Source organism: Mytilus edulis, chromosome 4 (assembly GCF_963676685.1).
Source record: "Mytilus edulis chromosome 4, xbMytEdul2.2, whole genome shotgun sequence".
Lineage (NCBI taxonomy): Eukaryota > Metazoa > Mollusca > Bivalvia > Mytilida > Mytilidae > Mytilus > Mytilus edulis.
Window position 1 is genome coordinate 81,806,973 of NC_092347.1, and position 72,089 is coordinate 81,879,061.

Here is a 72,089-nt window from a genome sequence, read left to right on the forward strand (position 1 = left end):
TTTTAGAGATATAGCGATAACAAGAAAGAGGACACGGGGAGATAACTCCTATAGGAATAAGTGTTCGGTCGCACAGGGTTAGTTTTGAAACCCCCATTACTGTACAACATCATTGGCCAAAAAATACATTCGATATGTTTTCAGACAAAAAAGCATCTCAGACGGCAGAAGAAAAAAAAAGAAAAAAAAATAATCAGAAGAAGAAGAAACACAAAAGGTCTTTCCGTTTCGTGGAAAGACCTAATAAATATAGTTTATTATTACCAATCATGGAACAAATAATATATACAACATCATGATTTTTGATAGGCCGCAGATAAAAATGTTTTGCAGACAAACAAACCGATAGCCAATGATTGGGACCCTATGATAACATCAGTGAAACATATCCTTCCTAAGTGCAAATATTAATTGGAAGGAGAACCCTTTCTGTTTACATAAACCTCTGCAAAAAACAAGTCACTCCGATTGATATTTATTTGCAAAAACCATGAATTACTCTTTTCTTCTGTAAACAGAAGTGAGGGGATTCCTCTCGACGGTAAAAGTGATTCCTAGAAATAATTTTATATCCTCTAACATATATCCAATATGCCAGAGGGGACAGTTATAAGTCTGTTTATTGTCTCCCAAAATTGATTAGAGTCCTTACACAGTAGATTTTTAGTGCTGGTAGCTCAGACTGTTAAATGAATGTATCGTAAGAATTTTGAAGTCGTCATAAATGAATCTGAATGCTCTATCTTGTTTTTTTTCTATTTCCTTTAGTTTAAACATATTTTATTGTTCAAAATGACAAAAGGATCAGACACAAGTTTTACAACTTAGTAACGTCTTCTCCAAAACAAATACAAAATATACACATTAATTAATGAACACATCAAATATTTCATACTAACAAATAATTTAAGAATAAAGACATGAAAACAAAAGGAAACTTTTTGAAGCGAATCAATGGATTTTAATCGAGTGCATCCTTTTACAGTATAAATACGACACAAACACACCGAATAGTTAGTGGAATTACCTATGCGCAATTTTTGTTCTTGTGGACATAACTTAAATAAGTGTGTGTGTTTTTCTCATAATAAAGCGTGGGATCTTAATATATTATCCAAGTTTTCGAAAAGGATGTCAGCTGCACACTGTTAAGTATAGATTTGAAACTTATTCTTATATTCTTTCGTTAAAATCCATTGAATCGTTATTGATAACAAAACTTAACAGTAAATATTCATCAAGATCATTCGATTATTGTCATTACATGTATATAGAAATATCTTTAATTTCATGTGTTTTAAGCAGAATTAAGGTTGTCAATGCAGAGAAAAACGTTTGGTATTTTTCATATACCTTTGAACAGATAAACAAATAATATCATTTTCTTCAGTACGTAAAGCACCATCGCCAAATAATAATAAATCGATAGTAATATTTACATTAAAAGACATTAATTTCGTTAAACATCAGATTTCTCTGAGCTGAAAAATTAATACAATATAATAGATAGTGTTCAACATTTTCATTAATAAAACCACATGAACAATTTGCATTTTGTATCAAATTTGCTTTGAACAAGTCAGCACTGCTACATCTGTTACGCAGCCTTGTGTGTAAAACAGAATTCAAACGATCTCCTAAAGAACCAAATCTCGGAGATTTATTATTTCTATAGTATAGTTTGTGCAAGGTTAATTTAAAAAAGGAAAATGTAGGAATATGTCTTATACTTAAGTCTAAAGAGTTCCACAGTGCAATAGATGACGGAAAATAAGACTGTTGATAAGCTGATAAACGATTTACGGGAATAGTAATATTTTGACTGTTACGCAAATTATAATTACAAATATCTGATACAAAATCCGGAACCAAATCGTGTAAATAATCTGGCGCTTGGTTATTTATAATCTTATAAAACATAGATAATTTTTTAACCTCCCGTCTGACGCTTAATTTTTCCCATCCCGTCTCTAAATAGATACTGTTCCGGCTAGCGTAACTTGTTAATCCCGTAACTATTCGAGCAGCCTCGATTTGGATATTTTCCAATCGATCAGAATTTGTTTGTCCACAGTTATCCCATACATGACGAATACTCCAAAATTGGCCGAATAAAAGTCGTATAAATTTTTTCCAAATATTACCTCTTAAGTCTAAATTTTAGTTTTCGTAAAACATTAAGCTGCTTGGAAGTTTTTTCTATCAGCTTATCAACATGCTTACCCCATTTACAATCACTACTAAATATGACACCAAGATGTTTATGCGTATGAACTGGCTCTAATGTAGTGCCATCAAAATCAAAAGAAAAATTACTTTGTATCGTTTTCATACTGAATATCATAATATGTTTTATTTGGGTTAAACTTCACTAGCCATCTGTTTGACCACACATTTAAATAAACAAGATCTGTGCTGATTAAATTTTTTAAAATGGATTCATTAGGAGCAGTATGACCTATTGAAGTGTCATCTGCAAAAAGCCTCCCAAATCCAGAAAAACCATCGGCTATATCATTAATATATATCAAAAACAATAACGGTCCTAATACCCTGAGGCACACCGGCGTTTAATTTTCCAAATTTTGAAAGTGAATCTTTTAAGACAACTTTCTGAGATCGGCTACATAAGTAGCTTTTTAACCAACACAGCAAGTCTCCTTTTATACCATATTTTTCAAGTTTGTATAGTAAAGCCTTAATCCAAACCGTATCAAAAGCTTTACTTATATCAGCAAATGTAATGCTAGTAACTAGCTTATCATTTAGCGCCAATAAAATTTTGTTGTAAAGTTCAATTAATTGGTGCGTAGTGGAATATCCTGGAATAAATCCAGATTGATACTTATACAACAGTTTATTTTCATGTAAATGGTTAAAAATATTTTTGCAAACAATTTTTTCTAATAATTTACTCACACATGACAATAAGGAGACAGGCCTGTAGTTAGAAGGTATTGATTTGTCACCACTTTTGAATAATGGAATAACATATGCAATTTTCCATTGATCGGGAAATACTCTCTCATGAAGTGATTTATTAAAAAGTAAACATAATGGTTTTGAAATTTCATTTCTAACAGCAAGTAACATTCTGTTGCTAACAATATCTGGTCCTACCGCTTTATTTGGATCAAGCGTGGAAATAATATCAAGTACATCTTGTTCACTAACAATTATCTGCGAAAGAAAATCATGACAGCGATCATCAAATTCTGGTAAATCTTTATTAGCATCATCTATATTAGAAATAGAACAAAAATATTTATTTAAAATCTCAGACTTTTCTGTTCCTTCATACGCAAGGTTAAAGTTATGATCCGGGTCTCTTAGCGGAGGAATATCATGAGTTGGTCTGTCGCTTTTAATTAGCATATTGATGGTCTTCCAATACTGTTTACAGTTTGCAACTTTAAGTTCATCCAAATTCTCGTTTATAGTCGGGTAAAAATGCTTTTTAGCTTGCTTTTTTAAATTATTAACTTTATTCCTTTGTTGCTTAGAATGAAATTCAAAACTGTAGCTGTGGCCATTGATTGACACATCAAAATCATCCATTGACTGGGACAATTTACGTGAACGTTTGTCTGTAACGACCACTGTTCACGATGTACCTACGATAGACATTTAAACTGTGGGGTCACCAAAGGTTTCTTAACGCCTTTAATTATAAAATAATTCGAAAAATTAATCAGGAATAACCTTTGTGTTTTGATTTATATAATTGATTTAAATCAAAATATCGTGTTATTTCTGATTAGTTTTTCGGATTTCTTTATTTAGGTGTTGAGAACCTTTGGTGACCCCATAGTTTAAGTGTCTTTAAAAAGTACATAGTGAGCATTGGTCGTTACATACAAACGTTCACCTAAATTGTCCCAGTCAATGGATGATTTTAATGTGTCAATCAATGGCCACAGCTACACTGTTTTGAATTTCATTCTATATTTATGTTCAGCAGATGTACTATGTGAACGCATAAAAAAATTTCGAAATCTGTCCCGTTTTCTCGTTTCCCGTCTCAAATTTGTATCAAACCAAACTTTATCATCACATCTTATAGTTACGTCCCTTGTAGGGATACACGCAGATGCTATATTAATAAAAGTGTTAGTGAAATTCGTAGCAGCAACATGAACATCACTTGCATCAGAAATCAAATTTTCCCAATTAGTATTAAGTACTTTTTGTTTCATCAAGTCATAATCCCCTCTTTTATAATCCCATATAGATCTAATATATGTTCGACTTTTACTAAAACCACAATCAATTGTGACATATGTTCCATCATGGTCACTTATACCTCTATCAATAGGTATTGTGTCTTTATCTAAAACTGGTATAGAGTCTGTAACTAAAATAGGGTCAAGTAGTAACGAGCTACTTGTTCGTGTGTCAAAGTGCGTGGCTTTGTCAATTATGTTAATCAGGCCATTAATAAAAATAATATCTCTAATATTTGAAGGTAGATCAGACATAAAATTTTTATTCAGATCACCTAAGCAAATTATACAATTATTTTCATCAAGGGCGTTTTTCAACATTTGATCAAAGTATTGCCAGAAATAAACTGTAGATTGCCTTTCCGACCTATTTCCTTTGTGGTTTGTTCACTGCAGATGTGCCATGTACGAGGACAATTGCCAATGTTTGACAAGACAAATTAGCGGTATACTTTAAGGGTTTCGGATGAGATGAGGGCCGATTCATTTTAGTACGAATAGTTGTCGTGCAGCTTTTCAACAGATGTTTGAGATGTGAGTGTTGAACCCCGGTTTAAAGTTTATTGTTGTATAAAGAAGTTTTACCTCTTTGCCACATTTCATGTTGAATCCATATAGATTGAAGACCATATTTTGAGTGTATGTTCTTTTCCTATGGGCATTTCCTGGCATGTTTCTTGGTTTGCCTACATTTTGATGAAGACGAACCATGATATGAGGGAGTTACTATCTTCCTCTAAGGGTTTAATTACTGATTCCAAAGTAGTGCCTGATTTACAAAGGGTTTTATCATCAGCATAGTTAAATAATCAAAGTGTTTATATTTAAAATAAAGATGTAATTATAAATACATTAAATATTTCAGGACATGGAAAACATCCCTGAGGAACACCTTAATAGATATCTTGCATTTTACTGATACTGTAACCCGAGGGTATCACCAGCCCCGTAGTAATAACTTCGGTGTTGCTATGAGTAACAATCATATGTTCATTTTTATGAATTTACTGTTTGTAAAAGTATGAATTATACTAAGGGTTTTCTTATCCCAGGCATAGATTACCAAAACCGTATTTGGAATAATTTTTTGGAATTTTGATCCTCACTGCACTAAAATTTTATACGTGCTTGGCTTTCTAATTTTTTTATCTGAGCGTAACTCGCTGATGAGTCTTATGTAGTCGAAACGAAGTTCTGCGTATCAAATTATAAGGTACTTTTGAAAACAAAGAACACACTGTTATTCTTGTTGTAAGATAACTATTTTGCAATTCAAGAGCAGATGGAATACAGCCATATTTTCCCAATTTACAAAGTGGTAGATCATGTGGATGACAGCCAGAGGCTTAACTGAGATCCATCGATATTTATTCTTATCCAGTGCCTGTTTCAATCTTCCAACATTTCAAGTAATGTTGACTGATATTTATCATGTAAGTGGTTAACCCGAATATACCGAATATTTCGGCTTTCAAACTTTTGTATCTTGGCGTCACTAGTAAGTCTTGTGTAGACAAAATGCACTTTTGGCGTCTTAAATTTTTTTTTAAACTTGTTGCCTTTTGTTAGCTATTATTTGTGTGTTTATTTGTCAGTTGTGTTCTCTTATTTATTTATATTGTAGTCCTGTAATGTTGTGTTGTCATTTTAATGTTATATTTCACATGGCCATAAATGAGGGAGGTTTGGCATGCCACAAAACCAGGTTCAACCCACCATTTTTTCCTTTAAAAATGTCCTGTACCAAGTCAGGAATATGGCCATTGTTATATTATAATAGTTCGTTTTTGTGTGTGTTACATTTTAACGTTGTGTTTCCGTTGTGTCGTTTGTTTACTATAAGACGTGTCACGGTACTTATCTATCCCAAATTCATGTATTTGGTTTTGATGTTATATTTGTTATTCTCATAGGATTTTGTCTAATGCTTAGTCCGTTTCTGTGTGTGTGTGTGTGTGTGTGTTACAATTTAATGTTGTGTCGTTGTTCTCTTATATTTAATGCGTTTCCCTCAGTTTTAATTTGTTACCCCGATTTTGTTTTTTGTCCATGGATTTATGAGTTTTGAACAGCGGTATACTACTGTTGCTTTTATTTATATACCAATCGTTTCCTTTATTTATATACCAATCGTTTTCAGCTGCTCTTCGATTGCAACATTACTCCGGAGTTGGAGCGTCGATATGCGTATACCTGTTTCTGCATAATTCTTCGTGTTTTAATCTCCCTTAGTTACGCTTTGAGATATCATCTGAATATCTCAGGCAGGCATGTATCTTTATTTCTTTCCAGCAAGGTTATTCGAGAATTCTTCATCCGCAAGTTTTTATGCTCTTTTACAGCCCGAAGAGCAAAGTGTAAACCAATAAGAGACTGTGTCTACTAGCCTTGCTGGAATACTGTCGCCTACAATCCATCTTTGCCACAAAAGTTCTTTCTTTTTCAACTAAAATAGTTTTTTGCTTTTTTCTTGTGAATCCCTAATCCACCAGAGGCCCTCTGTTTTATAGTGTAATCAAAGGTAATTTTAAGTTGTATAAAAACATCGTAATTCAGGAATTAGTTACATTTCCCTTTTTTCTTGTGAATCCCTAATCCTGCAGAGGCCCTCTGTTTCATAGTGTAATCCAAGGTGATATTAACTTGTAAAAAAACCCATCGTCACTCAGTATCATTTTCCTTGTTGTTCTAAATGAATTTATAAGTTAATTAAAATTTCATACAATGTCTGACCCGGATAATCTTCACAATTTTCCCTCATCACTTCGAATATAAATCTGGATAATGAGTAACAAAGTTCATCTTTTGTCATTTCTTCAAGATCAACTGGATGCAACTAATGTTTTGGTCTTGTTTCGGAATTTCGTTGCTTTCCAACAGTCACTTTCTAAAATAATCTATAGCCCTTTCTTTGTATTTTAAGCGGTTCCAGAAATAGATTTGTCATCATTTTATTACTATACAAGAATTTTTTATTTATTGCAAAGAATTAAAGTGCATACCACTACTGTAAATTTACGATCATAGAGTCACCTTTTCTCATCGCTGAAGCAAAATAAGTGATTTCGGTAATTCTATATTTGTTTTCTTTGTAATCTGAACGAAATTTTATCTCAGAAGGAAAGTTTAATATATTTCTAAGCAATTGATTGATTAATTAATACATCTTAAAAACTTAATATTAGCGAAATATTGGCCACTGAACGTTTTATCAAACAACAGTCAACCTTCTATTTAACATGATCAAGAACAAAATCTAATTGCTTGATTTTGATAATGGGTTGCAGTCTCGTTAACGAATTTTTAATATCTATCAAATAATCTGCCAAACTTGTTTGATATGACACTTAATACGAACCATGCGAACGAGTGTGCAGTGTTTTCAAACTCCGTTTTGCAGATAGAAAATCTTTATTGATAAAGTACTTGAAATGAGATAATTAGTAAACGGCATTGGATATTGAATAATATAAATATTTCGACAATACGTTAATAAGAAAAACAAATGTGTTCATATTTTGGTTTGATTTTTTGTTTGTTGCCTAAATGATTTGTTATAATATATATTGAACAGGAAATAAGGTTTACAGTAATAAAAAAAGATTTTTTTTATATAAGTAACTGTATAGACACAACTTTAAAAGTTGTCATCTGTTTTATGTTGGTTAAGGATGGATATTATTAGAATGAGTTTTTTTTAAACTAGATTTTTTTTTACATTTACAGTGTACCATATATACAATTTAAAAAAAGAAAGAAAATCATGGTGAATTGATTACTATGGTACAGACACACAATTACTATAAGTACTAAGAAAAAGAACGCGCTTTTATTGATTTTTTCTTATCTCAAATTAGTAGAGAGGATTTTGAAATGGAGTACAAACGCTCACCTTACTGTTATATCAAGATGGTCCTAACCCTAACTAAGAGAATATTGACCACATAGTCGGTGTTAATCAACAAAATGCATATTAATTTTATATCATCCCTTCCATTGTTATACTTTTTTTATATTTGAGGAAACATTTATGTTTACCTTTTAACAGCAATTCTTTTAATCTCGTCGTCAGACGCGATTCTTTTTATTGTGTTGTTGCTTATTTCTGGACCAGTTGAAGAAATGGCGAGGGATGGAGGTTGGGTCACGATTTGTTCAGTCCATGCAGCCAGGTCATCGTCGATTACAAACTGTAACACATCATTATTAATCTCTTCGATATATATATGTATATTATATAGGGTTCAAAATCTTTCAGATCACGACTCTATGAGGGATTTCTATAAGAGAGAGAAGACGTGTCTTACTATTTACAAATGATTGTAATGTCATCCATGTATCTCACTTTGATTTAATGGGAAATTGCAACGATGGATGATTTTTCCTTTTTTGTCTTATAATTGAGTGGGAGTTAAATCGTACTCTACATACTTTAAAAACACAGTCGTCCTTGACCTACTTTATGGAAACAAGATGGGCTAAATTGATTCATTTTTATGATAAATACAACCCATAGATAAATGCATTATGTAATTGTTTACCTTACATCTACAATGTATGCAAGAATGTGATTTGCATCTCATTACCAACCATTTAATATCTCATGTATTGTATGTATGCCGTTTCCAAGAACTCTTAGTCATGTAAAAATCATTCAAAGTTTATTTTCCTTGCATAAATATTGTACCCCCAGTTTTCATTTTCCAGATTTAAATGATATCCAGAACTGGATACAACATTCCGAGTCATGTTATACTATAGTCTCTCGCATGGTTCCGTAACCCCACTTTATTTTTCCAAATGTGTGTGATTTTCCAGCAATGCATACAAAAAAATGACACACAACAAAAATATGCATGCATGTACGAGTCTGAAGCATTAACGAATTTCGAATTACAAACTCACATAAAAAAAAAGGAACAGAGGAAAATTGTAACTGATTGGCAGGCATGCGTAGCCACCATCACTTGGAAAGAGTTTACGTATCTATTCATCAAGATGAAAAGTACAGATAATGATGAATTCAATGTTTGATTCCATTGAAGAATGCTTTCCATTCAAGAGGAAACAAATCTTTAAAAATATACATTTAGTGATTATTGTATATCTTAAGGTTGCAGTCTTGTAATTGACTGCTTCTTGTGTTTACATGCATAACAGTTAATCTTGGATTTTTTTTTAGAAAATGATACATAGAAAAAAATGTGCATGAGCAAATCATGTATGTATAAATGTCAAGTTGTGAATAAACCGAAAAAAGTGGGTCATGATTTTTTTTTTTATATATAAATATTAACTATATAGACACAACATAAACAATCAAATGGATTTTTGTAGGTTATGGAAGGTTTAGTATATCATGAGAATATTTTTACTACAAAAAACAAGACATTTGTCAACAATTTACAAATCATAGAATTTGAAAAAAAAGGAACCATGGTGTTTAGATTACTATGGTACACATACATAATAACTATAGTACATGGGAAAAAAAAGAAACAGCGTTTTTATTGCCGTCTTTCAAATTTAAGAGAGAGGATTTCGATAGAGAGCAAAAATTCTCACCTCACTGTAAATTCAAGATGGAATCTAACCTAAAATAAGAGGAATTGTTTGCAGGATGTCGATCACAGCTTCGGTGTTAATCAACCAAATTCATATTAAATATGAATCAACACCTTCCATCGTTATACATATTTCATAAATCTAAGAAAACATTTATTTTTACTTTTTAACAGCAATTCTTTTAATATTGTCGTCATGCACTTTTCTTTTTCTTCTTTTGTTGCTTTGTTTCTGGACCAGTTACAGTTGCACCAATGGCGAAGGGTGGATGTTGGGTCTTGATTAGTCCAGTCCATGCAACTTGGTCATTCTCGAATTCAGCCGACTCTAGGTCTACGTCTGAGTTACCGTTCCAAATAAGGTTAAAAACCTCATTTTTGTTAAGCAATTGAAAGTCAGCATGTTGTTTATTTTCTAATTCATCAATAGTTATCAAATGAACCATACTTATAATTTAATACGCCAGACGCGCGTTTCGTCTACATTAGACTTATCATTGCCGTTCAGATCAAAATAGTTAGAAAGCCAAACAAGTACAAAGTTGAAGAGCATTATTAATCTATAATTTCAAAAAGTTGTGCCAAATACGGCTGAGGTTATATATGCCTAATATATGGATAAGAAAACTCTTATTATTTCGAATAATTCATACTTTTGCAAACAGTGCTGGCATTCCAAAAAGGGACCATTTATCTTCAGCTGGTCCATCAAGTTCTTGTGAAATACGAATCTTCGTCAAAAATTTGTCGTCTCCGTCTTGAATCATTTTGTGCAGTAAATATAATTATACTTTGCCTAAATGCACTCCAATACACATTCGGATAATTTTTGTATTTCCTATTCCCGAATTGATTTAAGAAAAGAGCTCATGGAAGGTTTGACTGACGGCTCAGTGTAGGAATTTTAAGGTATGATGGGATGAATAAATTTATCTAGTTACAAACTTATATTAACAAATAGTTAAGAAATCTAACCCATTCTTATACACTCTTTTTATTCAATTAAAATAAAATGCAAAATAATTTAAAAAAAATATTATAAAAGCCAGCTTGATTCCAGGATATTTCAGTTAATACTAATACTTCTCTATTATCCGGCCCTTTATTTCTTTATAAACCATTTTAAATGTATGTATATATAGAGGCGAAAGCTACGACGGGCATTCGATGTAATAAATCGAGCATAAAACGCTATGATTAAAAGAATAAAAAGACAAACAATTAGATTAGTGCAAAAAATGTCGAATATATGTTTAAATTGAATGAATTTAAAGAAAAGTGCAACAATAGATGAAATTCTTTTTTTTTTTTATCTTATTATTGAATTAAAGGTAGAATGGTACTAGAATATTTTTTTATATTAAACTTCATTATGAACATGTAAAGTTCAAACGTAAATAATAAAAAGTAAATAGTAGTTAATTATAATGTATGTATTTCTATTCATTGTCGAAACAAAATATGTATTGGTCCGGCGAATGTAAGTTGATGTAATACAATTTATGACATTCATACCATTATTCTTTTTTGCAAAGATGAATGTGTTGTGTAATTTACTTTTAATAAAGAAGTTAACCTTGACCTTCTTTATGGCAACAGGACACACATAGCTGTGCTAAATCGAATTCCTTATGTTAAGTGCAAATCTTGTCATAGGTAAAGGATGCATTTGCTATTGTTCACTTGACATCTATACAAGAATGGGCTTTGCTTCTAATTAACCACAGTTAAATGTCCCATTTATTGTATATTTGCCGTTTCCAAGAACTCTTAGTCATGTAAAAATCATTAAGGTTTATTTTCATTTGCATAAATATTGTATCCCCAGTTTTCTTTTTCCAGATATGTAAATGATATCCAGCACTGGATGCAACATTCCGAGTCGTGTTAGATTATTGTCTCTCTCATTGTTCCGAACCCCCACTTTATTTTCCGAATGTGTGTGATTTCCAACATTGCTTGCACAAAAAATAAACAAAATGACCAACAATATAAAGATGCAAACATTACGAATATGGAATTTCAAACTCTAGAAGTGTGAAATTGTGATTTAATCATGGGGAAACAGTGGGTCATGCCACGATAAATAAAAGTTAAGTAACCTTGAAGTAAAACTTTTTTTTTCTACTTTGTGTTTGCTGTTTTTTTACAAATTTGCACCACTTCCAGTAAACATGTATTCTTTACACTTTCCTGGTTTGATATATTTTTACTGATGAAAAGATTTTGCCGTCATCATGTGAAAATAAATCGCAATCCCTTTTAAATCTATTTCATCATAAATTATACGAAAAGAAACATTCTTTAGAAATGGCCCACTTGTGAATTAAAGTGAGGATAGCTGAACAATTTTTCATCATGTGCTATTCAGTTGTCTCATTTAAAGAGGGGGCAAGGGGGTCCCAATAACAGCAAAACAGCAAATTGATTTGGCTTATAACAGATAACAAGGAATTAAAATGGACAAAAACAGATAACAGTAAATGAAATATTAAAATAAGTCGGGTCATTGACAGATCCAGTATTTCTTATTACGGGTATAATCCTTTGTAATGAATTCCATTTTCTATGAACATGTTCTTAAAATTATGTATCTAGAATGTGTTTACTACTCAGTATATTTTTATACGCTCGTTTACGGGACGTAAATATGGAATACTGTTGTCCGTCTGTCGTCAACATGTCAAACATTAACTTTAACACTCTTTAACCAATTTGCATAAAACTTTGGTAAATTGTTTATATCTATTGACATGAGCTCCCCTTCGTTTTTTTTTGTTTTTTTTTTTTTTTATAAATTTCAGATTTAAAGTTTTTGAGTAACGGGATTTTATTTAATAAAAATGTTTTTTTTCTTTCAGTTTTCTGATAATATATCAAAAATCCTTTCACAAATTTGCACGGAATTTTGGTGAATTGTTTATATCTATTGACATGAGCTCCCTTTCTATTTTTATAAATTTTAGATTTTACGTTATAGCTATTGTTGTAAGCGCCCTTTCTATTTTCATTAATTTTAGATTTTATGTTATTGAGTTGAGGGGTTCTATTCATTAAAAAAAAAGGTGTTTTTTTCCAGTTTTCGGACAATAACTCAAAAATCTTTTCAGCAGTTCTCATGAAACTTTGGTGTATTGTTTATATATATTGATATATATAGTAGGGGAACAATTGCTTGAAGACAAAATAAATCTTTGTTTGTAATGAGCTATGTGCAGTTTCGGAACCCAGTACATGGTTGGAATTTTCATTGTACAATGTGTTTGGTTCTGCTTGAAAAGAATCACAGAGCTGAGTCAATGTACCATATTATATAAAAGGTTAACTGTTTGTAAAGACCTAGTCCGTAATTGAGATTCTTGTCAGATATTCCTGCCCATATGTTTTCCTTTTTATCATATTAAGAATTGTTCTGTTTCAATATGTTGGTACGGGAAACAATGAACATTATCCTCATACAAAAAAAAAGATACTTCTAAATACATGTTCCAAAAAATGGAATTTATTACAAAGGATAATCTTAAGATATACTTGAATTGTCCTAGACCTCACTTCTGTGATGGGTATATATTAATGGAATCCTTCTCCGATTACGGGACCAACTTATTAGTAGTGGTAGACCCCAATGTCAAATGATCTTCAATTTCTACCGAAAATTTGCTGTAAAAAAAATTCTAACATTTTAATTTTCAATAACAGTTAACAGCAAATACATTATCACAATAACAGATAACAAAAAACTAAAAACCCAATAACAGCTAACAAAGAATAAGACAATAACAGCTAACAGCAAATATATTTTCAGAATAACAGATAACAAAAAATTAAATTGCCCCATAACAGCATAACAGTTAAACCCCTTGCCCCCCCCTCTTTAAATACTAAAAGGGGAATGTCTGACGTTTACTTGTATAGCAACAGCACATTGACTAATTCAAGCCTGCAACATTAGTGTAGTCTGATTCTGAATTTCTCTCGGAATTTCTGTCCTCGGTCTCGGTTATACGGAACACAAAATTGTTGACTGATTTGATGTTTGAGTTCGAAGAAATGGTTCCAGAAGAAAAAACCTAAAACAAATCATGAATGGGTTTAAAATCGAGCGTCAAACAAATTCTTTCATTGTATTTCTAATCAAAAGACGTATGTTAAGCATAAACAGCAATTACATGACGATTAATCAAAACATTTGGAAAACAAAACAATTAACTTAATGTGTGATGCGTTTATAACACTTTACGTACACTTTTGAAAAACTGATATTAACTGATCGCATCGTGCAACCTTGACCTAGTTTATTGTAACAAAATAGGAACAGTTTTATGTATCGTATTCCTAACTTTAAATGCATCCCTTGCTATAGGTTAAGATGAGTACTGTTATTGTTTCTGCTTCGTTGCACACCCAAACAAGAATGTTGAAATATGATTGTGCTGTGCATCTCATACACAACAGTTAAATATTCCCGTAGATCTCTTTTTTCTGAGAACTCTTAGTCATATAAGTTTTATTTTCATTTGCATAGACATAGACCCCCACTATTAATTTTCCGAAATCGTAAGGGGTTTTGAGCACTGGACGCCACATTTTTAACACTTTTATATTATTGTCATCCGCATTGCTCTGTGTCCCACTTTTTATTTCCAAATTTGTCAGTGCTTTCCATCACTGCTTTAGAAAAACCATAAAACATTGACACACAGCAAAAAGATGCAAATATGTACAAATACGTATTGCGAAAAATATACCATTACAAACTCGTACCAAAAACAATTTGTGTTCCAATAGAGATATTGTATCTAATTGGCAGGCAACAACCATCAATGGGATGGTGAATGTGTTTAGCTTACCTTATCTGCATATCAAGATTGAAAGTAAATTATGAAAAGTAAAGTATGGATTAAAATGAATGTTGTTGTTATCGAAGTATGATATGGTGATCAGGACGGTTCTCTACTTTCAGAGACAAAACATATTTAACACGAAGATGTGTATCGATAATTGATATACGACCAGAAAATGTCGAAGATATCAGTTTATTAAATACACATGTAGTCGTAATTGTATTTTTTTTGGCGCAAAACATGTCATGCATACCTACCATGTTAATATTTTTTTTAAATACCAATAATATGTTAACAAAAAATACTTACTTCAAGGGGAGTGGTTGATTCGTAATGGATATGAGGAGAAAGTCAAATAACAAAATAGCCAAATCCATGGAAAACAACTGTCATATTCCTGACTTGGTACAGGCATTCTCATATGTAGAGAAAAAGATGGGAAATACCTGGTTTTACAGCTAGCTAAATAGTTATCAAAGGTACCAGGATTATAATTTAGTACGCCAGACGCGCGTTTCGTCTACATAAGACTCATCAGTGACGTTCATATCAAAATATTCATAAAGCCAAACAAGTACAAAGTTGAAGAGCATTGAGGATCCAAAAATTCCAAAAAGTGGTGCCAAATAAGGCTAAGGTAATCTATGCTTCTTACTTGTAGTATGACAGTCGCATTAAATTCCATTATATTGACAATAATGCATGAACAAAACAAGCTGACATTATAAATGTAAAATAAATGGGATACAGCAGTTAACATTGAGTTATTATCCTAATCAATTTAATACCAGACAACTATGTCAACAAAGAAATTAAAATTTATTGAAAAAGGAAAGCGTGCAAAATTATGTACAAAATTATAAGCGTTATATCGTTTACGAGTTGCCGCGATATAGCCGTTATGATATGAGGGAGTTGTAAGCAACAACCAATCAATCAATCAATCTTTAATGAATTTTAACCATATCCAAATTCAGTTGCAGTGTATGCATATCTCTGCAAAACATAAGTTTCAGTCTGTAATATACTTATGATTTATTAAAAGATGTGGAATGAGTGCCAATGAGACAACTCATAATAGCATAAGAAGGCTGTATGCCGGCCAGAGCTAATTCAAATATTGTAACAAGGATACACATAGAAAAAAAAACAGTTATAAGTATATGAATTCATCTTCATTTTAAACAACAATATTAGCACACAGCTTTATATTCTAAATTGATGAATTATGAAATTGATTATGTCATAGAATATCAGAAAGCAGAAAGTTAAAATGGACTGAGACCAATATTTAAGATGTCTTTAAACCCCTGCCTTACAATTACTTTAGGTTTTTGATAAACAGCTGCAGTGTTCATATCAATCCCAATAATTAAATGCATCCCTCTCGCAACCTGACCCTGCAATTTAAAATAATATAAGTGTCACAATATATCTGCATACGTCTCACATGCTGATGATGATACAAAACTAGTTACTAAATTAAGTTAAGTTTCAGGAAATTTAAAATAAAATAAAGAAAAGATAAATGCATTATTTTTTCGATTTTGAATGCAAGTTCGACGAGCCAAAGATGCATGCAAACTTTGACAAAGCTTGACTTTGCTTTTTCTAATATAACATGTGGCAAAAGAGAGATAATCAACACCGAAAATTAAAATTCACAATGGAAGCTTCATAATGTACTATTGATTAAGTCTAGTTATTTCAATCAATGGTATAATAGCTCTGAAGATAATTGGGATTTAAATATGATTTTATTTGGGGGGCTAGAAATGAATGTGCCAAAACGTGTATTAGAACAATGCATATGCATGAAAAAGAAAACGGGGAAGCACTTGATGCAAAACATTACTGTATAGATAGTCAAGGTCAGTAAAAACTCCCATATTACCATCATCATGCAAAAAAATACAAATCAAGTACTTTTAATTGTATGCCATCATAGGGGCAATATCTGCCAAACAAATGTCTATCGAATCGACTTTAACTCTCAAGTTCGACTTTAAAAAAACTGAATAAACACGAAATTACAAAAAATACATGATTCAGAAACATAAAGAATGCATGAAATTAAAAAAAAATTGTGTTAACAAACTCCCTTTAAAAGGGTTTTAAGTGGTCAGTATCAAAAATTTACAATGACGTGTATGAATCTGAACAGTTCAGTTCAACATATTGTATGCATGAAAACAAGTATCAGACATGTCAGAGTTATCTTTCTTTGTACTTAAACACAACAAATAAGTATATTATGTCGTGTTACCTAAATTCAAGCCTTATCCTGTTATCTGTCAATATATATCTATTGTCATACATATGTCGCGTTAAAATGTATGAAATAATCCCACAGTTAGTTAAACAACAATGTACTATTAACATTACAATTTGGTGGAAAAATATGAGCCGTCTGTCTCCCCAATAACAACAAACATGTTTCACAGTCTTCGATCTAAAACTCCCCGAAAATTTGTCTTGTTTGTACATTCACCTATTTCGTTTCAGGGGCGGTTCCAGCCATTTTAAAAAGGGGGGTGTCCCAACCCAGGATAAAGGGGGAGTTCCAGCTATATGTCCCCATTCAAACGCATTGATCGGCCAGAAAAAGGGGTTTCCAACCCCCGGACCCCCCCCCCCCCCCTGTATCCGCTTATGCGTTTTATTCTGATGTGGTAACATTTCGACTGAGTGTTGATTTTTTACGACAGTTAAATACACACAGTACAGGAAGGAGATGCTTACTCTATCGATGACATCAATATATATATATATGTATACAATGTAATAAATGATGGGAATGGACCAACCTTTAAAAGAGTGATTTCTCTTAAACGTAACTGTTTAAAATAATAAATCAAGGTCGAATTGATTACTTTCGTCGTTTAGTTACTATCTTAATACATACTCGCATCTATAATATATTTACAGCAAAACCGAAATTAAATCCAGGAGCAAATCATGAACTCACTGGTGGGAAAAATTGACAATATAGGAATGAAGAGCATAATGATACCTTGTCAACACAAATAGAGACGGGAAAGTATTGAGTGCTGATCCATCGACCTGGAATCCTCCTCATTTAAGAAGCGATGGCGGAAAATACCAAAGAGATCTTTCAAACTCATAAGTCAAAGATACTGACAACGTAACGAAAAAATAACACCACAAATTGAAACAGCAGTATACTAAACACAACATAGACAACTGAAGTCTGACCAACACGAGCCCTATAAAAGCCGGGGAAATCTCAGGGTTCCCTGAAGAATATGCATTAAAATGTGCCAAACAGAAGTATTTCGTTGTTTACTATAATTGTTTGTTTTTTATCTGTTGAACTTTCCATTTTAGATTTATACATATTATGTATAGTGACTCTTAATATTTTTTCACAATACTTTTTCACTGCAGACCATGGGGTTTGGCATGAAACGGACGAATAATATGTATCATTAATACCCTTAAACTGATACTTTAGATTGATATAATCTACATGTTGGCCTCTTATAGACCAAATGTAAGTTATCCAATACAGTAGACGTAAACGTTTTGAACGTGGCATTCTGCTGTTGAAATAAAGTTGATAATTGACTACCAAGCCAGAAAATGTCGAAGATTTAAGTTTCTTAAATATACATGTAGTCGTAATTGTATTTTTTTAAGGAATTGAAGGGATGTATGTTACTCTACAATAAGACATTTTTTGGCGCAAAACATGTCCAGCATACTAACAATGATAATAGTCTTTAGTTACTGTCTTAATACATACTAGCACCTATACTATATTTTCCGCCAAAATCGAAATTAAATCCAGGAGCAAATTATAGAGTCACTGGTGGGACACATTGACAATATATAAGAGCATAACGATACCTCTCCAACTCAAACAGAGACGGAAAAGTATCGAGTGTTCATCAATCGACCTCGAACCCCCCTCATTTAAGAAGCGATGGTGGAAAATACCAAAGACATAATTTAAAGTCATAAGTCAAAGATACTGACAATGTGACGAAAAAAGAAAACGAAATGACAAAGTGAAACAACAGTTTACTGAGCACAACATAGAAAACTTAGTCTGAGCAGTCCGGCAGAACCTCATAAAAGCCTTGAAAATATCAGGGTTCCCCATAAGGTTAAGCATTAAATTGTGCCAAATAGAACTATTTCGTTGATTAATATAAGTGTTTGTTTCTGTTAAGCTGTCCATTTTATATTTTGTTTTTAAAATATATATTATGTGGTGTCTCTTTATATTTTTTCACAATATTTTTTAACTTGAAGCCCAGGGGTTTGGCATGAAACTGACGAATAATATGTATCAGTAATACCCTTAAACTGATCTTTAGTCTACGTGTTGGTCTCTTATAGACCCTATATGTAACTTATTCTATACACCGAGACATTTTAAACGTGATGTTTTGCTGTTGAAATAAACATAGTGATTACTTCTTGATTGCTGAATATGCTACGTCGCCTTTATACTTATTCAGTGAGTACAAAACGTTTTAGAAATATTGGTATTATAACATAGGTTTCTTATAACTAGTAGGCGTATACAAATATCAATAAAAAGGGACCTTCACATTGATAAATAATATGAACATTTACCTAGCATAACTTGAATATATAGGTCAACATTTAAAGTTAACATTAGTAGAATACATTTTCTGAAAACCGCTATTGACCTAGATCAAATATACACACTAATATTATACAATATTTGAATAAATAATTTCTCCGATTAAATAGTTTAGAATGAAATGCCTAAACAAATACCAGTTACCTTTAATACGCTAATAAAACATGCAGAAGAAATAGAAAATGAAATTGCTCCTTTTTGCTCAGTTTTTTGTCTCTTCGTTGAGTATGAATATAGTTTTTTTTAAATAATGATATGCTACAAAATATTCTATTGTATTCATATTAGTAAATTGGTTTTTGTAGACACTGACAAACTATGTACAAGTAATTATCCCCCAGAAGCTTATGGTCATTTAGATAAACAGAGCAAGACAATTTTATTTTATTAGTTGTTTTCTGTCTGAAATTCGCCAAATTAAGTACAACGTGCATGCTTAGCATTTGCAATCACCAAAGCATCTTTTTTTTTTTATATCTGTGTTATAATAATAAGTCGGAAAGAAATCTCAGAGGACCTTTTTTTTTAATGTAAAAATTAAAACAATTAAAAAAAATCATTTATTATGCATGATACAATCTGTTTATCGAAAAAGTTTACAAGGAGAGCTGAGATTACAGGCGCGGATCCAGAGGGGGGGGGGGGTTCCGGGGGTTGGAACCCCCCTTTTTTTAGACGATCAATGCATTTGAATGGGGACATGTAATTTGAACCCCCCTTTGTCCTGGGTTAGGAACCCCCCTTTTTAAAATTGCTGGATCCGCCCCTGGATTACGACGGCCTTCTGTTGAATCTTTGGGATTTTAGTTTTTTACATGAACTTGATGATCTTTATGTTACTGTTGATTGTAAAACAATGTGTCCAAATAAATAAATAGTAAAAGTTCCATTATAGGAGTTTGTCAAAGACCTTGTTATTAGTTTCGTTTATCATTTATCCTATTTGTAAAATTTGGTGCTGGTAGTTTTTTCGGTCCCATATTTTCCCATGTGACAGAATCATGCTTTTATCATTTGGGAAACACAATTTAACAGAGATACCAGGTTTATGTATATAAAGTCATTCCTTCGTTTTGTCTACATAAGACCCGAGATGGTTATTAAGGGTTTTGTTAACTCTTTGTGTGTTACAATACACTATGGGCATTTCTCATTTTCTGTTTCTATTTTCGTATAAACTGTTCAACCAATCAAACATGTCAAATTCATGGAACCAAAATAAATATTTTCCGGGTTCAAGATTTATGACGTTCTTTAAATAGTTTCACAATGACATTACTTTAATGATACATTATTGTATTTAAATATTTGGAGATAGACATTTTGCCGACTTTCTATTTTGAATGATGATCCAGTTAATTGTGTAGTTATGTATACGGATACATCATCGTGTTAGTTTTGTATGTTATCCATCAATCCTTTATTTCAAATTGTATATATATTAGCCGTATTTGGCACAACTTTTGGAATTTTGGATCCTCAATGCTCTTCAACTTTGTACTTGTTTGGCTTTATAAATATTTTGATATGAGCGTCAATGGTGAGTCTTATGTAGACGAAACGCACGTCTGGCGTACTAAATTATAATCTGGTACCTTTGATAACTATATATAATGATTTTGAAAATATCGAGGTCTTCAGCAGCAAAGCCGTCAATATTTACAACAATATTAACGGTTTCATATAAAAAAAAAGTGCTTTCTGAACTACTCAATCGTCGTGGATATCAATTGAACTTTAACAGTATGTTGATTTGTATAGCAATTCTAGCGGGGTCTTTTTGTTGTGTTGGTTCTTACTTTAACTTGTCGTTTCTGAATACATGACTGGAGAAGACGTGTAGATATGTTAGGTCAGCTCAGTTTTTGAAATTGAATTTTAATAATATTAAACGGTACTAATTTTATCACACACACGACTCGAGATGAGCATTTCTAAAATTAATTATCAAAAACACAATACAGATTTTTAAGAGATGATACTACCGTATAGGACACATATGATCCTGACATTAATGTAGTTAACGTTCATGAAAAGTAAAATAACAAAAATACCGAACTCCAAGAGGAATTCTAAACGTAAAGTACCTACGCAATTCGCAAAATCAAAAGCTCAAACACATCAGACGAATTAATTACAACGGTCACATTCCTGACTTGGTACAGACATTTTCTTAGTTAGCATGTCGAAATGTACTATTGTATTGTTTATTTATGTATTTCTCTGACCTTAATGTTCTTACATTTATTTGTACAGTATTCCTGTCATGTAATGGTGTCAGTTTGTGTTATATTTAACATTGCTATAAAAGTGCAAGGGTTGACTAGCCACAAAACCATCTTCAACACACCATTTTTTCTTGAAATGAACTGTACCAAGTCAAGAAAATGGCAGTTGTTATATAACATAGTTCGCTTCTGTGTGTTTTGCATTGTCGTTTGTTTTTTGTTCAGTTTTGTTGTTGTTTTGTTGTTTTCCTCTTATAATTGATGTGTTTCCCTCTGTTTAAGTTTGTAGCCCAAATATTTTTCTGTCTTAAATCGATGTATGACTTTCGAATAGTGGTATACTGCTGTTGCCTTTATTTTACCCTTCATTTTCTTCGGAAATCCCTTTATCCTCAAGATAGTAACATTATACTGTAAATTTATATCTGAGACCTGTAAACCCTTATTATTTTAGTCGCATTATTAAATTGTCATATATTTTAACTACTTATATCTTGTAATGAAGTATGTATGGACTGTAGTTTGAACAGCACAATGATCATTAGGTTTTTTAAATCTTGTAATGTAAGGTATAGTTAATACAACGTAACTACTACACTTTCCGAAGCACATCTGTTTATCCCGGATTTTGTCTAGTAGCATGATTCTCTTTCTTGTGTTTCCTGTTTAGTGTTTTTTCATTGTTTTCAAAAGTGTTGGTGTTTCCTGTTTTCCTTTATATCACGGATTTTTTTGCACCTTATATAAAAAAGAAGATGTGGTATGATTGCCAATGAGACAACTGTCCACAAGAGACCAAAATGACACAGAAATTAACAACTATAGGTCACCGTACGGCCTTCAACAATGAGCAAAGCCCATACTGAATAGTCAGCTATAAAAGGCCTCGATAAGACAATGTAAAACAATTCAAACGAGAAAACTAACGGCCTTATTTATATAAAAAAAAAATGAACGAAAAACAAATATGTAACACATAAACAAACGACAACCACTGAATTCAGGCTCCTGACTTGGGACAGGCACATACATAAATAATGTGGCGGGGTTAAACATGTTAGCGGGATCCCAACCCTCCCCCTAACCTGGGACAGTGGTATAACAGTACAACATAAGAACGAACTATAAAAATCAGGTGAAAAACAAGTTGTTTTCTCAAGACGGTATAAGTCCTAAAAGGGTTAATATTGTGGGTTTTTATCACAGGCTGGTATTTCGATCGTTACTAATGCAATAAAGACTTCTTTTTTTTTTGGCTGCTAGTGTGTTCTGGTGAAATTTCTGTTTCTTTTTAATTTGTTAAAAACATTCTGATTATACTATTTTGTTTTAAATTATTCGGTAGACAACATTCCTCAAATACTTATAATGTTTTGATGACTCGGGTTTCTTAAAGTTGTAGGCGTTAACAAAGGTAAATATATAGGACCTTTACTTTTTATTGTTAGTACGAGATTTAAATACTTCTCATACCTGTAATATCAAGCTATTTAAAATCTGTTAAAGTCATATTTTATTTTCTGTAAACCACTACCGTAATCTATCATTGTTAACGTTGCGTATTTTTAAACCGTGAATAAATTAGGTCTTTGATAAAAATTGAATAGATCTGTTAACAGATACCTTATATTATCTAGACCATCGTTAGACTATAAACCAAAATATACATGGCTTTGCTCACTTATATATTTGAATCTTTTATACTGCTACAATTATCACTTTTTTCAATTTTGTAAATTAGTTAGTGAAAAAAGAAAAGAAAAAAGTGGGGATATTAAAATACAAAATACTACACCAGAAATAACCAAAAAAAAGCAATCATTTTGTGTTATTGCAAAAGCTAGATCTTTTTATTATTGTTTAAAAAGCGTCATCGTTTGAAACTTTTTGTATTGTTAAAGACTCTTAGCATATAGTTCAAATTTCGTTTGCATTCGAATATTTCTGAATTTCAATATATTTTCATGACATGATAAACTTGTGCAGAAAAGAAAATATTAACCTTAAACTAGTATTTAACACTAAAAATATTCAGTCCTAATAATTACTGCCTTTTTAGTTGTCATAGTTAGTCTCGTTTGGCTAGGATAACTGATCGATGTTTCGACTGTCTACACTTCTATATTGTATATTGTGGAAGGACTCAATTATGCATTTAAAAAAAAAATTGATATCAGAAAGTATACTATATCTATTGTCGACAATAAAACAATACATTCATAAAAAAATAAAAAGGTAAAAGAAAAAGTATCCAAACAAAAGGTATATAAGTGGTTAAGTTCTATTTATATTTTTCATCTTTATTTTTAACTTTTTATGTGTATCGATGTGTATTCAGTCTTCACAGACATTACATCACATTAATTAAAGATAATATAAATTCTAAAAATATGTATCTTGTGTAATGAAATTGGTACCATTTAGTATTTATATTGAAAAGTCTTGTTGTGGTGTAGGAATAATAAAGTATGGGCATTCCTCATTTCAAAATCTGAACTAACGGTTTCTATTTTCGGAAAACTGTTCGGCCAATCAAAATTCATGAACAGAATTAAAGAATTTCCGGGATTGAAATTCCGGACTTTCTAAATATAGTCTTATCAAGGTCGATATTAAGGTTATGTTTATGTTTCCGAATATAAACAGTAACACAAGCTAAAGTAATAGTATCGATTGAATGGACTTTGTTTTGGAGTTATAAAATATCATGAACCATCTGAAACGAAACTAAATTCGTTGTCATTTGAAGAAAATTCTTGTTACTTGAATGTTAAATAATATCTTATTTCCCCTATATAAACGTGATAAATCAGAAGGGTCTATTAAGCTATGTATTAAAGTCTAGGATCTATCATACATATGGGGATGCAATATTTGTAATTGTAAACCTTTCATTTCTTAACAGTAATACACATCTGCTACTTCGTATTGCATGTTCACACTATACGGACTTCATATTTTTGGCTTCTTCTATGATTTTACCGATTGCATCTTACTCCATATTGTTGATATTTTTCTTAGTTTGATTTGCATAGCGGGTCATACATACAAAACAGGGGACTCTCATCATGTCGACACGCCTTGTCTCACCTCTAATTGAATTCATACGAGTCCCTCAGTCTGTGTTTGTTGCCTGGGATTCTTTAATGAAATAGATTTGAACATACGTAAATTACTGTCGCCTTCATTTATGTCCACTATCGTTTTAATTGGCAACTCAGTTTTATTGTTTACTTAAGCATGAACCTTTGAATAAGTGCAACAAGCAGAAGGAATTTAGAAAATTTAGTTCAAATGTCTGAACACAATGAAAGTCCATTTCCACAAATAAAAATAACTCAATAATTGCTTAAAACGCTCGAGATTTTCGTAGTATGACAAGTCGATTCAGTGTGTCTGCTTGCATTCCTTGCGACTGCTATGATATTTTAGAAATGAATGGTATTTTGAAATCAACATCAATTTATAAAAGGAAACTAATCATAGTAATAGATTTTTAAGGAAAAACATTGACATAGATGTTATAGAAAATATTTTATTAGATAAATGTAACGGTTACAATTGTATAAACCTTTTGTTTAATGAAAATTAATCAGATCTCAACAATTAATTATATATACATATATATATATATAGCTCGTAGAGCTTACATGATTTACAAAAATAATAAAACTGTTTCTTTTTCTACATACAATAGAAAACGAATTCCTTAACTTTCAGAATGCAGCTTGTGTCCTTCCCAAATACAGACAAATGACGATTTTCCCCTTTTTCACTCTCGTGATAAAATCGAAGTATTGCCAAAACTCACAACTAGAATTCGAACACATTTATTGTCCAGAGTCATCTTTGGGTTTTTATAGTTCGATCGCATATCCAGAAACATGTAAAAATATTGTTAAAATCTAACCTAATTCAATGAAATTGAACTGAGTGAAATAAATATAAGGGAAAATTGCTCTAACACTTCTATTCGTCAAGATCTTGTTTCCTTTGACTGGATTCGTACAGTGTTTTTGGGTTTTTTTTAATTTGAACACATATTTATAAAAAAACATATACAACATACAACACATTGGTAATACATGTAATTACAGAAAGTATAATTTTTCAAATAAAGTTTTTTCTACAAAAAGTATATATATATATTCATATTAGCAGTCTATAAAAATAAAAATAATGAACACTATATGCACCTTATAATTCAGAACACATTGTTTTTGAGATTTTCGAAATGCAATACATAAGTAAATGAAATTCTAGAGTCACAATCAAATTAAAAAAAAAAAGTAAATTATTTGACTATATTTTTTTGGTGAAATGCAAATCACTTTTGACTAGTTTTGAGGACCAATTGTATTTAAAGATAATCGAAATCTTACTAGCACTATCAATGCCTTGTTTTGTTTCTTCTTTTATCTTTCCTTGTTGAATGGTTTTTATTTTTCTTGCTTTTTTTAAAATTCTTTTTTCTTCTATTTTTTCGATTGTGTTTTCTGTTTAGTCTGTTGCCTTTTCTATTTTTCCGCCTATTTCTGTTACGCCTTTTACATTTGCGAACTTCTTGTTTTCCTTTTCTGTTCCTACATTTGCGATTTTTTCGCTTTTTCTTATTTTTTCTCATTCTATTAGGTCGATGTGCTTTCCTATTGCTTACATTGTTCACTGTAGTTGCATTCGCGTCTTTTAATGAAGTATCAGTCACATTTTCTAATATGATTTTGTCAGTAGTAGAAATTACAGAATTCGTTAATACTTGTGTGATACTTTGCACTGTTGTTTGAATAACGTTTTGTACAGTTGATTCTAAAATATCTTCCTTTGTTTCCTCAACTTCAAAAACTTGTCGAACACTTTTTTTTATGCTGCCGACTATATTCATTGCATCTCTCAATGACCGAAACATTTCCAGCATTTTAAGTTCTTTTTCTTTACATTTCCTACTTGGACATCCCGGTAAATGTTTAACTATATCATCGTCTGTATTCTGAAGCTGCATTATATATAACTTAAAGTCGCACAAAACCTTTGTTATATATTTCATAATTTTCTCAGCTGTTTCAAAACTTAATCCATATTTGTCTCTGATACTTTGCAGTATGTCATAAATTGCATTGTATGCACAAAATATCCATTTAATCTGTAAAATATAAATATATAAGATAACAAAATTATTTTCATATACATGATTTTAGTTAGTTTATATATTTTGCAGTTAAGTATGACGTCCATTTTCACTGAAGTAGTACACATATTTGTTTATGGGCAGGCTGAAGCCGGCATCCGGGTGTGGGATTTTCTTGCTGCGTTGAATACCCATTGATTGCTGTTTTTCTCCTTTTTGTTCGAGTTGTTGCCTCTTCGACACATTCTCAGATTTATGATGTGCATTTATATTTTGTTTATTTATTTAAAAAAAAAGTTTAGGAAATGAAACAATTTTTTTATCTCTTTATTCATCGACCAACTCTGAGCTTACCTTTAAACTCTCTTAGCTACTGAAGCAAACATGTGTCAGCTTATTTGTTTTCATTATGGTAACCGTTGTTAAAATCAAAACCCAGATATGAAGCAACTATAAAACTGTGTTAATAGTTATCAAATGTACCAGACTTATAATTTAATACGCCAGACGCGCGTTTCGTCTGCATAAGACTCATCAAGTGCAAAGTGGAAGAGCATTGAGGACCTCAAATTCCAAAACGTTGTGCGAAATACGGCCAAGGTTATTTATCCTTGGGATAAGAAAATATCATTTTGAAAAATGCATACTTTTATACACAGGAAATATATAAAAATGACCATGACATTGATATTCATGTCAACACCGAAGTGCTGACTATTGGGTGAAACGTCCACCAGCAGTGCCATCGACCCAGTGGTGTAAATAGTAATCAAAGGTACCAGGCTTATAATTTAATACGTGAAATTAGTGGTATCGGTTTATACATAATTATCTGTAATTTTGCGTCGCGATATAGAACAAAGATGCAAATAGTATCTTAACACGGGCTTCAACAATATTACGCAAACCAAAGGGAAGTCAAGTGAGCTGTTAACGGATTACTAAATGTGAAAAGATTCAATCAAGAAATCAACGATTTCATTTATACAAATAATAAATGAAAGTCTAGTATGGCAGAGAACAACCAACGCTATTATAGGATAACAGGCAGCTGACCTCGAGTGATTTTATTAAATATATGTGGAGTTTAACATACAAGTAAGTTATATCGGGTTATATGACAATCAGCAGTCTCCGTTGGTCATCTGGAAAGTGAGTTAGATGGCGTTTAGACTAAAATACACACGACATTCTGATAGATATTTTCGAGTACATGAACAGTTAACTGAATATTCCAGACAGGTTGTAATTTGAATGTACGTTTCAGTATGTTATAAATCAAATATGAGAATTTGAGTCAATTGGTAAACATAAATTTGGCAGTTAGTGTCCCTTTAACAGAATGAAAATTGTGATTAATAAAAATTTAGGTATTACCTTTTCGTCGTCGCTTTTATTTGAAAATGTACAATTTAGTTGTTTTCCACCGCTTTGCAATTTCACTGTCAGATGCTTCGACTGAAATGAAACAAAATTGAATTAAAAGATGATAAAGATTTATACTATTTATAGGTGCTTAAAAAAACTAAACCAAATTTTATCATGACTTACAGACATCACTGATTTACTCATTAAAGTATAATTATTTTTAATTTACTGGTTGTACGATAATATAAAAGTAATATTATGGCTTCACACTATTATATATATGAAAGCAAATTTACAGATATAACATTGTTGGGCTGATGTTTAGACGAATTTTTACTATGCATATATATTTATATATCTTCAGTTAAATCTTAGATTGAGACCTTCCATTCGGCGTTTTTTATTACTCGACCGTCGATGATGAGTCTTTTGTAGACGTAACGAGCGTCTGGCGTACAATACATTATACAGTCATCAATGATGAGTTTCATCATGGACCTATTACAGTACACAAAACAAAATGGCATAATACCAGTAGTTTGAAGTGCTTTTATTCTAAATAATCTGCTATTTAAAATTAGCAATGTTTATGATATTGATTCTACTACTGGTGTTTACGTTTTATTAAAACTTTTTTGCTAGTGCAATTAATGCACACCATTTATAAAATACCAAATGTCATCCATAATTTTATTAATGGAAACGCTTTATAACATGTAATTCTACCACTTGAAACTTGAGATCAAAATCGTCCCTTACCGGACCTACTCCTTTGGTACAAAGGGCTATAAAAACGAGATGACATTTATGTACGATTCGTTTTACTCGGTGTTATTCCGAGATATATACATATACTAAACATTAATTCTACCTCTTTTTGAAATGTTAAATTGAGGAAATCCAGTAGCATTGTTACATCATGAGCGACTACATCAACAGTAACTCCAAAGTCCTTCCCTGTGATTGGATTAGAGTTGAGACAGGCAAAACATGTAGCAACTACACAGATTGATATAGCTGTAAATAAAAAAGTTAAATTCTAATTTTAGTCAATGTCATACATGATAAAAAAAAATAGAGATATATAACGAAGTCAGAAGGAAAGTCACTTTTCTCATAATAGTATGAATTGAAAATTGCCAAAAAAATTACATGAGCTCAGTCGTGCTAAATTCGAATATGATCACACAACTGCATTATCTTAAGATCAGTAGTTGAATATTTCTCTAAGAAGTAAGTTCTGTTACCTTTCATCTTGATTTTGTTCTGACAGTTTGATACTTACTTGTAAAGCGGCATCATTTAATCACCAAATCTCTGGTTTTCATGATAAAAACAGAGAATTTTGAAGCCAGATATTTGTATATGTTGGAAATTTCTATACAAACAGTACATAGGTACATACAAGGCGTTTACAATCTGGAATTTTTAAACTTTAAATAGAATAGCCAGGTAAAAGTTGACAGATATATTCGAATATATATAAAATAAGGAGATATGAAACAGGGATCGAAAACGAATATTTATATACTAGTACCTCTTGTCAATCATCTCTTTTTGTTTGGTTACATTTATTTTGAATTTTTCATCATTTGTTAAAGTATTATTAGAAGGAACTAACATGAATAGAATATAATAGCTGTTTGCGGAAGTTACGACACGCCTGAGTAATTGTAATGCATATAAATTATCTTGCCTCGAAATAATTATTCCAAGCTATTTATTAAAACACATCACAGTCTTATACGATTCTTCAGTAAGAAATATCAAAGAGGGACGAAAGATACAAAAGGGACAGTCAAATTGATTTTAGCACATATTATAGTATTTTTATTTGAATTTGGCAGAGGTTTTATGGTATTCGGAACTAAATAGACTAAGCAATCAAGTTTTAACTATTTGAAAATGGTTCTGATATGAATTTAATTCACATGAAATTGTTTCTACCTCTTATCTCATTTATTTGTTCCTAACGACTGTGGTTCTTGTCAAATCCTTTTATTCGAACATGAAGGATGTTTACTAATATTCAATCCTTCGATCCGCAGAAATAAAACTGGGGTCTCTAAATACCTTGTGTCGCTCATCTCGATATACATGCATGTGTATCACTAAACCTTCTCCAATATTAGAGCAAAGAATTTAGTTCATGAATCGGATCCCTTTTTGTTGATCTTGTATTGATTATATTTTTTCAGTTTTTAATGTTTCTCTATCTATATCTACATGCAATATATTTCTAGCCCAAAATTCAAACAAAATCGGTAAATCGCAACTCAATGTCAATACCATTTATAAGAAATTGACTTGCAATTTCGTTTTTTTTCCCCTCTGTTAACCAAAAAGGTCGACATTGCTTAGCACAAAATTAGGGATGGAATGCAAGTTCTGTCTAATATTGAAACCCGTTATAGATAGAAACAATCTTCTGACATGGATGCACTATTCCACAAGTTTAGATTACACACTGTCCATCTACAAATGTCAGATGATCCTTTATGAATATTGCCTTAAAATGATGAACTTCACAAAATCTTTTTTTTTTTCGTTTTTGCCTATTATCTTGAAATTTTTAAATCATTTTAGTCATGAGTTTAAATTCTTGTCTACAAGGTAAGAGTGTTCATTATTTAAGATGCACAAAGACCTAGGTGAGCGGCGCGGGCCCGCTAGAGCATCTGTATTTAATGAAAATCCTATTTTTATCTAAATCAACAGGAAATTTACTGTAATTGAACTTCCAGTGTTAACTTCTTATTCTCTAACTTGTCAAAAGCTTGTGATCTTTTCTTCACCTCTCTCGCAGAAAAAGTGTAACGCCGAGAGAAGACAGAACCAACCGGTTCTGAAAGAACAAACCAATCACTAAACAACTAGCATGACAAAGTTTAACAACAAATAGGAACGTGTGGAAAACTAAAAGAAAAAAAATAAACATCGCTCTGTTGTTGAAATAATACATATGCTTACCCTTCTGCACTGTTTGTTTATCAGAGTCGCGATCGTTATACCATGATACATATACTTCTAGTTGTAAAACAAGTAGTAATTGTTTTCTTTCGATTTGAATCGTTTTAGTCGAGTAGACGTTATAGCTTCGTATTGAATGGTAAAAACGTGCACAAAAGACTTAGTTAGAATATATGCATGCACTAGGTCAAAGGTTTTTTTTTAACATCATAATCACCAGAAATTTGTTTCATATTACTCCAAGTACTCCAACCGCAAGAATGGATTAAAAACAATAAGATGCATGTGTATATCATAATTAGTCACATCCAGCCAAAAAAGTATTTAGAAAAAATATCTGTATGAACAGGATTGGCAAATATACCAACTTGGAGATCCCAAAAAACTCATTTGTCAAAGTTAATGATGAATCTTGCAAGAATAAAACCCTAAATAATTGAAAATGTAGCAAGTTTACATTGAATGGCTTTATCATTGTCGTGACATGGTACAAACTGTTGAAACAGGTCTTATGACGGACCAATCATATGTGTGACAATTATTTTTAATGACGTCATAACAATATATTTGTATTGTATTTATCAATAAAAAAAGAGGTTGAGTAATTTACAATTGTCCTAACGATGAGGAAACAAAAAGAGTGCCGTATATTTATATTGTTCATCGTGTAGATTAGTGCTGTAGTACTAAACTTGAAGGGTTAGAAAACTAGAACAAACGAAACTATGATAATCACACTTATATATATATATATATATATATACGGAAAGTAATTGTTCCGATGAAATATGATAAGCACTTTTTTAAGTAAAGAGTCATCATTGATTAAGTATGCGAATCGTACTAATACTCGTAAAAATCATCCAAATATTTTCAAAAAGCAAAACAATAAATGAATGTGTATTCGTTGCTAAATCGTCACGATTTAATAAATAAAATAATATGTACGGAATACGTCATTGAGACAGCAACCTGACGCCAAATATAACCAAAAGTTATCTAGATGAAAACAAATAGTCCTCAACATAGTCCATCTCAAAATCGTCAAATGGTAAAATTTGTGAATTATAAATTTAACACAAACAATTATTTAAAAATATAATAGCACAATGTTTAGTTAATACAAAAAAATCTCAATATTTATGAAAAAAATATTATTTTGTTTACATAATTCTTCAATAGCTATGACATATCAGCTATTGTGGTTCATACGATCATAATAATATCAGGAGTAACATGAGAGCTAACGTTACACATTTAATTCAAAAACTAATACCTTCATACTAGTAATATACTGTAAGGTTTGTTTCTCGTGCTGTGTAGATGCAGTAGAATGTGTCCCCGTGCTTGTGGTGTATGCCCTTACATATTCTTCAATTATGGGTTGTTTGCTTGTGATAGAGTATTCGCATGTATCTTTGTATTAAATCTTCATTGTTTATTAAATATAACGATGTTTGGATGTATAAATACGCATCCACGCCTGCTATTTGTATTATTGCCACCTGCTTTTTAAGGCCCTTGAATTTGCTGTTCGGCGTGAGCCAATTCTCCGTGTTGAAGGCCGTACTTTGACCTATAATGGTTTACTTTTATAAATTGTAACTTGGATGTAGAGTTGTCTCATTGGCATGCATACCACATCGTCCTATATCTATACAACATATATACAATATAAGAAAGCAGTGTTCGAACTCCTTTATTTGAATATGTCAAGACAAGATTAAACTCGGTTTATTTTATCTCAGACCTACATGTGGCGTTGTTTCGTTGGATTAAATGAATATCTCGATATTATGATTGATGACGGCATGATTGCATGTGTATAAATAAAGGAATTATGATGCGGTCAAATTGCAAACACTCCAACAGACACTACGGAGTTTACAAGTATTGGTCAACTTGCGGCCTTAAACGATGAATAAAATCCATAGCGAATAACAAGCTACACAAGGCCCCGAAATGACAAATGTAGAACAACGCAAACGAAAAAAACATCGGCCTAACAACACTAAACAAACACATAACGAATGTGGCGGGGTTGATATATATATATATATAAAAGAGATTCGTAATTATTTCTAATGAGAGTACTATCCCCCAAATTTTAAACGCAGTAGATGTTGGCAATTATTATAGACAACTGGGCGACCTGTAAACAGGAGAAAACATACATGTATACAGTATATATAGTCGTGTTTGGTTGCAACCAATTCTCCCTCTTACCTTACTTAAACAGTGCTTTAACAGAACAAAATACTGAAGAACACATAAAAACCTCACTAAAGTGTTATTAACATCCAAATGCAAATGCGTAGTTTGAAAATGATCATTTGATAGGCAAACTTTGTTGCTAGAGGTCATGGTTCTTCTTAAGGCCATATTATGGGAAGGGGGAAGAGGGGGGAGGGGGGTAATCAAGGGCAAAATTTTGCAATGAAATACCATTCGGAGATCATATTTGAGAACAACTAGTTTCATCAAGTAATAACATAAAAGAACATAGCAAATTCACCACAGAGTGCATTCACTTGACGCTGCCTATTCTTGTGGTTATTAATGATATAATTTTCCGATTGTTTTATAATGTTTTGTCTTTTGATCATTACTATGATATGTCAACTAATACACATGTATTCCTTTTGTGATTCCTGATTCAGTGTAATCTGAAGTATCAATTGAATTTGTACATTGATCCTCGTTATCATTATAAATAAAAAGTATAACTCTTATTACATGTAAACAATAAATTTATTCAATATCACGTAAAAGCACATATTAACAACAATTTCCTAGAAAACTATTATAAACAAAAACATGTTTCCCTGATATGATATGAACGGATACAGCTCTTAGAGCTTACACTGTTTTCCTACAGGATAGGTCTTGACCAATATAGTCAAATCATTATCACGTGATAATGGAAGATACACATAATATAATCCCACAAAAGCGGACTCATTATTTTGCTCTCATTAGTATTCCATATATAGATGTAATAACGTTAAAGTTTGGGTTCACACCATCGTTTGAAAGTTGATTCATAAGTCTAAGTAGTTTAATCCAATCAGCGTCCCGCTCTATGTTAATGTTCCCAGGTGCCACTTAATGTAAGACAGCAGACGATGAATCCGCTTCTGTGGAATTTTTTTTTTAAATCAGTAAATATAAATTATACAAATAATAAACAATATACATGTATGTTGTAAATAAAGAAGAGATAAAAAAAAAACCATAATAAATGCATGTCACGAACACAAAATAAATGCAAAACGACTGAATGTACATATCACAAATAAAATTGATAAATGTTAAAAAAAATTCACAACTTTTAAAATTATTCCGGAATGTAGGTCAATCGCCATATTTCTTTGTCATCCAGCTAAAGAATTATAAATCTGAAACTTAAAAAATAATCTTGCATGTTAAAAAAAAATATTTTTAAACGGGGAATATATGTGAGTTAAATTATCATTAAATATTGTGCCTGGTGTGCACTTTTGTTAAAAATAAATCATTATAAAAGGAAAAATATAATTTAAACAAAGTTTAAACTGATGACCTTTTGATTTTATGAATCATGAATAAAATAAAATGTAACTTTTTAACTTTTGATAATTATATGAATCATACCATTATTTAGATAAAAATATATAAATGAAATTATTTCAAGATCTATTATTCATTTAAGATTTTTTTTAAATAATAAGCAAACTCTATCACGGTTTGAATTACACATAAGCCACAACCAAATAATTTTTGAATAAGCTAGTACAAATACATATTTATATATAAGATTAAAAACACACAGGAAAAGAGTATATTTGTAAGCATGATTATAATTACTACACATATATTAATAACTACATGTGTATTCCTGCAAGCTAATGTGAAAATATATGGTACCATAGAAAGGGGTATGCCTTATTTCGTGTTTAAAAGTATTGGTTTTTATTTAAGCCAAATACATTTAAAACGTTTCATTTTTGTCGTTACTTTATGTAAGAAAGTCCCATGAAAAAGACAATATATCTATGACTCAAAGCTAGTATGTTAATAAAGCATTTATTCTATAGAGCATTGCATAAAATTCTTCAATAATTCCAAAAAAGATGAAAATATTTACTTTAATGCCAATTGATTCATTTTAAACAAGTCAATTTAACAAAGTTTTTACACCGAAAAGAACGCACAAAAACAACAAAACAAAGTAATAGAAATACCCCTTCCTATATAGTGTTCTACATTTTAGAGAAGAGGAGAAATATAGATGGGAGAAATACAATGTGCGTCACCGTTACTGTGAAAAACATCTTAAATTCATCTATGAACACACTCGAAGCTCTGCTATTTACCAAGCTCATAAATAAATCTAAATAAAAAATATTAGTACATAGTATAAAATGTTATAAACTACAAGTGTACAATATAGATATAACTTTAAAAGTGTGACTAGTTAGTTATCGCTAATTGTATTAAAAAATAACTTGTGCTACGTTAGTTAAAACTAATACCGGCAGTACAAATTGGAGAATTAAAAATAAAAAAATTTAAAAATGCCCAAATCATTATATGACTAGAAAGGAATTGAATATTTTCCTGATTCAGATATCAATGAATAATATTTTTTCTATCACGTTTAACTTTACTTTTCCTATTTGACTTCTTTTTATTGACTCTATTTTGATTTCGTCTTCGATTGAATTTTCTTTTATTATTTCTTTTATTATTTCTTCTTTTAAGTTTATTTTTATTTTTATTTCTTCTTTTACAATTTCTATTTTTGTTTTTCCTTCTTTTACATTTATTTTTTCTCCCTTTTCTATTGCCTTTTCTTCTACTTCTCTCACTTCTAAATTGAAATAACGTACCTAAAACATTTCTCACTAGTGTCTCATTTGTTTTATATAAAATATTTCTGGCGACTCGTAAAGATTCTAAGGTTTTATCAAATAATCTTGGACCCGGTGTCACCATCCTCAATTGAGGAATTGGTGAGCATGAATTGTCTGATAATTCTGTTTGGAAGTGACTGTCATGACTCCCTGTTGTCTGTATCAAGACAAGTTTGAAATGGCACAGTACTTTCCTACCAGCTGCGACAATATCATTTGTATTCAAAGTTGAACTATAAATTGAGTTGTCAGTCACATTTTTAAGAGTATCCGATAATTTGTCGTATACACACGTAATCCAGGCTCTCTGAAATGATAATAGACGTTTGGTAAACATATTTAACATTGAAATTATAACAAAAATATCATTAGAGATTTTGAAGACGAGAACTGTTAACAAAATGAATTCTGGGAAAAATTTCTTCCTTCAATAAAATAATTCCGCAACAAATTCCTTCGTAATAATTATATATTTATAACAAAATGAAATTTTCCTAATAAGGTGTACATACTTTTTCATTATATACTGCACGCGCCCAATGAATGCTTAATTAGACTGGACCTTTTTGACATGAACATGATTTACCAATATTTTACATATATGACTAATGATTCTTTATCAATAAATTGTGAAACAATATAGTTATATATGTTTCCACTATTATATTTTAACAATATTTGCGTTTTTATTGACTTGAATTACGTTTTTTTCTTCTCTAATTTAAGTGGTTTTATTTTTCTGTTCAAACAATTACATGCGGATGAGTCGATTTTAAGCTAACCGAAGAACCCCGTCAAATAACTAAAACACTTACTATTGAATGTCTTGTTGGCTTTGGACATGGTGGCGTTAAATCCCGGAAATCATTCCTCGAGGGTGATTGTGTCAAAGCTGCTGACTGAATAAACAAAAATCAGAATTTTATGTTTCAAGAAACAATCCTTTAGTTACTGTACTTACATTGAAATTAAAAAAAACAATGACAAGAATCACTCAGATGTCTTTGTATTTGCAACAAAACTTTAACACTCTTAAGTAGAAATAATAATTTTTCCAATCCATTATATACTTTTCGCAAATAAGATTCAGAAATGTTAACTTTAAAAAGCAGAGTATTTAGTATAAACCATTCGTCTTTAAAACTAAATAGGGTGTATACAGAAATAAATGATTTAACTGATGACCTGGCGCATTAATTCTAGTTAAGAATACGGGCTTCGTTCGTTTGAACATGAATTTGTAGTTACCTCTCTCGTGTACGCTGTATTCAGAACTTGGTAAAAGTTAACTACTTCGTTTGATAGTGCGTCTTTGGTCACACCATAGTCTCGTCTTGGTATGAGTGACGTATATTTACCACCCTGACAAGGATTGCAGTATCGTGGTGGGTTTAATGGTGTTCCGTACATACATATTATCAGAGATGACAGGATTGTCACGATTAGGCCTAAAATGGAGAAAGTATCATACATTGGAATTTTGCCGTTAAATTTACGTAAATACATCGTTCATGTTTAGGTTTCTTTTTCTAAGCATTCTTATTATTCTTTAAACAAGCAGATATATTTACATATATTTCATAAATAGCACATAAAAGTATTGAAGAGATTTTTAAAATGTTGGAAAAACGGGATCGCAATGAAGAGATTTTTTTAAATGTTCTCATCTTGGATAAACGGGATTACAATGAATCAAAGTGGTAGACAAGATCATTTTAGCTTGTTACATACACGTGCCACATGTTACATAAGGCACATTTATATTTACACAACATTGATTTTACCTCTCATTTTTGTTGTTACTTTTTCTTGAATGAAATATTAGACTTACCACTTCATCTTTTTATATCCAATGTCTGAAATCCTGCCTGATTTTGGTACTCCAATCGCAGTAAAAAGAAACCGAAACTTTTCACTTTTAACCATATATGTCATGTATAAGGTCATGGTTTATAAATATAACGGATTTCACCTAGTGCTTAATATAGCATGCATGGGAAAATCGCCGGTTATTGATCTTTTATGAATGAACAAATACTTGTAAATACTACACGAACTGTTCAACATACTATATATGAAATCTACTATGAAGTACAGAAACCAATATTAGATTATAAGATAGCATGTTCAATATCATATCAAGAGGCTGTTGTACCATTTTATAGAACAAAGTGCATTCCATGTATTAATTTTAATTGCTTTTTTTCTTTCTTTTATCTACCTTTTGTTCTTCACTTATCAAGATTAAAGGGGGATGGTTGATATGTCAGAAACTAGAGCTACACTGTTCTATGTTTAAGGCCATAAGGTAATTGCCAACCAGAGGAATATATGTCGATCTTCCTAAATGCCGCGTAGTTTGTGGAGAAGCAGCAAATACCAATGTTCAAGTCTTTGTTTTACCCGGTCGGGATCGAACCCACGGCCTCCCATATTCGAGGCAACCATGATACCGTAAGACCCTTGGAGTACTTCAGTTGTTATAGAAAAGTGTTAACTGTCGGATATGTATGCATTGAAGGCATACGAGCAGTTTAGAATTGACACCACTAGTGCATGCTCGTTAGAATACACGATTTGTTTGATGGACATACATTTTTAGTAGCATATTTCACCTAAAACATATTTTATTTTTTTAATTTAGTAATGATAAACCAAAACATCTAAATAGTTGACACAGGGAGTTATTTTTTTTTTTTTCAAATTAAACTGATTCTCTAATTTATGTTTATAATTCGTTATATTTTGCAGTAATCGTTGTAAGGATTTTTATATTGAACCAAAACTGCAACTAGGTAATTGACATTTAAACATACCTAAATATGAATAGATAGCGGAAATAAAACTTTTCATTCGTTGTCACAACCTCAATTTGTGGAGCAAATTATAACAACGGAAATTGTACTTATCTAGTTTCATTTCATTCCATTTCCTTTTGGTTGCATTTTTTTTTTCAACATTTGCAGAAAGGCTTGAATTCTTATTTCCATGTTTTTTTTTATAAAAGATAAAATGAATAAAAACGAAATCAGTTATCAATAAAAATAAAATTAGAATATTGAATATAACGCTACAGATATGCACATACTTAAATCGAATATTTAAAGCATATTTTTTTTAATCTGCGTAGGTGACTGGCCATGAATGTTTCATTCAGGCTTTTCAAAAGATTCTTAATCTCTTGCTACTCAATGCTTAACAATAAAGTACATTTGAACCATGATACATCAAAATACATACAATCATATATTACAACACAAAAAAAATGTATTGTAGTCTTATAGCATATACACTAGAATGTGTTCGTAATGTTATCATGATTATGTACGCTGGTTTGTTCGCAATAGGCGGGGCACATAATCAATATTCCTATCCAATGAGAGGGTGATAATATAGTGATATAGTAAATCATTGGACGTATAAGGGACGACATCAAAAGATCAATGTAGGATAAAAAAAAATCAAATAGTTTGGGGGTGGGGTTAAAATTGCTGCAAGTTTCGTTTATCCAAAATCTATTTTACATATATCTATATTGTTCAATCAATTTTTCCAAAAAGTAAGTTATGGAGGGGAGGGGGGGGGGGGGGGTGTCAGTGAAAAAAACTTTGTGAATTATTGATGTCGTCCCTAACAAAGGATGACTGTAAAACTACGTTTTCAATAGCTGAAAAAGAATTCAAGCGTATACGGAAACTTATCCTCAAGACCTAGAGTACACTGTCAGATACTCTAAATAAAGAATTTCCTGTGAAACTAATAACTTCAAACACGTTATACATTTTTCTTTTCTTTATAATGCTAATAAATGATTTGAAAATGAAAAATGTGTCCATTCATGACGGGTTGCAAAACTGCAAAGAATGTTTTTTTATTTTGAAAATAAAGAAGTTTGTTCAAAGCCAATAACAACTAATAAAAACATCTTGCATTTCAGACTAACATATTAATCAATCTATCCAATGTCCAATGGATTCAGTGCGATACCTAGATATCGGTAGTCTGATTAGTTTAACATGATCAGTAGGACCATTGGGTCGAGAGCATCATATGTGCCATAACTTTACTTGTTTCTGTCAATTTATCAGTCAATACATTACTGCCTTTATCTGATGGTGCCTCGGTGGGTGAGTGGTCCAAGTTGTCAAACTACTATATCACTAGCAGTGGCGGATTCAGAACTTTTCCTAAAGGGGGGGGGGCGCTCCAGTCATGCTTCAATGATTCCCTATATAATCAACCAAATATTCCCCACGAAAGGGGGGCTCGGGCCCCCAGGGCCCCCCTGGATCCGCCTATGAGTCTAGCCAGTCAACAACGAGGTTGTGAGTTCGAATCCAGCACGGGTCATGTGACCTCGACTCAAATCAAAATATATTAAAATTTGTCAATTTTCCTACCAGAGGTTGGTGGTTATCTTTAGCCACTATGGCTGTCTGCATCAATAAAATCTACCGCCACGAAATAGCACTATAGTGTTGAAAGTGGCGTTAATATCAAATATTCAATCAATCGTCACTTGATAACTTACTTTACATATCTTTATTGTTTCCCATTTTGTCATGTAGGAACCTTTTTATAAATATTTAGAACATCTGAGGCCTTGCATAGTTTTTGTATGGTTTAGCTTCTTAGAACGCGCACAGTTTTTTCTGTGCATTTTTATCTTTGGTTATGGAGTTGTCTTTCTTAGGGACTGATTTTTCAATTGCCTCTATTAATGTCTTTTTTTTTTATCATTTAATATTATTTGCGCAGATCTAAATTGATGTTCACAAAATAACATGCATTACCCATTTATAATGTATTGCTTTACCGGATGTGTATTGTTTACTTACGGACTTGTATTTTTGTAAAAAAAGGAAGAAACATTTGAGCATGAAATATATACAAAAAGAAAGAAGGGTATAAGACTATTCAATTAATAGTCAAAATAAATCCACAAGCCTAGTACGCTTTCTATATTTTACAGTGTTTCTAAGAGAATACAGTTACATGCATCTCAGCCACTTTAATTTGTAAGAAGAAATATTGTCACTGCTTTATCATCGTCGTCAGTGTACTCGACTTCAAACCGAAAGTAACTAAGTAGTAGGAGTAGGAATCCCTTCGTTGACCAAATTAGTCGTTTGGTCATATTGGTAAAGTATAAATAGAAGGTTCATATACACTGTGACTTTTGAATGGTCATTTAATTATAACCTGTCCTAGTGTGAGATCACATTTGCGTTAAATATATCTTGGGGTTTTCTTTTTTTTTGGACACAGGAGTAGGTAATCCAAAAGTTATGAAATCCTAAATACAATTTCATTGATTTATAATGTAGTCAGAATTCTGTTGCTTCTGGAAGACTTTCAAGATCATCGGCATTAAAAATATTTTATATAAATTTTGATAAGAACGAATCTGTTTCTGATCGATTTTATGTGATGCGCAATTTAAAAATCCAGGTAGACTCTGCCCTAAATAACACGAATACCCAATTGAATATATATTTTCGGAAAATCTTACCTTCTTACCTGTTAGTCAATATTTCTAATGTTTAGAATTGGTTAGTACTGAGGATATTTAAGAATCGTCTGCGGCACACCGAGGCGGCACAATAGCTTATTTCTGCAAGTTTATCAGTTGCTGTACAAAACTGTCTTTACCTAAAAATGTACTATGTACTTTAGTATGAAATTCAAAACAGTGTAGCTGTGGCCATTGATTGACCCATCAAAATCATCCATTGACTGGGACAATTTACGTGAACGTTTGTCTGTAACAACCACTGTTCATGACGTACCTACGATAGACATTTAAACTGTGGGGTCACCAAAGGTTTCTTAACGCCTTTAATTATAAAATAATTCGAAAAATTAATCAGGAATAAACTTTGTGTTTTGATTTATATAATTGATATAAATCAAAATATCGTGTAATTTCTGATTAATTTTTCGAATTACTTTATTTAGGTTTTGAGAACCTTTGGTGACCCCATAGTTTAAGTTTCTTTAAAAAGTACATAGTGAGCATTGGTCGTTACATACAAATGTTCACCTAAATTGTCCCAGTCAATGAATGATTTTAATGTGTCAATCAATGACCACAGCTACACTGTTTTGAATTTCATACTATATGTAATTGTTTCACATGTTGTCACATCGGGCCTTTTGTTAGTCTGCATGGTGGATAGTTAAAATTGTCTCACTGCCAATCATATTACATTTTCCTACTTTCATATTCATTAATTGCACACTGACAGCAGAGTAATGCTTTGTAAATGTTTAAAAAAAAATATGAAAAAAAAACACGAACTAAATAGAAATTTGCATGCGTCCGAAGCACTTTTCTGATTTTCTTTTGGAAGAATACAAAGAATATAGACAGTTAATAACTATTATCATTATACTCTTCTAGGGTAACAAGTAAATCGCCCCTCATATCCTTGTTTGTCCTTTTGTTTATCCAGTTTAAATATGAAAAAAAATGAGAGGTGTATTTGATGTTGCATAAAGAGTAAAAGTATTTAACAAAACACTGTCATATAATTTAAAATTCTACTGATTCAGAACTGGTTTTCAATCAATTCTTATAACTTACAACTTACTTTGATTGTGTACAAGTTTAAAGAGTAATGTTATTCTGGTTTTAAAATTAAGTAAACTCATAGAAAAAAAACAAAACACACGAGTTCAGAGGAAACCGCCGATTCTGATGATAAATTAACTATATATTCTGTTAAATAATCTACCCATTTTTCTGCTGTCGTTGAATTATTATTTAATCATTAATTGTGTGTTATTACGTTAGTATGTTATCATGTTTTATGTATATTACGCACTTCAAAATTATTTTTAAAAGATTAAACGGTTTAACCAATACTAGTATAAACAAAAATCTTTGTCACATTAAGTTAGATTATTAATTTTTCTCTCTTGTTTTAATTAATTTTATTTTTAAAATTTAGTAAAAAAGCGTACTTGTATCATTATAATGAAACATAAAATACCTTACTTAACTGGACAAACCATCGTCGTAGGGGAAACTGAAAACCATAATGTACGACGCATATGTTATATTTTTGATTGAAATAGTTGTTCCATATTTTTTGAAACACTCCAATTCATGGAAATTGAAAGAAAAAGTAGGATATTTTCAGAAAATTATTGACACAGATAACTACTCTTTTGTAAAAGAGCTATTCAATATTATGTCGGCAATAAATGTATACAGTATAGGAATTTGGCAATACTTCATGCTAAAATACTATCGACCCAATGTAGTATAGGAATATGGCAATTGTTCATATTAAAATACTGTCGACTTATACTGTTTAACTCAGAAAAAAACATTGTTATGTAAAAGAATAGTTTAGCACAATAACAAAAGATACAATTTAGATTTGCTGCAAGATATGTGGGATGGATTGGCGAGTAAACATACTTAACTGGGAGCGAAAAAACAGGGAAATGATTGAAGAAATTAAGGCATTTCTATTTTCTTGTTGAAAGAATTGAGGACTCTTTAAAATATTAAGACAAATGTCAAACAAATCCTAAAATCGTAGCATATGATAAAAAATAGTCTCACCTTGAAGTAAAGTCTGAGTCTTTCTTTAAAAATCAGAAATTGTATTAAGTAATAAGCCATAGTAGACTATCAACCTACCAGTGAATGGATGACACTGATATATGTATTTCGGGTATCAACCTATAAATAAAATGTATCAGCTGATCTCAGTTTTATATCAAGTATTGTTTACAAAAAGATAGTAAACAAATAAAACCTAAATACCGAATGAATATTTTTCATGTGTCCTGTGACCTGAATATTCTAAAAGTATATGTTTTATTGAAAAACTAATACCGTTACTCAAAGAAAATTTCGTGTCTTATTTTATCCTATTATAAAGAAAGATACAATTCAAGAAATATCTTCTTGTAGAAAATGAAAATGACAGCTTTCATTCCTCCAGCACGGCCTCAGTTTTAATTGCCCACTAATATATTTGTCTCATCAACAAGAAAGAGACCAACCATGCATGGCTGACTGTTTTTGGTATTTGAATAGAAACACCGAAATTGTTCACTTTTTTAAACCAAAAGGAAAGACTACACCCCTCCCGAAAATCATTTGCCGGACTCTCTTCTTCATTTCTCATATAGTAAAACTAAAATATATGAAACAGGTTAATTATTCTATTAATCATTCCGACTTCTTATTAATGATGCAGAATCGTACAAGAAGAACGATTGCAAGACAAAAAGACGTTTTTTTTAAATACTCTCTGGCAATTTATTCAGTTTTGCACTAATTTCAAGAAGTTAAAATAGATAATTAATTCGGGGGAAAAACGATAAATATTGAAAGACATCAAGAAACTTTAGGCACTAGTCTGTCATGCTTTATGTTTATAAATATAGGTTTGACCATGTGGTATAATCGAACATGTGCTGGTATGATTCTATTTTTGACATATATGAATGAACACGATGGGTGCCACATGTGGATATGGATCTGCTTACCCTTCCGGAGCATCTGAGATCACAGACGGTTTTTGCGAGGTTCGTGTTAATTTCACAACTTTTAGTTTTCAATGTTGTGTTTTGTATACTACTGTTTGTCTTTTCCTCTTTTTCTTTTTTTTTGTCATGGCGTTGTCACTTTATTTTCGACTTGTGAGTTTGAATGTCCCTTTGGTATCTTTCGCCTCTCTTTTTTTTCTGTTTCTATTCACAGATATTAACAACTTGTGTGTCCAAATATATTATTTGTTGCAAGGCAAGGTTATACTTAATTAAAAACTCAAATCAAATTATATTGTTAGCATACTTTATTAGATAGAAACGGAACATCCTAGAATTTTCATACTCTTCCCTCTACAAAATGATTAATGAAACGTCATCAATTTGATGCGTCCGAATTGCTTTTTCTGGATTATCTTTCATCAGGAAATCTATTGTCCCAAAAAACATTAAACCAACTGAAGGATGTATAATAACTCCCTACACACCTAAAGATCTATAGAATCAAAAGGGAACACAAATTTGTGTGAGGAAGGTGAAGAATTAAATTACAAAAGTATGTTATAAGTCACGTGAGTATCGAAGCACAGACTACTGATCTAATGATACTCTCGGCAAAACTGTCGTTCTTTTCTTCTCCAAGCTAAACACGCTGCTATTTAAAAAAAAATATAGGACGTTCATTTTTTTTTAATACTCTATATTGCAAATTTTTTATCAATGTAATCAATATTTAGGTAATTTTGTTATTCTCATTTAAGGATACTTTTAATGTATGAAACTGCCAAATTCATAAAGTTTATATCATACGGGAAGTTTGATTTAATAAAAAAAAAAAAAGGAGACGACTTGATCTTTTTATTTTTTTATTGATTATATTTCCTTTACGTTCAGGATATAGCAATCTGTCGGTTTAGTCAGAAACTATAACGACAGCTTTGACCAAAACAGTCATAGTTATTGTTGTTTCGTGAGAAAATAGCTTTTACCCTTTATTATCTTTAAGTCACATAAATCGTAACTGACGTAGACAATTTCATCATGATTGTTTTGCCTTCCCTTATCTTTTCCTCATTTTTAAAATCCCATCGCTCATTGAAAATGTGCAACAAATTACATATTTGATTAATTCATTTAGTTTATTATAGTATTCTTTATGTGTCTTTGTAAATTATTACTTTAACTGTTTAGCCTATTTTTGGCAGTATCTATTTGACGTTGCTCGGTACTTGTACGATCCGTCATTGTATTGTGCTATGGTAAATTTTTGTATTCTTGTCTTTTGTTTTTGCTAATGCGCTTTTGTCTGTATGCCCCTTTGTTTGTATTTGTTGACGAATTTGCCTGTTGTAGAAGTGATATTAAGATTATTGCTCAATAATCAAAAGTTTATGACATTCACATAATGCCAAATAAATTCATAACAGTTTTGTGTGTACTTGTAAATAGTTTTACATTTGTCATTTCGGGACCTTTTATGCGACATGGGTTTTACTCATTGTTGATGGCCGTGTGGAGACCTATATTAGCTATTTTTTGTGTCATTTTGGTCTGTTGTATAGGGTTGTCTCATTGGCACTCAAACCACATCTTCTTATGTATAATTTAGCAAAAACGAGTAAAGTATCTGTAGGTTTCAAAATTATTAGTGATTAAGTACTTAATGGAGTGTAACAATATAAAAATAGGAAGATGTGGTATGATAGTCAATGATACAACTCCCAAAAGGAGACTAATATGTAACAAAGAAACACATTAAAGCATACAGACAAAGCTCATGAGTAAAAATGAAAGTATAGAATACATGAATCTGCGTTAACGCAATTACACAATGACGGGGTGTTTAAGTACAGAGCCACGTCATATGTAAAACACAAACAGACGGGATTTTCTTGTTGTGTTAGACCCATTGGTGGCCTTCGTCTGTTTTCTGCTCTTTGGTCGGGTTGTTGTTTCTTTGCCATATTCCCCATTTCCATTCTAAATTTTATATAGACGGAGCACGTTAGCACAAATAAAAACAAGAATACTCAAATTTACTCTATCACAATAGCATGTGGTGACGGGATGTATAAGTACAGAGTCACGTCAAATGGATATCACAAAAAACACAGGCTAAACAGTAAAAGTGTATATAGTGATTGCTAACCAAATGAATCATAAGCAGAGTGACAACTTATCATCCTGTGTTTGACAGTTTTGTTTCTACTTTGTATGGCTGAAAAAGCATTCACGAGTCACAAAGAAAACAAGGGAACTGATACGCTATATCTAATGTATACACTCAGATAATGTGTCTGTAATATTTCCAATAGAACTAATCATTTCAAACACATGTTATATTTTTGTTGTCTCTGATGTCGATTTGAATGATTTGAAAATAAAATTATTTTCCAAAAATATGTTGCAATACTGCAAAGTATATTTTGTGAGTTTGAAAAATAAAGAAATTTGTGTTAGTGCCATTTGGACATTCATCAAATTAATCAAATTCAAATGTTTATAAATTCTGTAAAAGTTTAAAACAAATAGACCATATCGACGGTACTAATAGGTATTTACTGAAGATAAAGAACGCGGAACGACTGACGTTTCACAGTGTATTCTTTACATAGTAATGTTCAGGTCATTACAACTGGTAGATGATATCTTGGACCGTTTATGAATATTTTCATCATGGAAATAGTCAGGATACGGTCCAACACCGAATGTAGCTTGTCATCCCATTTTACTTGACATGACAAACATGGCGATTCTCTTAATGAAACAAGAATTGGTAACTACTCTGAAAAACATACAGTTTCGAGCATTGCTTATTATAGTTGAGCTTTATAAATATGATACTCAGAGAGTTTAATGTGTTGTTGATTTGTCTGTTTTCTTTGGCTGATTTTAATTACTACTTTATGTATCTTTTGATTGTTTCTTGGCATTAGTACATCAAATAATGTTCGCAAAATAACATGCATTCTCCATATAAAATGTAGTTACTTATTTTAAATTTCTTTTAAATTGAAATGACGAAGAAGTGTTTGTTTATGAGAATTATTCAAGAAGAAAGTAGGGATACACTGCTATTTCATTTGTGGAAAAAATGAGCGTTTCCAGACATATCAATATGTCAGAAATCATGTGGTCACTACCTCAAAATAAGAGTTTACCAGCACTATCGTTTCGTTAATATATATTGACGTGAAACCGAAAGTAACACAATAATATAAGCTGTAATCCCTCAGTTGGTCTTAAAAGTCTAATCATGGTATAGTTTAAATATATATATATATATATATATATGTAGGTGTACAGACACTTTTGACCTGGTCATTTAAACCTGTCCTCGTCATACTTATGTGAAATCACTTTCGCGTTAAAAATATCTTGGGCTTTTCTTAATTTTGGGCAAGGCAATATGGATACCAACATTCATGGAATCCTACATAAAATTTCATTGGTTTAGTAAGAAGCCTGTCATTTTAAGTCATCGGCATTCAGAATATCATTATATTTCATATGTGCAAAATTAATTCAGATCGTATTTGTTTCTGTTTTAATTCATTCAATGTGTATTATAAAAATCCAGGTAACCTCTGTCCCAGATAACATAAACACAAAGTTGAATACATTTCTAAAAAATCCTTTAATATCCTTTTATCAATAAGGTATACTCAATAGTTCGAAATGTTTAGTAAGACAATTGGTTATTAGCATAAGAGTCATTTAAGACAGACAGCTAGATACCAGAAACATACTATGTATACACATGCCAGAGTCTGAGCTTGATTTGCTATAAGATATAAAAACTAAACTGACGAAAAAAGGTCATTTATTCAAAATCATAAAATGCAAAAAATACATTTTGCAAATAAAACATTTGACATAAAAGTTCATATTTAATATGAAATAATAATACATAATTAATACGAAATTACATCAACTAATATCATATCAATTGAATAAATGACAAAGAATAGCAAAGGTGGGGAGAAAAATCTGCCCCATAAATAAACATATATACATATCTGCTTCAAAAGATAACATAAGGGAGGTATGAGGGTGGGAATTTTGAACAAATTGTTTGATAAGAATCACAAGTTAACACATCAAATGCTGATGATAAAAGGAAGTGACCATAATGCACTTACACGTGAACTCGTGCTGACCCGCAAGATCATTGACCAATAAGAAAGATGAAATCCAATCATGCATTGGTCATAAGTGAAATTTCTCTGCACGGTATACTCAATAGTTCGAAATGTTTAGTAAGACAATTGGTTATTAGCATAAGAGTCATATGCGACACATGTACTTATTTCTGCCAATTTATCGATCCCCAATCTTTTATTTACCTGAAAATTTACTTCACTTATTTAAACTGTTTGTCATTTTGTCGGGTCGTGTCATGCCGGATACTTTTATATAGGAACTGGAGAATATCTAAGTTCGACGATTCAAGCACTGTTTTTTCATGTTTGTGCTTAAATGTTTGCGATGCGCAGATATTTTTTGGGTCATGAAATTATCTGTCCTCTTGGACTTATATTTCAATGCTTAATTTAGTACCTTTTTTTTATTGTTTTTGTTTGTCCCACATATTTGAATTGGTGTTCACAAAATAACATGCATTCCTCATTTATAGTGTATTACATTACCTGATGGAGAATTTGATGTTTGTAGAACTTTCTGACATGATTATGTTCAGTTTCCTGACTAGTATTAAAAGAAACATTTAGACCTGACATTTATTCATAACTAAAATAGGATATAAGGCTATTCTATTGACAGTAAAATGAATCAGACAGACTACGCTCTCTTTTTTGAATGATAAATTCTCCTGTTTCTGAAAAAAATATGATAAAGGTATATCTCAAAAACTTAAATTTGTTATAAGACATATGGTGACTACCTCCCAGACAGAGCTTTATAATCGTCTTTAATGTATTGACTTAAAACTGAACGTAACAAAGTAATAGAAGTAATCTCTGGACATAGTCATTTGGCTATATATCGGTTCTTATGTAAAAATAGAAGGTTAAAAGACACTGTGACCTTTGAAATGGTCATTTAATTATAACCAGTCCTTACATTTGGGTTAAAATATCTTGGGGTTTTCTTTATATTTGGGCGCGGGAGTAGGGATTCAAAAATTATAAAGTCCTACATACGGTTTCATTGGTTAACAATGTATTAAGAATTCTGTTGTTTCAACATCATCGGCATTAAAAAAAATATATAGATAAAAATATGGTAAGAACGCATCTGTTTCCGTTTGATTTTAGTTGTTGCGCAATTAAAAAATCCAGGTAGAGTGTCCTAGATAACATGAATACCTTATTGAATATATATTTTCGGAAAATCTTACCTTTGAGTCAATATTTCGAATGTATTGAATGGGTTAGTTGGCATTATTTTGAATCATCTGCGGCAAAAGTACTTATTTCTGCAAATTTACCAGTACAACACTATCTTTACCTGAAAATGTACAATGTGCTTCATATTTAATTATTTCACATTTTTTCACATTGGGCCATTTTTAGTTTGCATGGTGGATAGTTAAAATTATCTCATTGTCAATCATACCACATTATCGTACTTTTATATTCATTTATTACACACTGCTGCAAAGGTATGCTTTGTAAATCTTTAAACAAAAATGAAAAAAAAACACGTTAATTTCATGCGTCCGATCGCGAAGCGCTTTTCTGGATTTCTTTTGAAAGAATACACAGAATACTAGTATAGACAGCTAGTTACTTTTATCATTAAAATCATATCATATGCTAGTGTACCAAATTGATACTTGTTTAGCCACTCATATCCTTGTTTTCTGGTTTCTTCAGTTGAAAATTAAATTTTATGAAAAAGTTAAGTTGATTTAACAAATTGCTGTCATATGATTTCAAATCCTACTGATTCAGAAATATTTTTCGATCAATTTTAAATACATTGAATTTCATAACTTAAAGCTTACTATTATTTTGGATACGTTTAAAGAGTAATATTATTCTGGTTTATTATTTTAGAAAACAAGAAGACACACGAATTCAGAGGAAACCGCCGAATCTGATGATAACTATATTTTGTGTTAAATAGTCTATTTATTTATTTACTGTAGTTGAATTATTATAAAATTTATTATTGTGTCTTATTATGTTATTATATTTTATGTATATTACGCAATATATTATTATATATATTACTATGACGACTAACGGCTGTTTTGTCAGACAAGCTGGGCCATGGGTCGAGCAGTGCATCCATTTTGGACGAACAAATATCAACTTTTGATATGGGACGAGCCCTGACGTCCCACGGCCCAGCTTGTCTGGCAAAACAGCCGTTGGACGTCAGAGTAATCTCGGACTCAACTGGGAGGGAAAAGACAGGGAAATGATTGAAAAAATTAAATCATTTTGTTTTCTTGTTGAAGGAATTGAGGACTCTTTAAAACATTAAGACAAATGTCAAACAAATTCTGAAATCGGAGCATATGATAAATAATAGTCTCACCTTAAAGTAAAGTCTGAGTCTTTTTTTAAGAATTAGAAGTCGTATTGTAAAGTAACAAGTCATCGTAGATTATCAAACCAACCAGTGTTTAGATGACACTGATATATATATATTTCGGGTATCAACCTATAAATAAAATTTATCAGCTGATCTCATTTATATCAAGGATTATTTACAAAAAGATGGTAAACAAAAAAAACCTAAATACCGAATGTGTATTTTTCATGTGTCCTGCGCCTTAAATTTTCTGAAAGTATGTTTTTTGAAGAAAAATTTCATGTCTTATTTTATCCTATTATAAAGATACAATTCAAGTAATATCGTCTTGTAGAAAATGTAAATGACAGCTTACATTCGTCCAGAATCTTTCAGTTTAATTGCCCACTAATATATTGGTTCCGTCAACAAGAAAAAGACCAACCATGGCTTGCTGCTTTTGGTATTCGAATAGAAACACCGAAATTGTTCACTTTTTAAAACCAAGAGGAAAGATTACACACCTCCTGAAAGTCATGTGTGACTCTCTTCTTCATTTCTCATAAGGTAAAACTAAAATATATGAAACAGGTTAATTATTCTAGTTATCATTTCGACTTTAAAATAATGATGCAAAATCGTACAACAAGAGCGATTGCAAGACAGAAATATGTTTTTAAAACTGCAATTTGTTCAGTCCTGCACTATTACAAGAAATGCACAAAGATTATTAATTCAGGGAAAACTATGAATATTGAATTAAAAAAAACCTGCCGGATTAGTCTGTCATGCTTAATATTTTTAAAGAATGGATTGACCATATGGTATGCTCGTTCATGTCCTGGTATGGTTCTATTTTGACCTATATACATGAACACGACGGGTGCACTTAAGATCGCACACGGTTTTTGGTGAGGTTTGTATTTCATAGCTTTTAGTTTTCTGTGTGTTTTGTGTGTTTTGTGTGTTTTGGTTTTTTTCTTTTCTTTTTTTGTTTTGTCATGGCGTTGTCAGGTTTATTTTCCCTGTGTTGAAGACCAACCAGTGGCCTTCGCCTGTTTTCTACTCTTTGGTCGGATTGATGTCTCTTTGACAAATTCTCAATTTCCATTCTTGACTTTTGAGTTTGAATGTCCCTTTGGGATCTTTCGCCTCTCAATTACCATATTTTTTTTCTTTCTATACACAGATATTGACAAAATGTGTTAACTAATATATAATGTTTGTTGCATGGCATGGTAATACATTTTTAAAACACTACAAAGCATAATGAGGCAGTAAGCATACTGCATCAGTTAAAAACAAAATAATCAACAATTTCCATGGTCTTCTCTCTACAAAAATAATGATAAATAACGTCCGAAGTGCATTTCTGGATTATCTTTCATCAGGAACGCTAATACCTCCCAAAAATGTGCGCCAACTGAAATATGTATAATGACCACTCACACACTTGCAGATCTACAGAATCAAAAGGGACACACCTTTGAGTGAGGAGGTTGGATAACTAAATTACAAAAGTATGGTATAAGTCATGTTAGATCCGGAGCATCGACTACTGAGCTGGTACTCTCGGCAAAACTTTCGTTTTTATCTTCTCAAAGCTAAATAAAGGCAACACTTGTATACCGCTGTTCAAACTCACAAATCCATGGACAAAAAACAAAATCGGGGTAACAAACTAAAACTGAGGGAAACGCATTAAATATAAGAGGAGAACAACGACACAACACTGCAATGTAACACACACAGAAACGGACCAAGCATCAGACAAAATCCCACGAGAAAAACAAATATAACATCAAAACCAAATACATGAATTTGGGATAGACAAGTACCGTGACACGTCTTATCGCAATGTGAATTTACACTCAAACTTAAGAGAAAACAAACGACGCAACGTTAAAATGTAACACATACAGAAACGAACTATAATATAACAATGGCCATATTTCTGACTTGGTACAGGACATTTTTAAAGAAAAAAATGGCGGGTTGAACTTGGTTTTGTGGCATGCCAAACCTCCCCTTTTATAGCCATGTGAAATATAACATTAAAAGGACAACTCAACACCACAGGACTACAATATAAATAAATTGGAGAATACAATTGACAAAGAAACACACGAACAACAGCTGCTATTTAAACAAAAATATTCTACGTTCATTTTTTAAATTGCAATTTTTTTATAAATGTAACTAGTATTTAGGTATTGTTTTCTTATTTAAGGATATTTTTGATGTATGAAACTGCCAAATTCATAAGGTTCATACTACACAGGAAGTTTGATTTTAAAAAAAAGGAGAGACCTGGTCTTTTTTTTTTTTAATTAAATTTCCCTTTTAACCAGAATATTACAATCTGTCGGTTTAGTCAGAAACTAACGAGAGCTTTGACCAAAAAAGTCAGTTATTATTGTTTCGTGAGGAAATAGCATACCCTTTATTATCTTTTAGTCACACAAACCGTAATTGACGTAGACAATTTCATAATGATTGTTTTGCTTTTCCCTTATCTTTTCCTCCTTTTTTAATTCCCATTGCTCATAAGTTTGTTATAGTATTCTTTTATTTGTTTTAGTAAATTATTACTTTAACTGTTTAGTCTATTTTTGACAGTATTCATTTGACGTGGCTCGGTACTTTAACATACCGTCATTGTTTTGTGCTATGGTAATCAACCATTTTTTACATAAAAGAATGCCTGTATCAACAGTTGTTAATCATTCGTTTGATGTGTTTGAGCTTTTGATTTTGTCATTTGCATGAGGACTTTCCGTTTAGAGTTTTTCGGTTCGGTATTTTTGTTTTTTTACTATTTTGTAAAACGTTACTTTTTTCTTCTTTTATGATCAGTGGAAATATTCATAATTTTATATTGCTTATAAAAATTATGAAAATTAGAGCTAACACGAAATTGAATTGAAACATTGAAAGTATTATGAAGATACCGGAGTTCGAATTACTAAACCATTACCACTATAATTGTGAAATTATTTTAGTAAAAAAGTGAAATTTAAGTCATTTACCGAAATAAGACGGTTTTAATATCAAATGCATAGCTTGATGAATTCCACAAATAAACAAAATATAATAACAAAAAACTAATGTTACAAGTAAACAATAACATTACGTTTGAAATTATTTTTTATTAAAGTTAAGATCAATCAGAAAACGCGTAAATGTGTGTGATGTCCAAATGGAGTAATGAATTAGAATTAAATACATAAAAGGAAGTTTATGGTTTTATTGACTAATAAATATCTTTGTCGTTATTTTTTCTGAGAGTCGTACATGTGACTATGTTGGGTGTATGCCATGGCTATGTGGGATGTTTTAATACACAAACACTTGTACTTTCTTTATAATCAAAACTATTGAGACGGTCGAACAAGTCGAAAGTTTCTTGCATCCACTTTCATTAAAAAGGGCTTGTACTAAGTAAGGATCATTAGAGCCACTCCCTCTCACACGCACTGGTCAACATATTATATATAGATATCGATTTTAAAGATAATCATACGTTTAACTTAGTACATTTGAAACTTAATCTTATCTGTGGTAAAAATAAACATGACTTCAAAGCTACAAATGTATATAAATAGTAGTTGACCTGTGGTCATTGTGATCATAAAGGTGAAAAGTTTTGGTCTTACTAAACGCTGAAAATCCAATACAGTATTTAAATATAGTACATATAGGTTTAACACAAATTTGTGTTATTTATAATAATGATCCTAATCAAATACATGCAAATATATTTCGAATAATTTTGTTTAATTATTTTTAATCCGATTTCGTTCTTAACAAAACAGGGACTACCCATCACAATATTATAAATCAGTGCACCACATTGATTCTGGTACCAATAGAAATGTATTACATGATTATTTTTGGCAAATGTTATTGGTTTATTTTTTTATTCTATTTTTAGGGTTTGAGGATTTGGTGTTCAAATCTTTAATACACTTCTCTTCTTTACTCACATCAGTCTACTACTAGTGCGATATCGATCTTGGCTTATTATATGAACAGTTTTTTTTCTTTTGGAAGACAGTTTTTTAATATCCATATGTGTATGCATAATAACAGACAACAAAGATTGAACCATAAATACGAATAAAACCACATTCATATCGGCCGCAGTTTTATATACCAGTTGCTGCAATGAAATGCAACAGTCGATATTTTCATATTAGGCGGACAGTTTATCAGTATTTGTATCAACCAAGTGATGATGAAAACGGTTTTCTGAATTGACTTTCACCAAGTGCACATAATACAGACAGTTTGAAAGCAAGACGAATACTAGTATCGTATAACTTGTGGGACCACAAATATAAAAAAAAAAAAGGCATAAGCAAAATAAAACATAACCTAAACCATCATGATTGCTTTCAATATAATAAAACTGTTTTGTAAAAATGCATCAATTGAATTATGCGAATAACGAAGAATTATCAATTGGTAAGATGATATACATAGAGGCGAAAGCTACCAAAAGGACATTCAAACTCATAAGTTGAAAATAATCTGATAACGCCTTGGCTAATATAGAAAAAGACAAACAGACAAACAACAGTACACAAAACAGTAAAAGAGACAATTAAAGACTGAGCAAAGCAAACTCCATTAAAAACGTGGGGTGATATCAGGTGCTCCGGACGAGTAAAGCATGTCCTATTGCACATGTGGTACCCATCATGTTGCAGTGTTTTATCTTATCTATTTTGTTTTGACTTAAACAAAAAATTAATGTAAAAGAGGATTATTATTATTCTAAACGAGTAAATAACATTCTTCTCATGACAACGCCATATCAATCGGCTATAGATGAACCACAATACTGTAACGTTGAAGTTAGAATTGCATGCTTATTTGTTTAATTTCACTAGAACACACCCGTGATATCGCGGGTCCGTGACTGAATTAAAGTATATAACTATGCGCAAGCCTTATTTTAGTATTAGTATTGTCATCTGATAAAGTCATGCCGATTATAAGATTATGACCCGTGTAATACTATATAGCATATTAATCCTGAATACACCGTTTGGTGGTGCGCCTGTCAGATGCGGAACGTACAGATAAGGTAATCGGTAACAGGTGAATATGCTATTGGTATCGGTATCGGACTCGACCCGGAACTTCTTTATTATTGGCAATATTAATTACGTGGAAAACAAAGGGGCCTGGAGTGGTGTAATTTTTAATCTACACCTTTGTACTATATTAGTTATATATAAAGTTGAATTTTTTGACTCGTCGTTTTTACGTGATGACGGCTGACAAATTGGACCTCGTAATTTTAGTATTATAGATATAGTGGTTATTAGTTTACACGTTTGTAGTATAAAGCGCTTCTTCGCTTTCTAACAAACACCCACAAAGCTAGATATTACAATTAATTATCTAATTACTACCACAAATAAATATTAATTAGTATTGTAATTTTCACTGTTATTAATATAAGTTAGATAAGTACAAATCTAATCTTGAATTTTATCCAAATTCTTTCTTGATTTTCGGAACACGTTTTAAAAATTTAAATGTGACGTCACTTTGGGCGTTGCATTGACTATGGCTAACAGGGATATGATTTTGTAATGTATTCGTTTTTATTCTATAGCTAGTCGTCTCCAATTCAGTTTAATCACGTATATCTATTATATAGTAATTTTATAAAAAATTACTGTTTGGAAAACTATGTATTATTCTTGATAATAATGATGTTTTTGTCCCAGGCGGATAACCTTTGCCTCACAACTTTTTGGAACTTTTGGTCCTCGATGATCTTCAACTTTGTAGTTGTTATGGCTTTCAAAATTTTTACATCTGAGCATAGTTTTGTGTGGCCGTAGCGCGCGTCTGGCGTATAAAAATATTTGTTAACCTGTTACCTTTTGATGGCTATTATTCGTTTGTTTCTCTGTCCTATATTTTCTCCCATTTATCTGTTTATTTATTGTAACCCTGTCGTCTAATGTTGTCATTTTAATGTTATAATTAACACTGCTATTAAAGCGGGAAGTTTGGCATGCCACAACACCAGGTTTAACCCACCATTTTTTTCATAAAATGCCCTGTACCAAGTTAGGAAAATGGAAATTGTTACATTATAATTCGTTTCTGTGTGTGTTAAATTTCGATGTTGTGTCTCTGTTGTGTCGTTGTTCTCTTATATTTGATACGTTTCCCTCAGTTTTAGTTTGTAACCCGGATTTGTTTTTTCTCTATCGATTTATGAATTTTGAACAACGGTATACTACTGTTGCCTTTATTTTCTACCAATATCTATACTAGGCCTTAATTAACACATTAACAAAATTACAATAAAAGAAGCATTTAATTCTTAAATAAATGTCATGTCCGTTTAACTCATGATTCTAAGTCTAGCATGGTAATCAATACTTCAATCCTTTTTTTTTAGGATTCATAGCTGATGACAATATGGCTTTCCATGTAGTCAACGATGCTTTTCCCAAATGATAGAGAAACCATATTAACTCATAACATAACATTGTAGGAAGATTGATTAATATATAAGAGCACTGCTCTTGTTTCCGTGTCCCACTTATAAATGACGTGAACACTTCGTAATTGTTTATTCCTGTAGTAATATTCGACGAACACATTCATAAAATATATGTGTAAACTAATAGGATTACATTTCATGTATTTCTCATCAGAATCGGTTATCTTTGATTGGCTGAAAACACTCTCGAGACACTCTCATTTTATTTCCATAAAGAATACAACGGCTATGACTACACTTTCTATCCGTGACAATGTTATGACAAAGCTAAAAAAACAAACGAAAAGCTTGATATAAATTTTAATTTCATGGTTGAAGCATAAACATATAATAATATGATTCGAATGGGGGTTGTTTTTTTGTTTTTTTTTATAGGATTGTAAAAGCGTTGATCGTTTGCACAATTTTAGTATGAAGAGCGAAATATCTTAAGTTAAAGTTAAATGACATTTTTGCAACAACTCAAATTCATTTTTCCTAAGATAAAACTTTCTTCCGACAAGCTTTACGAAATAACGATTTTTGAATGTTCAAAGGCTATAATAAACATGATAGATAACTGAAGCAAACCCTTATTTTATCTTAGAGGGCCACTTTGACCTTTTTCTAGTATGATGCACAGCTTAGAGATGTACTACCCCAACTTTTTAACATTTTTGAAAACACAAATACATAACCTATCATGTATGTTTTTTATTAAAAAAAAACATATATGTAGGACTCTGAACCGCGATGGTACTCCGAACCGCGATGGTCAAGCTGAGGTGCGATGGTTTGACGCTGAAGTGCGTTTTTGATCACGCTGTAGTGCGATGGTGGCATTGTGACGCTATCTTGTTGATAGCTAGGCCGAAGTACGATGGTGGCTACGCTGAAGTGCGATGGGTTACATAAATTTCATATTGTTAGTGTTTTTTATGTCCACATGTCGATGAAAAGAAATACATAGCTGTGCTAAAAGAACTTTTCTTGTTATAATCGAGAATATTTCCAGTCATAATTGTAACGTTCAAGTGTACTGTCAGACTTTGGACAAAAAAGTTAACATTCATTCAATCGTTCCAGCCGCTACATGCAAACATTTTTTTTCATTAGTGCTTATTTCTGACTGAAAATGGGTGAGCTGCTTAAAACGCAATATAATAAGTACATAATACACGTATCACCCATATGGTGCTTTTACTGCAACTGGACTGAGAAAAATAGAATGTTTTTGTATATCCATTATGAATACAAGTTATATACATTCTTAATACTACATGTACGGGTAAAGTGAAATAATTAGAAAACATATAGAAAATTTAGCCTCTATGTAGCACATCATTTTTCGAAATTTACAGAAGTTTGTGTTTTTTACGTACGATTGTGCTTGGAAATCTTTAACTATATGTGAGTACGCTGACATACTCTTCGTGTTATGATATTACGGTAAGTGGTAAGATGGGACTGAGGTGGGAGTAATACATATAGTAACTTTAGATGAGGGGAACAAAGTTAAATCTTTTAAGATAAGGTGTTAACACATAAAAATGTCCTCATGCAGCAAAACGGAAAACAATCTCTCGTTTAGCATGAAACAATAATTAAGAACATATATAGACCATCGCACATCGGCGAACGGACCATCGCACATCGGCGTAGACCATCGCACTTCAGCGTGACCATCGTACTTCAGCGTCCCCATCGCACCTCCGAGTCCTACATATATGACATGAAGCTACGATGTTTACGTTATTTCATAGAGAGATAAAAAGTAAACTTGCAAAACAGAATGTCCTTAATCAAATGGCCAAATCAAACAAATGATTAACAACTGTCATATTCCTGGCTTGGTTCAGGCATTTTCAAATGTAGAAAATGGTGGATTTAACCTTGTTTTAAAGCTAGCTAAACCTCTCACTTGTATGACACTCGCATCAAATTCCATTATATTGACAACGATATGTAAACAAAACATATAGACATTATAGGTAAAAATAGATTACCAAATACATGATGTTATTACGACTGTTCCAATTGCGTCCGAGAAAAATATTGACATGTGGTGCGTTTCAAATACTTATTCATTCATCAACTGTGACATATTTTTCAATTTTAATTTCTCGAGCTAATCATATATCATGAACTTTGAATAGGTAACGTATTCCAGCGACTCATCCTTACATCTCATTATTCAGTAGGTAACGAACCCTCCCCTTCCCCTAGCCTCTAACACTTTTACTCAAAATAAAAACAAATATTTAACATTCATAATCAATAAAACATACTATTTACTATCCTCCACGTTATAATTAATGTTACTAATTCCATCGCATTGAATCTTGTTTTACAATCGCTGAAACTTTTAAAAGTGGAATTTTTCAAGATTTTAAAATAGATAAATTAATGCATAAGGACGAGCAGCTGGGTTATGGAGTACCCCAACTTTTTAATATATTTTGAAAAAAGTAAATTCATGACCTATCTGTGTTTTTATATAAAACGAAATTTCGTTAAATAACCATGTTATGAGATAAATACATTTAACAAATATATGTACAAATATTTGATGCTAAGACGACTGTTGTTTCAATCGCATCTCAGAAAAATATCGACATGCGGTGAGATTCAAAAACTTATTATCAATCAGCAACCGTTCAAATATTTCATTTTAATTTCTCGACCTGATAAAATATCACGAAGTTTTAAAAAGCTATGTATTCCAGTGACGCATCCCTACAATTTAGTATTTAGTAGGTACCCATCATCCCCTCTCTCGAGATTTTGACAATTTTACTTAAATTACAACGGCCAAACATTCATAATCAATAAAAATTATTAAGTTTCATTCACGATATGATCAATCTATACCAATTCCATTGCATTGAACCTTATTTTAAAATCGCTTTGTTGATACTTTTAGAAGTTGAATTTTCCAAGATTTTAAAATAGCTAGATTTATACATACGAAAGCACGCAAAGATAAAGCACTGAAAATAACTCTTACTCGTTGTTTCAGAATTGATTGGTTATTGACATTGTATTGATTTTTCATTAATGTTGGCCATTCCTTGAATGATAAAGTAAAGAAATGTTCTGTGAGAGCAATTCTAAAATTAGTTCAATGTAACATAGATTTTATATAGAGACTCTTAGTAAGGTGTTCATAACGTAAAAGGATGACAAAACAGTTGTTTACTACCTTGCTATATCAAAACCCCAATGTATTATTGTAAGAAAAATACAAGGGATTCATCAATTTTATCTGAATACCAATGTTTGTGTAGATTCTTGGTACTTACGTGGTTTATCATCTTAATAACGTGTTATATATTCTTTTAATTGTCTTTATGAATATTATTATGTTTGTTTTAATAGTTATTAAGATTATAACACAATATTCACTGCTGTATCCCTATTTGTGACATTTATACATATTATATCTGTTGGTTTGTTCACACATCATTGTCAATATAATGAAATTTGATGCCACTGAGGTTTAGATTGCTATAAAACCAGATTTAATCAACCATTTTCAACATAAGAAAATGGCTGTACCAAGTCAGGAATATGACAGTTGTTCTCCATTCGTTTGATGTGTTTGTGTTTTTTATTTTATCATTTGATAAAGAACTTTCCGTTTTGAATTTACTCTGAGTTCAGTATTTTTGTGATTTTACTTTTTCATCGGTAACCGTAAATCCCGAATTAAAATGTTCAACGAAGTTCACATTGTGCATGGTCTTGTATGTAGAATTTGGCAAAATCATAAAATCAAATATTCACAAAATTACAATGTTTAGTGAAGCCACAAAAATGATGCACACGAACATACATTAATCCAATGTTCTTTAAAAATCGACTTTCTTACATTGATTGTATTTACATTTAGTATTTTTATCAAAACAAATAACGATAGTGGGTTAGTTTCAAGCATTTAACATTCAAAGGGCAACAACCTGTATATTCAATAAGACATGTCCAACAAAAGTATAGGTAATTTTTATTTTATTATTCGCAGATCTAATCTCAAGATTTTCAACATCTCTTTTAACATTGGTTTTTGAACCGGTATTGTTCTGTAGTAAAAGCATGTTAATGATTCACTAAAATCATTGCGTTAAGGAAGTATTTTTTTGTATATCAAATTTCATCACTAACATGAAATCTCCCCGACCGTGCAAGGGCTGTATAGCAAGTCAAGGTCGTTAAAAACTTCCATTTGTTGTATTAACATGAATACTTTTAGAAAAACATCTCTAAATTTAACTCCAACGTTATGTGTATCATGATCATAAATTAGCTTGCCGTCTTACTAGCATATACTCAAACCATCTTTAATTCGAATGCACTGTAATTTTGAAAATAAATCATTACACATTATTTTATTTTTGTTTAAGGCTGGTGCTCCGGAAGATTTGACAAAATTTCATGATAAATTTTCCAAACTCACACTATTTGTGCTGCTGACTGTAGAGGTCAGAAGTGATAGCTTGACATAATACAACAGAACTGCAAGTGTCTTTGCAAAGAGCATTGATTTAGAAGTTATAGATGTCCCGAATCTTGATTTGACGGGTATCCATAGAGAAGTCATCATGAACTTATTGGGTTCTCATTAACTAATTCTAGATTCACTCACTACTTCACATCTATACACGCTAGCACCACTGATGTTTGAATGCTATCAACCAAATTTTGGGCGTAGTCTTGGTTCCATGATGATATAATTCCTATTTATGTTGAAGATTTTCCTTGTTTTGCAGGAAATGTCATGGAATAAAAAACTCCAATTGTCTGAGTAGACATTTAAAAGGGACAACACTTACTTGGAACTTCAAAAAAGTAAACGGCAAGTATTTTGGGATGCAGAGTAAAAATTCACTATTCCTGTATTTATTAGTTGGATATTGCCACTCAAGTAAAAACGTTAAGTAAACGTTATGGTTCAGAATGCCGTTTGATGTTATTCCCTACTCGAAAATTTAGACTTGCATACTTATTTATTAGTCCAAAGTCTACGTTTTTGTTTTAAAAACTCGTCAAATATACGAGGCTTATTCTTGCTTTCGTCAGATGTCTGTTTTATCTCATTTTTTGTTGCACGTCAGTGTTTCTGTTGTTTCGTTGTTTTCCTTTTACATATTAGTTGATCAAAATTAAACCACGTATTTATAAAAATAGAAGGTTGTTTTTTCCATATTTCACGAAAACATATTTCATGACAACTATATGTATAAAAACAAAACTGTTCATCGAGCATTCCAACCATAATTATACATGTAAAATCGAATGACGTTGATATATATAGGAAAATGTGGTGTGAGTGCCAATGAGACAACTCTCAATTCAAATAACAATTTATAAAAGCAAACCATTATAGGTCAATGTACGGCCTTCAACATTACTAGTGTAAAACCATTCAAACGGGAAAACCAACGGTCTAATCTATCTAATCTGCAGCGGGATTAAACGTTTTAATGGTACCAAACCTTCTCCCTTTTTCTGAAACAATAGCATAACACCATAACATAGAAAAACACACGATGAAATATCAATTGGAAGGCTTAACTCAATCAAGAAACGTAAATTAACACACTATGAACGAATAGATTTGATCTGCGATATCTGAATACAAATGCACAGTTAAGAAAATGCACAGTTAATAAACTATTAGAGACAAACATTCAAGGCCAAACAAAACCATGGCAAGACACCACCACGAAATATTTAACCCTTCGAAAATAATCACTTTTGATAATAAAAAAAAAAAACGGTTTTTATAATATATACAGGTAAATGAAAAATAACTTTGTCGTTTTAGGTATTCTTCCAATAATTAGGAATACCAAGTTCTGTCATATAATACATAATTTAACACTAGATACAAATTGGGGTGATTATCAACAATAAAACTATACAATTAGAGCTAGCTAAAACTTCCCTGTATTGATTTAAGGAGAATAATCTTGAAGTTTATACAAATGTAGTAAGTAGAAGTGAAAATTAGTAGATATTCCAAATAATCACAGCTGGTATAGAGACAAAATCTATATTAATATAAAATAACAAAAAAGCGTTATAAACAGAATCAACAGGTCGAATTAACAAGAAAATACGATTTGAGAGTACTCGCAGTTACTATCAGCTAGTTAAAAGCCAACAACAATTAATAATTAACAAAATCAGGCATCAGAAACTAAAATCAACTAAAACACATCGCAGGGATTTAGTATTTTAACGTCATGAACAGTCAGAGAAAACATGATTTGTGCAATGCCAAAAATAAATGTATCGACAGGTAGTAGGATTGTGAGGAGCGACTTCTATAGAGTTAAAAAATAACGTGTGTGTGTCTCTATACATCCCGCCTCTAAAGAAGATACAATTAAGTTATGTTTTAATTTGCTAATGACACAATCGATTAGTGCCAATGTAAACTATATTCAGAGATCTAATTACAATATTGGTAGGATAACCCTTACTTATGAGTTTGTTTAAATGTTCGATGAGTTTACACGGATCACATAGTAATTTCCTCGCTTTAAGTAAAATATTACCGTAAAATTTAGGATGTGAAATACCATTTTAATAAGTTTTCTACTGGGTACAGCCAAATTTAATAATCAAATCTTTGTATCATGAAAGAATTTAGTAAAAGTTTTAAGTAATTTATTGTATCGAAATTCCTGACACAATAATTTCCCAGTAATGAATGCTTACGTTCGTTAAAATATATGACATCAGAACACACACGGGCATACCGAACGAGTTGGGATATATAAAAACCGTATGATGGAGCCAAAGGCACATCGCCGTCTAAAAAGGGAAAATTAACAATAGGAAACGAAAAATCGTTTCTTTTGTCGGAAAATATCAATTCGGGTTAATATTTTCTGGTATTCAACACAGTCGTACATAAAAAAAAAAACTATTGATATATATCAACAACAAAAACTGGCTAACACAACTGTTAATTTCAATTATGGATACTGTTGCCGTAAAATGGCACAGTGCTTCTGCAACAGAATTTCAAATATCCTTTATTGTGTTTGATGACAAAGGACGCATGATCAAATGGATTAAAATTATTTTTACTTCTAAAAATAATTGTGTAGAAGATTGCATTGTCTTACAAACGGTTTTTGTATGTTTTCCAATTATCTCGTTTCTTTGTTTTTCATGATGTTTTCAGTTGTTGTAGTCTTTGATAACTTAATTTGTAGCACTTAGAAAGGCTAACGTTTTTTAATTACTAAAGTACATGTTTTAGTGTAAGAACAACTCTGATCAGTGCTGCGCTGAATTCGAATTTGATTTCCAAGTTCATTATCTTATTTCTTTGTTTTTGCATGATTATTTAGCAGACCTTTTATTTGAAGATCATCCAAATATATTGATGAGAGTAAATATTAGATCGCATTAAAAGAGGGACGAAAGATATCAAAGGGACAGTCAAACTCATAAATCTAAAACAAACTGACAACGCCATGGCTAAAAATGAAAAAGACAAACAGAAAAACAATAGTACACATGACACAACATAGAAAACTAAAGAATAAACAACACGAACCCCACCAAAAACTAGGGGTGATCTCAGGTGTTAAGATGTAACACAAACAGGACAAATGAAAAACGAAAAACACTCTTTTTTATATTTTACTTTAATATTGTAATCATGTTCAATATTGTTTTGGGTTTTCTTTTCCTATACCTGCCTGTGGTGATTGCTATAATCATTTAGACCATTGCTGTTTATAAGAATATTTAATTCTGCCCAGTGTTCTCCTCTAAAAAACTTTTTTAGTTTCATACGAAATGCATAACATCATAAGTCAATTATTCCAGAATTAATATAATATAGAATTTATATACGTAAATGCCGACACAATTTTTCACGGTGTTTAAATTAGATAATGTGTAAAATATCTGTTTATTTCAAGTCATTACATTAATGATTATCATCGCTTCCAATGGAATACATTTCTGTATGTATACTACACGTATCGAATATGTAGCAAGTGTTCTATATTGATTATGGTAATCGTTTTCGTTATTTTAAGAATAGAATAAAGCCCAGATGTCTATATATAGTCGTTAAAATACCTGCGGTCTTATTGTTATGATCTGAGAGTCATTCTTGTTGTGTGTTATGATTGGTTAGAATTGAGGGTTAGAAACTGCTTTCGAAAATGCAAGAAAAATAATAAAAAGTCCATTTACATATGATATAAAATATTATTTTTTTCAATCTTAACCATTCTTCGACACCAAACACAAGAATACATTACTACATTCGAGTAATAGAACAGATTAGTTATGAAAGGTATTTTTTGATACATGTTGTCACTATAACTCTAATAGGAAAATGAGTAGATATTTGTTTTTGTTTTTTTTTAATTTTCCACATAGAACAGAATGGCTCACTTATTCCAAGCGAATTGATATATAATTTAAAGATACATTAATTAGCTTTTCTTTTGATTTGTTTTCCTTGAAACTGGAATTTCGTTTGCATATCAATTTCTATATCATAAAATCCATGCCAATAGCTTTGATGGCATTACAAATTTGACTGATTGCCGGAAATCCCTTGATTTAAAGAACAAAAAAGTGAAGTGTTCCCAGAAAAAACGCAGGTACACATTTGCAATCCAATTAGCGTACTTTGTAAAATGAAGAGTACTTTTATTTTTTTCTGAATGATAGAAGAAATAGGCTTTAAAATTAATAACAAAATTGGTATAAATATTGCCGCACCAGATAAACATTTGAAAAATTATCTGCAGTGATGGCCGAGGCCAAATTGGGATAGGAAATGCCTGATGTATTGTTTTGTCCGGATCGGGTTGATGATGATAATTTAAGCAAAGATATCAGGTAAGCTACGCATACTCGAGTAAAACATTTAGAAAATTTGAAATGTCAATTTGAGGGTTTGAAGTATTGGTTTGTTACTATTTTCATTAAAATTCACAGTTTTCATATTTCTTTGAATATACAAACGTTAGAGTTTTCCTGGTTACAGAAAAAAATCCCCTTTTGCAGTAATCAATTTTTTTTTGGATTGTTAAAGACAATTGATAACTCGGGACCCACAATATGAAAATTGAGCATGGTTTTTTTTCCATAATATACACTAATAACACGTTTTCGTTTCAGGAACAGCTTCAAGTGATTATATGATAGCAACTTTAATGATCGGTTTACATTTAGTTGCGACATCATCTACAAAAAAATGCAACCCATGTATGACAAAAGGGCAATTTAGGAGTACATCAGAAAATAAAACGTTTGAAGACATTAAAGTGTTTTACCAGTTAACCATGCACGAGCTGAGTAATTTGTTTGTTGTGCTGAAATCAACTTATAATCAAGAGGTAAGTTTTGGTCAAGTCGTCCCTAGTATAAAGGATTCCTTTTGTAACAATGTCATCAAATATGAAAAGAAATAATTGTAGAAAATTGAGATCGATCATTTGTATTGTGAACGTTGAAATATTTTAATTAACAACTATAAGGGTGTAGAATATTAACCTATTTATTTGATCCGTTGATCTTAGTATTTTCTCGTGGAACTTCCCCTAAATTTTGTTTTCGTTTAGCTGTTGTTCTTGCGGTCCGCATCTAAACATTGTGGAGTTCTTTAAATGAAATACGAGTAGGCAAGTAGCTACTATAATGCGTATTTGTAATTGTAAGGTACAAGTTTGTCAAATTTATCAAAACTAAAGGAAAAATCGTTGACATTATCAAATTGATAAAAAAAAATATTTAAATATACGTATTGAATGAAATATATTGCTACCAGTTGGAATATTTAATGAAACATATCGAATCTTAACCAAGGTTAAATGCTATTTTCTAGAAATAAAATGTTATTAGCAGTATCGTGGTAAGTATTGTGGTAAGTGCTTGAAATCTGCTCAACATATTTCTATATCAGTAACACTATTCAACATCTTTTACTAAACAATATTTTATATATGCTAATCACAGACTAACCTATACAACATTTTACTCATTAATCTACCTGTATAACTCTGTGACGTTTCTTTTCTTTCAATGCTAGTTTCTGTTCCTCTAGATAACTTACTTACAATGCTAGTCATAGTGTTTGCAAAACTAATACTAAACAACCTTCTTATCAACAGTATATATTTCATTCCTAGAGAGCAGCTGTTCATCAAAGGGAACAGCGTTTCACATGGACCCTTCTTCCTAATGATACTTATATTATTTTGTCATTTCTTTCAATATATTCCATAAGATTATTCATGGAATCTGTAACTTGATTATTTTTCGAAATGAGTGTCATATGATGAAGATTTTAGTGAACTTTGAAGGTTTTTGCATGTAATCATAAAAAAGAGGAGGAAAATTTAAAACGGCAAACAGATACAAAATCATTTCGTTTGTCTATCGGTTATGCTGATGACGGCTTAGTGGCAAGTCTTTTATTGGGGGAAAAAACTAAGAGGACACTTTCAAAATAAATTTACAATGAGGAAACTTTCTTTATTTGCCCATGAAACATTGATGCCTATGCATAAATAATTTGAATGCGGAATATTCGAGTTTAAACAAATCTAGTCATGCTGTTTATGGAATACATTTACTAGACGTTATGATTTTACAAATAAAAAATTACAAAAATCATATTAAAGCATTCATTAAGACTGCTTTTACTATCTTGCTCGAAGACAGTTTTCTTCGTATAGTCAATTTTTGTAACAATAAGCTTGTTACGACGATCATTCATTGGATTATAACGACTGTCCGATTTATTCATGCTTGATTTGAGTTCCAAAAGTTGATGAGAATTCAGTCATACGAAAACATTAAACAGGCATATAGTGACAAGAACGTGACAGTTAGGAGATAGAGCAACAATTGATTGACTGGTATACAGAATATTGTGTGTTTTGTAGGGTCACACATCTTCTTATTGTATTGGACTTCTGAGATATTGTTTCAAACCCAACTTGTTTTGTCGATTTAGTATTAAAAAGGGTAGAAGCATATAAAAAATTTCAAGTAATTTTTGCACATGGAGGTTAAACAGTCACTTATGAAATAAGCAATCAATCAATAAATCGATCATGATTGTTTACCTGTTGCACGTTTCATGTTTTGATAACATGCATCCTTATGTATTCTGTAGTATATATTATTAATGTGTCATGCGTTGTTCATTATATACCAAGTATGTTGAAATAAAAATTTCTATTTTCTTTTTCTAAGAAGATTCAGTAGGTTGCAGAAACCTAGCTATTTTCCATAGAATGTAATTATCTAAGGAGTATCCAATTCTTACAAACAGAGATCAGTCATAAATGTATTTTACTTACAGATACAATTTCAAACAGTGGGCATACAGGACGATATTCTAGAACTTAACTGTCCCCATCCTAAGAAAAAGGTAAGTTTTTTCAAACCTTCTACTTCATAGCTATTCAATCGTTTAGGTTCTTATACATCATTGGCTTTGAAATATTCGGCTTTGAGCGTTCCTGGTGAAAGTAAATCCAAAAGTACTTCGGACGAATGACATTTAAAAACGGGGTGTTTTTAATTAGTTGCTGTTAAATACCAATTATTCTAAAGCAATCCCGTCAAATGAAATCAATCTTTCATTCTATTAACATCAAAACCAATCAATATGACTCTCTAGTCTAAAGGTGTTAAAAAACTTATAAGTTATACGGTTTGTTACTACTGACCTCTACATATCTATAGAGAGTTAGTAAAATCCATAGGGGACTCGGCCTACGGCCTCACCCACTATGGATTTTACTAACCTTCTATTGATCCGTAGGAGGTCAGTAGTGTAACGTATGACGAATTTATCCACCAGGACTTTTCCTGTTGCGTTTTGCAGAAAAATGAAATACAACAATATCAATAGATGACGACATTATTAACAGTAGACGTGACGTCATGAACCCCTTATGAAATTTATTAACCCATACGGATCCATAGGTGGTCACCACGTGACGGTGTTTGACCAATCAAAACGTAATAATTTACCTGCGGTGAGATAAAGCGTCCTAACCTCCCTAGTAATGATTTTTTTTTATCTTGTTGGGTCTATTCGAAAACAAAAATGATTTACTTAGTCTTTTAAATCGTTTTCTGATTTATGTTTTTGCTTAATCGATGTATGACTATTGCACAGCGGTAGACATATGTTGCCTTTATTAATGCCCTACTACTTCCTTCTTCTATGAGTTCAATCCCAAACAGCAAGGAGTGTTTAAGGGATGACAAATAACAGCGTTTGTATGATAAATTAATCTTAATTAGAATGATACAGATCCTCTATCATAAAAATTACACATACACAAACATGATCACATTAATATCCTTACTATATACACGAACGTCTAACTAAGGTGGTTTTGCAGATAATTGGGGACAACAGACGTACATATATATAAATAAAACCCGGGTATTGCCGAAAGTGCAAAATAAACAGGGATATACATTAGATCAAGGACAAGTATACCCTTTATAATATCGTCGCCCTTTCTTTCGATACTAATATCATAACAGTAGACAAACAAGCACCCGAAAATACAAACACAATGTATACACGATTTCTATTTCAACCTTTTATCCGACATCACAGAAAAAGTCCGAAAGGAAGAAACCGAGTAAGAAAACGTGGACCTGTTAAGAACAAAAGTTTCTGAAAGCCGAAAAATTTCTCCGAATTCATTGCGTGACCTCTTCAATGACAATAATAATACTAAAATTCCCGGCTACAGATAGACATACGTATTCAATTCAGTCACGGACCTGCAATATAGCAGGTACTCTTGTATTTTATAAAACAGTCAGTTAATGCAAAATTGAAAACAAAAATCTTGCAAGTTCATTGTTGTTTACTTAAAATCAACAATTATACATGATAACATGTGAAGTGGTTTTTTCACTCAATTTGTCAACGTGATCTTAACTTTAAAATCGACAGATGTAAAATAAAATTTATGGCTTCAAGTGCTCTTCGGGATCTTCAACTGAATTAAACTTTCCCAATCAATATTTGCTTTAGGACGCCAAGGACTAATATGGGCCAATGATCTAAAACGTTTCTTTAAATACATATCCAAATACTTTGTTGTTTTAATGAAAGTGATGGCTTCTAATTTTTGGAAGAATCATGAGAACATGTGGAACATGTGTTATTCTTTTTTTTTTTTTGTGTTCCTTACATTTCATGTTTACACTTTTTTGTACAAAAAAAGGCTTTTAATTTAAGTAAAGTTTACCCTTAATGGACTTTGCTATCATTTAAAGGTTTTTTGTCATGTCGCTATTCAACTGTTTAGGATCTTATACAGCATTGGCTTTCACATATTTGTCTTTGAGCATTTCTGATGAAGGTAATTAGATATAAGAAGATTTGGTATGGATGCCAAAGAGACAACTCTCCATCCGATTAAATCCAGGAAAGCGGGCTGGAGGCATAGCATTTATATTGTTGTTTTCATTTTTTGAATATTGACATCACAAATATTTATATATGGAAAGGTCAAAGAATTTTACTACTATAATTACATATTATTTATTTAATGCTCTTTGAGGGAAAATACTTATTATATCTAAATGTATCCTGTTCTGGAATTTAACATATCTTAAAATTCTATTCCATTTTATTTTTATTTTGAAGCTTTTTGACTTTAGATTTAATTGACGGCAGTTATGTCACTCAACTTATAGACTTTTGCTTATAATTTGTTTATATTTTCAGTTGAAATGGGCGATATGTGTTTACAACAAAATATCAACTGCAGTCAAAAATATCGAAGAAAGTGCAATGTATAGTCCAACATTAAATCCAGAAGACATTGCTATTAATGGCAAAAAAGTGTTGTGCAATTTTAGATTCTTGTTGATGGATATATGTAAAAACCCGAAAAAGTGCAAACGCGTTGAACGTAAACTATCTAGATCTGCTTGCAATGAAGTACAAAAAGAAAAACAGATAATGCCCACACCTCAAGAAATGAATAATTCTCTTCACTCTTTGAGTCGACTAAAAAGTATTGCACTTAGCCTTGACAAAGATATTCTCTGTCAGGTTAATAAGAAAGGAAGTGAGACTAAATGTCGAAGACGCAGAAAGACGACAAAACAGGCAAAACACAAAATAAGAGGTTGCCAAAGTAAGAAATCGAATACAAAAAGAAAATGTAAACGTAAACGTAACAAGCGAAGAAGACACAGAAATAGGGCAAAAAAGTTGTCAAATCGATAATGAATTGTGTTACGTGTATGAGTATTTCATTTTAAAATTCCCTTTTATATGCATTTATCATACTTTTTTTTATTGATGTAATAATATATTTTACTTTAATACTTAGCAATGAATGTTAAACTAATTCATTTAGATTGATATCCTTTTTACATTTCATTGATATGTTACACATTATCTTTTTATTATTATTTCATTGATGTGTTACACATAATCCTTTGTATATTTTATTAATGTTCTGTATAATAATTAATTTTAAAGACCAAGTGTTCCTTTCTATCTTTTTACCTGCAAGATTTATTACTGTTTGTTATGTTATTGAGAATTGTATATTCCTGTGATTAGTCATAATATGTAGATAATAGTGCATTTATTATATGTAAATTTATTTGATAGACATAAGTTGTAAAAAAAACATATCCTTTCTAGTAAGAAAGCTTTGTGTAAGCTCTAAGAGCTGAATAATAA

At 31.4% G+C, this 72,089-nt stretch overlaps 2 protein-coding genes across 5 annotated transcripts; both read right to left on the reverse strand.

Annotated features, from left to right (window-relative positions):
- Positions 1 to 25,016: 25,016 nt before the first annotated feature.
- On the reverse strand, positions 25,017 to 42,916 carry LOC139520717 (uncharacterized). Of its 2 annotated transcripts, none has more exons than XM_071313597.1 (5): positions 42,849 to 42,916; positions 41,374 to 41,505; positions 28,860 to 29,005; positions 27,998 to 28,078; positions 25,017 to 26,635 (listed from the first exon to the last, which is right to left on the reverse strand). In XM_071313597.1, exons 3-5 carry the CDS (start codon positions 28,896 to 28,898, stop codon positions 25,886 to 25,888), a joined length of 870 nt encoding a protein of 289 aa, XP_071169698.1. In that variant the 5' UTR covers positions 28,899 to 29,005; positions 41,374 to 41,505; positions 42,849 to 42,916; the 3' UTR covers positions 25,017 to 25,885. The 2 variants fall into 2 exon arrangements, with proteins under 2 accessions (XP_071169698.1, XP_071169697.1); XM_071313596.1 differs by having other exon boundaries at positions 41,366 to 41,505.
- LOC139520716 (uncharacterized) lies at positions 33,688 to 40,210 on the reverse strand. 3 transcript variants are annotated; one of them, XM_071313594.1, is made up of 4 exons: positions 37,685 to 38,819; positions 37,102 to 37,301; positions 36,669 to 36,752; positions 33,688 to 36,160 (listed from the first exon to the last, which is right to left on the reverse strand). In XM_071313594.1, the coding sequence occupies exons 2-4, from the start codon at positions 37,261 to 37,263 to the stop codon at positions 35,570 to 35,572; spliced, it is 837 nt and encodes a 278-aa protein (XP_071169695.1). In that variant the 5' UTR covers positions 37,264 to 37,301; positions 37,685 to 38,819; the 3' UTR covers positions 33,688 to 35,569. The 3 variants fall into 3 exon arrangements, with proteins under 3 accessions (XP_071169695.1, XP_071169696.1, XP_071169694.1); XM_071313595.1 differs by lacking the exon at positions 37,685 to 38,819 and having other exon boundaries at positions 33,688 to 35,330; positions 35,830 to 36,160; positions 37,102 to 37,488; XM_071313593.1 differs by having other exon boundaries at positions 37,102 to 40,210.
- Positions 42,917 to 72,089: the final 29,173 nt, after the last annotated feature.

Excerpts from the sequence above, each read along its gene's own strand:
- LOC139520717 (XM_071313597.1), bottom strand. The coding sequence starts at position 28,898 with ATGCTACTGGATTTCCTCAATTTAACATTTCAAAAAGAG. Across the intron at positions 28,079-28,859 it reads ATTTAACATTTCAAAAAGAG|TCGAAGCATCTGACAGTGAA; the intron begins GTAGAATTAATG and ends GTTTCATTTCAG. Across the intron at positions 26,636-27,997 it reads ATAAAAGCGACGACGAAAAG|ATTAAATGGATATTTTGTGC; the intron begins GTAATACCTAAA and ends TATATTTTACAG.
- LOC139520716 (XM_071313593.1), bottom strand. The coding sequence starts at position 37,359 with ATGTATTTACGTAAATTTAACGGCAAAATTCCAATGTATGATACTTTC. Across the intron at positions 36,753-37,101 it reads ATACAGCGTACACGAGAGAG|TCAGCAGCTTTGACACAATC; the intron begins GTAACTACAAAT and ends TTGTTTATTCAG. Across the intron at positions 36,161-36,668 it reads AGCCAACAAGACATTCAATA|AGAGCCTGGATTACGTGTGT; the intron begins GTAAGTGTTTTA and ends TTATCATTTCAG.